The following is a 72089-nucleotide window of genomic DNA, read 5'->3' as shown; positions in this document are numbered from 1 at the left end:
TTTGGATATTTATTCTATATTTGAAAATATATGAAATTTGTAAGGATTTCCAATCTCTCGAGTAATATATATACAAAGAGATGATAACTTTTATAAGATAAAATATATTTGCAATTAGGAATTTCTCCTAATAATATATATCATTCGTACTACCCTCCCATTTATAGATTTATATATACTAAAAATATACAAAATCCTCTACAATCTGAATAAGTTATTCTATGCGGTAATATATGTATGTTATGATCTTTACCAATTGTGATAATACATATAATGCAATCTTAATTATTCTCTACAATAATATAAGACTCTGACTTTATGTATCCTATTTGATCTTAAGTATACACTGCAACTTCGGTATTATATATCCCCTCTATGAGTAATGATGAAACTACGACTTCAGTATTATATGTATCCCTTGCTCATCCACGTGATTCAATTAGTCTTACTTTCCCACACTTTCAAAATGGTGATCCTTTAATTGTATTTTGCATCCTTCTATTGACAGTAACAAGGATTCTAATCTAAAGGTACTTGTCTAAATGTATTATTGCAACTTACACGCTAGTGGTCTTCAATCTTCTGTTGCACATCTATTGTGTTGAAATTTGGTTCTTTGTTGTTCAAAACTCTATCATAATATTATGTTGCCTTTATCACCTTAGTGTGTGTGCATGGTGTAATACGTGCTTCATTATGTTTCGGGAAGACACTTTTGAGATACAATACAGTATCCAAGAATTCCAAGTCAAGATCTCCGTTTTCGGCATATGGAAAAACTAAGTTAGCTACCACTATAATGGGATGTTCCACCCCACTTACACTAATATGAAACTCTGTTATATGTCCTTCGTCCTCAGCAAGTATGCTCCACACTTTTACTGTGAATCAAAATATTTGATATGTGCTCCTTCGTGCTTCGTCCCATGTCCAATGTGATTTAGATTTCATGGAATATTCAAACTTTGTTTGATGTAGTCTTTATGAATGTGTATCCCCCTGCCCTCTTTTCGACCTCGTCCTTACTCTTTAAATACACACTAACCCATCTTGGAGGGGTGTGAGTGAAGTGTTGTGCCTATTGCTACGTATTATGATGGGTCATGTGTAGTTAATTCAATTTATTACAAAAAAGGGGATTGTGAAGTATTAATATAGATACAAGAGAGCATTTTAATAAATGAGCATTTTAATAAATAGTAAATACAATTTATAATAGTTACATTGAAATGTATTGATATACTTTATGAAGTATTTGTTATATAATTATAAAGGAGAAATAAATGATATTAGTTCAAGACCTAAATATGTATATGTATTACATAATTAATATTTATATTTATATTATTATGAATAATATTAATAATTAAATAGAATTATTATGGATAGTTATAAATTATATTATTATAAATAATATGATTAAATAAATCATAAGCATTAGATAATAATCTTTTGTGACCAATAGATAATGATATATGAATTTATATTTTATCTAATTACAGGATTCTTTTTAGGAGGGGTCATGACAGCTCTTGATAAGAAGACAATAAAAAATAGATATCCTATACCAAGAATTGATGAATTAATTGATGAACTTCATGGTGCGCGATACTTCTCAAAAATTGATTTACGCTCTTATTACCATCAAATTCGTATGAAGGAAGAAGATGTGCATAAAACTACTTTCAGATGTCACTATGGGTACTTTGAATTCCTAGTTCTTCCATTTGGCCTTACTAGTGCACCAGCCACCTTCCAATCATGCATGAACCACATTTTTAGGAAGCAATTATGAAAAATTTTACTTGTATCATTTGATGACATTCTCATTAACAGTAAAACATGGGAAGAACACCTTGCACACATTGAGGAAATTCTAAGCATTTTAGAATCAGAGTCATTATTTGCTAAGCCCTTGAAATGTGAATTCAAATTAGAAGAGATTCTTTACCTTGGGCATAAAATCAATGCTGAAGGAGTGAGTGTTGATGATGAAAAAATCCAAGTCATCAAGAATTGGTCAAAACCCAAAACCCTAACACATCTTAGAGGATTTGTGGGACTATGCAGCTATTATAGGTGCTTTGTTAAAAGATTCTCAAAAATAGCCACCCCTTTAACTAACTTAACCAAAAAGGGAGCATTTTCCTAGAATGATATGACACAACAAGAATTCGACAAATCAAAGGAAGCAATGAGTACATGCCTAATCTTGGCTATTCTAGATCTCACACCACCCTTTAAACTTCAATGTGATGCATCAAGAGAAGGAATCGGAGTAGTCCTTATGCAGAACAAACATCCTATAGCATTCGAGAGTCGTAAGCTTACAGAAGTTGAAAGACACTATTCTATATATGAAAAAGAAATGTTGGAAATAATGCATGCACTAGCTAAATTTAGACAATATTTGGATGTTGGTAAATTCAACATCAAAATAGATCATAATAACTTAAGATTCTTTATGAACCAGAAGGATCTCAATGATCATCAATAGAAATGGGTTAGTAAGATTCGGTCTTATGATTTTGACATTGAGTATGTCAAAGGAACCAACAATGTAGTAGCAGATGCATTATCATGACAAAATTTTATAAGTGCAATAACCAGCATCATAGCAAATTGGAAAAATGATATTATCACAGAATATGTTAAGGATCCACAAGTTATAGAAATAATGGAAGGAGCATTACCTAATGATGATTATAAGATAGTGAACGAACTCATCATGCATAAAGGAAGGGTATGGCTATCTTTGAATTCAAAAGTAAAAGAGAAGGTATTAAAAGAGCATCATGATAATCCATTAGCAGGACATCAGGGATATTATAAAACCTATAAACAAATAAGAGAAAGATTCTCATGGAAAAGTCTCAAGAAAGATGTATTGAAATTGCTCCAAGAATGCATGATATGTGAAAGGAATAAAGTAGAACCAAAACATCCAGCAGACCTTCTACAACCTTTACCCATCCCTAATCAAAAATGGGAAAGCATTTCAATGGATTTTATAATCGGCTTACCCAAGGTACAAGGGAAGGATTGTATTTATGTAGTAGTAGGTCAATTGACTAAATATGCACGCTTCCTCACAATAAGCACAGACTACAAGGCTCCACAAATTACAGAAGTATTCTTTAAAGAAATTTTTAGATTGCATGGATTACCACAGAACATAGTTTGTGATAGAGACAATAGATTTCTCAATCAATTTTGGTAGGAACTATTCTGACTAGCAGGAATGGAATTGACTCCTAGTACGAGCTATCATCCACAAACCGATAGGCAAATGGAGATTGTAAATAAATGGATAGAAGGTTATCTATGAAATTATGTCACAGGACAACAAAAGGCCTGGACCAAATACTTACATCTGGGGGAGTATTGTTACAATACTACTCACCATATGTCTATAGGCATGACTCCTTTTAAAGCCCTATATGGATATGAAGCTACATCACTTGGGAATTTGATTCTTATAGATAGAAAAGTACCCAGAGAAAAAGATTTCATTTAATACAATCTAGACCTACTAAAAGCTCTAAAAGAAAATCTTCACCATGCCCAAAATCAGAAAAAATTATATGCAGATAGGAAACATATTAAAAGAACAATTGAAATAGGAGACATGGTTTTCCTATGACTGCAACCTTACAAACAAACAACAATAAAAACAAGTGGAGTAGAGAAGCTTAAACCAAGATTCTATGGGCCATATAGAGTTATAAGAAGAATTGGTGAAGTAGTGTATGAAATTGAATTACCTGAAGATAGCAAGATTTACAATTTTTTTCATGTATCCTGACTAAAGAAAGTTTTGGGAAGACAAATCACCCCATTCATCGAACTACCACCACTAGATGATGAAGGCAAGCTTGTGTTAGTACCAGAGGCTATCATCAATAAGTGAGGAAGAAGATTGAGGAATAGAGCTATCCCAAAATTTTTGGTGAAATGGAAAAGCCTTCCATAGGAAGATGCTACTTGGATGGGCAAAGAAATCTTGAGCCACCCCAAATTGCTCGAGGGCAAGCAAATTTGAGAGGGGCAGTCTGTCATAAGCCATCATTAATGTTGATATCTGAATATAGTGACAAATGACTAAAGTAAATATCTTTAAAATGTATATATTATTCTAAATATAAATATATCTATACAATTTATTTTTTGATATTTTGAATAAATAATAGTAAACAATGTAATCCATTAATCAATTTAAATCAACACAATTTGAGTTATAGACTTAATGAATATGAGGATCAAACATAAACGTCATATTAAAATATTATCTAATGACAATAAGTAATAATAATAATATCAATAATTAATATATATAGTATATACTAATATACTTTAGAAAAGAATTAGCATTAATTCATAAATCACTAACTAATATCTAATATAATACCTAAACCAAGAGGCGCAACCTTAATGATTTAAGAATATTTATAATCCTATGCTATTCAGGGGAGGAGATGGAGAATATGGTCAGCAATTAATCATCCAAGCAATGGTATATATTATACAGTCAGCAATAAATACACATTGAATATTAATAAACCAAAATCTGCTTAAACATACATCATTGAACACCAAAGAGGAGAATAGAAGAAAAGAGAGGAGTGCAGCCACGCTGCAAGAAAGAAGGGAGTTTAGATATACATCCACCCATTCACAGTAGAAGAAAGAGAGTTACACAAGCCATATATATACTCACACACATCAAAGAATATATACACACTCGCGCATAGCAAAGAAGTATACGGAAGGCATATTCACCCATGCACAACGAAGAAATCCATACCAAACATAGTACACACACGCAGGGATCATACAGTCTACTTGCACACAGCGAGAAAGGAGGAAGAATTATATGAAACCCTAAAATTGTAAGTGGGGAAAGAATTTAGTATCATCATAATATTATATCAAAGATTAAGAAATATGTTAAGACATTATAACCATAAAACAAATAATACTCCATCATATTAATTAATGGCAAAACCCTAATGTGAAAGAATACATAAATATTAAATGATCAGATTAATGTCATTAATTATAGATTTTGGATATGGAAAGAACAAACCTAAGTATATCAGATCTTGGTATTAATTAACAATTACACATATCTATATTACACAAATGATTGAAACAAAGGATTCAATTATATTAAAAAAGGAACATGTTATACAAAAAGTGAATAAATGAAATAATTCCCAAGAATTGCATTCAGTAAGTAATAGGTGGGTAAGAGGGTTGAGCTGAGTCCTAAGGCAAGAGGAGGGAAAAAGCCCTCTTTTGGAGTTTAGGTTTATCGAGCTTTGGGACCCCACCACAATGTGTGAGGACTAAAGTATGATATAGAGGTTCAAGTCCAATTTCTAGATGACCTAGCTATACATACAAATGCAATTTGGAACAAGAAAATATATGCAAAGAATTATTTATTAATCTTTTTAATACAATAATAAACCTTGGACTAGTTAATTTTAAACCCATAGGATAATAATTATAAGTCCTTACAAGGAGGAACATTACAATTCCACATCAAGCAGTCAAATTTATGGATTCATAACTTTAGCATCTTTTCTAGGAAAGAATAGGATTGATGTACTAGAGGAACAATTGTATACAACCTATGATAGGTATGTCAATAAAAGGAGACATTATGAAGAGGGGATGAAAAAGACACATGTCTTAGACTAGAGGAATCTCCAATTGGAAAATGAAATAGGAACATTGAAGAACACTGTTAGGCTTGCTACTAAAGTTGAAGATAAAAGTATGCAAACGGAAGATTATGCACCAAATGGAGGGGATGTAATAGGCCAATCTATAGCTACTAATGAGGAAGAATTAGAATCAAGCAAAGAAATAGAAATCAAAATTATAAAAAAATTGTTCATTCATAAGATAAATTATTTAAAATATTCCCACTATTGCTGATGAAAATGGAAATGTAAGAGACTAGCGAGAATGGTCATCTTCCTTTGATGACATTCTAAAACATGCTAGATTTATTGCATATTGTAATGGTGAAGCAGATGTTATGGTAGTATATGATTTGATTGATGTTATGCATAAGTTGGACTCATAGATGGGCAAGGTAATAGCAGAGGTTAAAGCCATCATAGATGCCAAATGGAATAAATGCCCCAAATGGAATAAATGCCTTGAGGAATTAAACATCGTTAGAGATGCCACCTAGTTAGATGTTGAAATAGATATTACAATTTGGGAGGTCATAAATGGCATAAAGGCCATACCATCCGAGAATAGTGATTAAGTAGTTGAAATCATGACTAAAAGGAAGAAGAGACAAACTAGGGAAAAGACAATGACAGTGATAGGTTTTTAAAGTGTACACATGCTCATCTTGGAGACACCTGAAGAAAAGTTGCCACTTCCCCACTTTTGTCCAAGTGCAAAGAATGTTTGTAAAGATAACATATAAAAAATTTCTTTGTATTTTATTTTAAGTCAAATTTTGACAAGTGTCATCCAATATGAATCTTGTTGTAATCCTTAACTATAAAAGGATTCCCAAGATGTGGAGTGAGGATTCGAGTTCTATTTTACTTTAGTGTTTATGTTATTTACAGTCGGTCCAGTTCTTATGTCAATTGTGTGTTGTCTCAATTTTTGTACACTGAGAATATAGTGGATATTTAATGACAAATTTATCAAATTCTGAGTTATTCTAAGTTTTGTAGCAGATGTGTATTATTCTCAAGAAGATGAATACAAGAAGAAGTTCTGAATATCTGGATCTTTGAATTTTGTCTCCATTTTTATATGTTTGTCACATTAAGATTGAGTGAGAAAAGTTCATTTCAATTTAATGTAGTTGGAATAGGTTGTATGTCAATTTATTATGTCTTTTAATTCAAGCAATTAAGTAAATTCTTCTATGAATTGATAGGGTTTCAAAATATATGGGAGGGATATCATAAGAGTGGGATTTAGGGTTAACACTGATAAATATAATTGCAAGTCAATTAAATAGATCAAGATTTACTAGTTTGACTCTATGTAACAATGGATAACGCACTGATCATGAATTGAAATGCAAATTGAAGCAGTCTTTTAGTTGCATAATTCACACTTAAATCAAAATCGATTATCTAAAGTTTGTAATAAAGAACTACATATTGGTCATTCACTTATTGTAATAGATTTATTTGAGTTTAAGGTTGGTTGTTGTAAATCAATAGTTGATTACAATTTCAAGAAGATATTAGACCATTTTTTTCTATAAGGGATAAATACTAGGTAAGAAAGATAAGTGAATAAGTGATAAAATCCCTAGGTGTGGCCTTGGCCCTACAGATTCCAAAGTGCAGAAAGCCCTTATGCTTTGTTTAGTTGGTCCATATTTGAATAGGTTTTTGTTGAATATGGGAAGTAGCTAACCCCTAGGCATCCACTTTTATTTTGCATCCTAGTGTTGTTTTAGACCTGTGATTTTAAAACACCAACACCCTCTTATTAGAAACCCGCATAGATTATTTCCTCTATTCTCTTCTTCACATATCTCATTTTTTGCTCCTCTCTCCTCTCAAATTTCATCTATGTACCTCCTTAGATATGTAATTCTAGTCCTTTTTTGTTTTCATAATCACCATAGATCTTAGGGTTCTTGATTTGATTCATCAAGTTTATTGTATCTATTCATCTTCTTTCTTTTCTAGAAACCTCTCATCGTATTGGTTCATTAGGTGTCTTACCTAATCCTCTCCTTGAATTAAATGATCCAACTCATCAATCTTATCTTCAACACATTTTCCATATCTGAAGTAATCAACTGAGTTTCCTGGAAATCACGATTCCTTATACGCAGTCAAAATATTGTCACTCAACCTTTACCAAGTTCTGACACTCGATCATCACTAAATTTCTCTATCGCTATAGAACTTCTATCTTAGCCTCAACTTATTTTCTCAGTCGATATTGATGCTTGTTCAACTAAATTTTTTCAAACTTACTATGGTTCGGTTGACACTAGCATTGCTCAACATGAACTTCAAAGTTCCTTGATCTTTTACTCTATTGCATGGGCAAGCTTTACATAAGTGATATATCTTGACTTGTACTATAAAGACATGAACATCAACATGATATCAATAATCACTATCTTATCAAAGTCTAACTAATCAAATGTCCATTGTAGCTTCCTATAACTCAACCTTTCCTCTAGGTGCTTTTGTTATGAGAAACTTCTCAAATCCTCTTCATCAATCAAATATATATGACATTTAGATCAGATAGAAACATGTCTCATCAGTAGATTTGACATCAATGACAATACAACAATTGTTCTAATTGTAGTTTCCAATACCATATTAAGAAAGGACCTGGAAAGGAAGCAATTTCATCACTCAAGAATTACAATTACTACCATTAATTTTTTTTTTTTTAAATATGCATGTAGAAATAAAAAATTAAACTACCCCCAAGGCAACAAGACTATTTTCTTCCAACTACGATTCCATAAAAAAGATTGTGAACTCAACATGCTCTTCTCCTTCCTCCAGAAAGAAGATCACCCTACAATATAGCATAGTTGGTCTTCTCCTTCCATGCAATGAAACACGGTTGAGATATGATATCAACTTTAATTTGGGCCATTTTAGGTTAAGTTTTACAATGGGCATGGATTCTTCATTCCATTTCTAGCCTTGTATTTGAGAAAAGGGAATTTCAATTAATGGAGAATTTTAAAATCATAGACATCACCATCTTTCCTCACATTTATACCTTAAGATCATTTATTTTCAATGATGGATAATAATGGCTTTTAACCCATTAAAAATTATGTTTCCAATTTAGTAAGTCTGCTTCATTATGGTTCTCATTTAAGAGTTGTACTTTTCTACAATTTGAAAAGATTACATCTTGAAAAATGCACCACATAGTGTAGTCATAGAGTTCGTAGGTGACAAGAATTAATTATTAAGTCCAATTTGATCACTTTTCTCACTTATCAATCATCCAAAGGAAGGTTGTGTTGTTATCAATTAAAGGTATATTTAGTATACTAAATCATTGTGAAAGGTTAAGCAATTCAAAATCTAGTGTGAGTACTCGATGATAAAGGATTAACATGGAAGTTGAGGTTAGGTAATTTTTGAACTTGGGTGCCAAAGGTTTGAGTGTAGGTTTTAACAAGTCATGTCGGTTGGCTATTTAATGGATGCAATGAGGCCAACAATGTAGATTGGGTCCAAAATAGAAGAATGGCCTTGCCATAAAGGGAGAGACCATTTTTTTTTAAAATTGGGTAACAATAGGCTCTAATTTGTGATGGGGAATGAAAGGATGAAGATAATAAAAAACTATGAGAAAATATTAGTGTCTTCTCTATTGTGCTATAGAGTCGGGGAATAACAAAAATAATGCATCTTTGTGTATATGGGATGGAGGAGAACTAGGATAAGACAAAGGCTTGACAAATTAAAAATTAACTAAACCTCACACTCTAAAATTTATTTACAAACTAGGGTAGAATTTTTTAAATTTTATAAATGCTCTAGGTCATTCATGTGAAACCACTGATAGACCATGAGAAGTATGAGCCTTTTTGAAATAGGGGATCATGGCCATATAGCATAGTTAAAAAGAAACACCAAGCAAAAGAATGATATCAACCAACAACTGAAAGGAAATGAGGAAAGTCCATGGGCACTTGTATGCCAAAACAACCATTTTTAATCATAAACTTTTGGATCATAATGAGTTAACTTACTAGCTTCAAGTGCATCTTTTGTAAGGTTATAAACTTTATCAAGAGGAAAGAAATAAACATTAGGAATTGTGTATGCCTTTTCCATATCACAGGATGAATCAACTTCTCTACACTTGGGTATCGATTGAAGCTGTTGAATGTGGTACTCCAATCATAGGGCCAAACTTTCCTGTCGGAAGCTCTTCTCTCCTATGGTGTATTAAACCATCTAGTGCTTCATCATTATCTCCACAAATTAGATGCCTACTGGTAGGACTCTAAATAAGGGTCTCATGTATCTACATGGGTTCTTTCTCTACAAAAATGTTCTCATAGTTATGAAAGACCATGTATTCTTGTGTTTTCTCCTTATTTATTTTTTCATGAGAACTTAAAGATTAGGATTTAGGTGGCACTATGAAAGAATCTGGTTGATTAGCATCGTTCACAATTCTTACACTTTCAACTTCTTTTTCAAATAGATTGAGTCTAGAATTGATGTATTAAGAAAAAAAAAACTTATTCTTTGGATCTTGATTCTAATTTTCTATTTCAAAAGTGAAAACTTCGAACTCAAAAGAAAACAAGGGCACACATATGATATGATTTGTACCTTTTATATTTTTTGGTAATCTACTTCAATCACTATCTTTGTGATGTGATTTCTTATGTCATTTTCTTCACATCACATTGTCATTTGATTCTTTGAGATGCCAACTTAGGAAAACTTTGTGCTCCTTTGGTAACACTTCCTCTACTAAGAAATAAGTGGTTAATCAACCTATCCTCTTCGCACACATATCTTGAAGGGATTTAGTTATTCATCTTTACTTTAATGCAAAACTTTTAATGTTGATATTTCACATCACAGAATAGAAATTACTACAAAATCTCTTTTTCTTTTTCCAAGAACATAACTTATATGACCCTTCTCTTTCACTCCTTGGTTCTTTCAACAATTTCAATCTGCATTAAAGCTTAAATCTTTTGAATTGTTTGTTCCAAACATTTGAGAAGATGGTACCTGTTATGCATGCCCCTTAACAATAGCATTAATTTAATGTCTTATGAAAAATGTAACATGTTTCTCTCAACTTCAAAAATACTCCTTGAAAGGTTTCAAGAATGAATGGAGAAATTCATCATCTTCAACAAATATTTCTTGGAAATTCAGTATAGGTTATCATTTAGGTTGGGATGGATTTTTTCTTGGCTAGGTATTCAAACAATTTTTGGAATGGGTTTCAATAGATTAGCCAGGATGGTCTTTAAATTGTATACCTATTACTACCACCAAAAACCTATATGTTGCACATTTGTTCTCTAAAAATAACCTCAAATTTGACTCATTTTTTCCCAAAAGGAGGATAAATTAGCAACCAATTGTTGGATAGATCTCCATTAAGTGGCTTCCTCTAAATTTTAGAGTTACATGTCCCTCTTATGATGTAATTGATTTTGGGTTATGTTTTTAACTAGAAATAATAAATGGAAAACTAACATCCACTTATAGCTCTGATACAAACTTTACAATTATAATTTATAGATAAAGCAACATAAAGATAAAATGACATAGTTCATTCTATTACATATCATATGAAAAATAAATAGGATTAGATACTAATGACCCAAATGAGTGAGCACTTTAGAACACAAAGTTTCTAAAGTAAAAACATTTGTAACCAAATCAATTAGAAAAATTTGAATCACAATACACAAAGTTCTGATATATATTTCCTTTCAAAGATGCTCAAAATAGGACAACACAAAGTTCAATTATTTTTTCTACCAAAAATTACTACACCCCAAAATTTATATAATTTTAGGAATGGGGACCTTCCTACTTTACTAAATTCCAAAAGGCTTATATATACAAAACAAAACTATTCATGCAACAAAAATAATGTTCTTTAAAGTGATCAATGTCAATAAAGGATCTTGCAATGGAAACAATTTCATCACTCAAAATTTCCCTTACCACAACTACTTCCAAATTCCATGCAAGCTAAAACAAAAAATTAAATCATCTCGATGGTGGGGGCTTTATCCTCAACTGGCTATGATTCCATAAAAATATTGTGAAGCTCAAATGCTCTTCTTCCTCTAGAACAAAGATTACCATGCAATATTTGATATGAATGGTCTTCTCCTTCCATGAAACTAAAAAGTAGCTAAGAGACTATATCAACATAGCTAAGGTTTTGTCATCCATTGGAGCTTTGTTTTTGGTTGGATCATTATTGTAATCACTCAAAAATGGTCATCTAGACTATGAGCCCCCTTTCTAGCATTTTTCCATAATTTATCTAATGTTTATCCTTGATCAAATCTCCAAATTTCATTTATTTGATTTTATCCTATGGTTTGACCACTTTATCCCAAGTCTCTTATTTAATTAAAAGTATATGTGCTCCATTTTAATTAAATAAAATTCCCCACTCATCTCTTATCCTAAGTTTGCACACATAAAGCATTGTTCTTATTTTAGAAATAAAAGAAAAGGCATTTTCGTCCCACATGGGGGACAAAAGTCAACTCTTCATCATGATTGGTGGAAATGCTTGTGCACATGGATCACTTCCACTTTCAAACTCCACCCTTGATCACATGCATCTTGCTTCATGATCTCTATCATCCATTTCTTTTTAAAAGGGAGGGCTCTCTCCTCATTCAAAGATCTTAGTCTTTCATGCTATTGTTATGTTACAGGTTTTCTTGGTGATTTTGGAGACTTGGAGCATTCTTGCATTTTTGCATTTTAGCTTAGCTCTCATTCTACTTACATTATGGCATACTTTTTAGCTTATTTTCCTTTATGCTTTAGTTTAGTTCTCTTTGTTAGCTTGCATTTCATTTAGAATAGCTTGTATTTGCATTGCATTTTATTTTAGATTCGTGGATATCAACACTCTTGCCTCTACTCTTTGAATCTCTTGTTCTATGGTGCACCTCGCAAGGTTGTATAGTTTGGTTCATTTGAGAGCCACCATCTCATATCATTTTCATGTCATAGATAGAGAGCTATTAACCGCCTCTTAAGACTCTCTCTTCCATGGGTTCTCTCAAGAAAAATGGTTTATAGAAGTGTGACACTTTTTGTACACACAATTACAAGCTCGGCTGGGGTTTTGTCATATGTTGGTGAGGTTTCATCATCCACTAGATATTCGGCTAGTATTTTCCAATCTGCTAGATTTTTGTCATTTGTTGGGGCTTTACTATCTTTGGCTAGGGATTTTCGCCTACAGATGGGGTTTTTCCATCTGTTAGAACTCTGGCTAAGGTTTTCGTTTGCTAGTATAGTTGGTGTGTAGGCAAAGTGACTTGGTTGGGGGCTCTAGTGAAGCTTTGGTTGGGGTTTTGTCATCTATGGAAGTTTCATTAACTATTGTTCAAGCTTTAGCTGGGGCTTTTTTTCCCACTGGTCATCATTTAGAAGGTCCTTGCTATCTACTCGACCATCTCTATCTATTAGGAATTTTTCATCTACTAAAAAAGTATTAATTGGGTCATTAGCCCCTCTTTCTAGTAAGACTATGAATGGTGGTGGCTCAAGTTTGAAAGTGAAGGGGTCTTTCCCTATTTCAAACTCTATATGAGTCACTTTTGAGGAGGATGTGATGAATGACATTGGATTTTCCTCAATTTTTTCTTATCATATTATGATATGTCATTTCAAGGGTTTCTAGTCGATTCTTCTTGAGTGGCACAAGTGGATCTCTGTGTGGGAACCTATTTTATTTGGTATTCTTCATATCTTCCCTATGGCCAGGGAATTTGTTATTGTTAAGTTTGAAAATGATAAGGATAGAAATTTGATCATGTGTCGGCATTCTTTTTCTTTAAAAGATCATTTTTATATAATGGAAAAACCCTGGCACCATGATTTTCCCCCTCTTCTGAATCTTTTTCCAAGTTTTTTATTTGGGTGAGGCTTCCATATCATCCTCTTCATCTTTGGGTTGACTCCATGTTGGAAGTTGTAGGAAATTTCTTGGTGTATTCTTGATGGTGAATGATGAACCATTTGATATTATGCATTCTACTTATGCACAAATCCTGTAGAAATGGACATCTCTAAGGGGTTTCAAAATTGATTAAGTTAGAGTTTATAAAAGATTTTGGATAGAAAGTCTGGACTATGAAGGACTCCCCTTCAGATGTAGGAAGTGCTTTGAAATGGGTATTTGGCAACCCAATGTAGATTAAAGAGGGTTAAGACTAAAAAAGGTCTATTTCTTGGTGGAAGGGTACCTCTATTGAGCATTACATTATTGTTAAGTTTTTTCACATGTGCAAGTCTCCTTCTATTTGTATTATGTGTGTTGGTGTTGTGAATGTCTCTCCTAATGGCTATGTTCATCTTATGTCTACTAGTATTACTTCTAGTAGGTCTAATGCTAGAAAGTTTGCAAGTGTCTCTTCTATTGGTATTGTTCTTGTTGGGTTTACTGGTAAAACTTCTAGTTGTTATGTTGCTTTTACTAGTTAAAGTATTTTCTAATTCTTCTTTGCAAACTAGGACTTATGATGTCATGTTGGTCTATCTATTGTATATGGTAAATCTAGTCCTGGTGTTTCTCCTTTGCCGGAGGATGCAAGAATTGTTTGTACTATTTTTGGTTCTAATATCTTTCCTCTGGTGGGAGATCCCATTGTTGGTTCTATCCATGACTCTCTTTTTCTTTCTATTGCAATTGGTTTTTTTTTTTTTTTCAAATTTGGGGAGGCGGGGTGGGGGGTTGCATCACAATTGCTAGAAAATACCATAAGTGATCCCCTCTTCATTTTAACATGACTTTGCGCTCCCAAAAGAAAAGAGGTAAAGGTTTTCCCTTTTTTAGTGCAAGTTGTGGCTTCCTCGTTTAAATCCCTTTGGGCACAGCGGGTTGTTTGTTTGTTTCTTCTATTCCACCAAATTCTTTTGGTCTTTGTGGTTCACTTGTCACCAATTGATGGGCTTCTATCATCCAATCCTTGGGTGAAATGAAATGAATTGTTCTAATATGTCCATAAGATTGAATCAACCTATGGCACCCACAAATAGGACAACCTAAAATATGGCACCAAAGCTTTAAAGAAAAAATATAAATTCTTTAGGCATGCCCTTCAACAACAAATTTTGATCAATAGATTTAACCAAAATTGAATGTCATTTTGTTGTGGGCACTCTATGACAAACTATTGCTCTATCTTACCACCCCATGTTATAAAAGAAAACATCCTAAATTGATTTATTTGCATTTTTACTATCTATTTACTATTGCTTTGGCTTACCACTCCCATGTTGCAAAATACATACATTCTAAATTGATTTATATGCATTTTTACTCTTAATTTAATAGTTTTGTATTACCACTCCCATATTGCTAAATGAATGTAGTGCCTGCCCTCGTTCACATCTTTTCTAGACATTGTTGTTATCATTATCAGACTATGTTAGACTAGTTTTATGTTGATGGATTAGTGGTATTGTTTTGAGACTATCAGACATTATGTTATGGATTCAGTGGATATATTATGAGATCATTTAGACTTTACATTTCATGTATGCATGATGATCATTATATTGCTTTCAGTTATGATCATGATTAGTTAGATGGTTTATTATCTCATGTGTTTTATTATGGATACTTACCCCATGCTTGCATGTGTATGGTGTGCATGTTTTCTCTTATTGTATGACATTTCTGATATGGTTAAGGAAGGGAGTCATAGTCACTTGCTAGTCGGGATCTACACGATGCACCACTTCCTGCCATTGCCTGTTTAGCTTAGTATCATATATATATATATATATATTGTATGTACATGCATGGTTTTTATGCAGGTTGCAGGTACTGGGTATCGACTTCCCTGAATTGCTAGGATGAGCGTACCCTATTACACTATCTCAATGATAAGAGAAGGGAGATAAATCCTCAAGTCCAAATTCCAAACCCTTAAACCATTTGTCCTAGTGAGGTAGGACAAGTATCTGGATATTTTACCCACCGAATGTGTCGGATGACATATTTCATGATTTTAACCCTTCAGACTGATTTTGTGTGAGTTGTTCTATGATGGGTTTTCATATTTTATCTTGGAGGTCTATGGTGAATTTTCTATTAATTAAATCTTAATAAATAGATTTAATTAATAAATTAATTATTTGGAGAAAATTAAGATATTATCATGATCTTTGATATTTTGATTATAATCAATTAAATGAGAATTAATTGAGGAAAAAGAATTAAATAAAAGAAAATTAGAAATTAAAATTAATATTAATTATAAAATAATAATAAAGTAATAAATAAATAATAATAATAAAAGTTATAAAAATTAAAATGAAAGTTATATAAAAATTAAATAAGAGTTATAAGCTTGCTTAGGAGTTAATGCACCTTTTCATTTCTCATTTGTCAACAACATGGGGGTTGTTGCACCAATTAAGCACATAGTGTCTACAACCTTATGACTCATCTAGAAGGTGGGAAAAGACACATGCTTAGTTGGTGACACCTTCTAGTGATTTCTAGAGACATTCTAAGTGCTTCCTGAGAGCTCTTTATATTCAGGCATTCCTAGAAGTTTAGACATAGCGTTTGGAGAGCGTCTTGGAGCATTGGAGGACTCAAGAACTTTGGAGAAGGGAGGAGCTTACTCTGCAGGTTTTCTAAGGAAGAGTGAATTAGCATTAGAATCCGGGTAGACTCTTGTGATATTACATATGCTATTTTCGCATCTTGCACTTCCTATCTTCCTCATGTCTTCCATATGTTTTCTGAGGATTTCCATATTGTGGTTGGATGCATTTTTCAATATGGGTAGTTAAATTTATTTGAGAAAACTCTATATGCATAGATCTGAAGAGAACACGGGGCTACGGTTTAAATTGTAGCCAAATCCATTAGAAAAATTATTGGGTAAATTTAGAGAGTAAATATTTTATAGGAAACTCATAAAATCGTATATATAATCTTTGTGGAAAGTATATGTATAATTTCATATCTGCATTTTCATACATATTTAAATATATATGTTTACAAAATTCTGCGTGTATTTATACACAGACACACACACACACACATATATACATATATATATGTGTGTGTGTGTGTGTGTGTATATATTTATTTATTTATTTATTTATTTTAATGGAAATACTAAATGAATTGCCACAGTGGAAACTCATTAAATCGCATTGCGATTTTCATTTGTGTTTATGGGAAACATTTTATTAAAAACGTTATATAAAAAAAGAATAAATTGCAAATCACATTGGGGGGACATGTATGGTACCCCATACCCCCGCGAGTCGCAGAGACCTGCCGTCGCAGGATTGTGACGACAGGGGTACATTGTACCCATTGTCGGCGCAGTGCCTGCGGCCACAGGTACTACGTACCGTGACGGGGGGGATTACATTTATATTTGTTTTTGTTTTTTAATATGGTCGTTGGGGGTTATGTGGATGAAAAATTGATTTTGATAATTCGATTTTTATATTTCATTTCTATAAAATGGCATTATTGTATATTATAATATATGTATATTTTGTATATATATATATATATATATATATATATATATATATATATATATGTATATATATATATATATATATATATATATATGTATGTATATATATATGTATGTATATATATATGTATGTATATATATATGTGTATGTATATATATGTGTATGTATATATATATGTATGTATATATATTTATATGTATGTATATATATATATATGTATGTATATATATATATGTATGTATATGTATATATGTATATATATATGTATATAGGTATATGTATATTAGTTATAAATAAATATTTTATTAAAATTATTGTATAGATGGATCATTCTGTAAAAGATAAATGATTTAAAAATGTGAATAATAACTTGAGATATTAATAATTAACTTAATTAAACTTAGTTTAATTAAGGTTAATTATTAGAACGTGTTATAAATCGAAGTTTTGAAATATGCAAATTTTGTTTGATAATACTGGATTCATTGGGAATGTCATTTTTCAAACAATGTTTATATAAATAAAATATTATTAGATCAATTAGAAAATTGAGTCTAATGGTTTTGGGGAAAAACTTTTATCTATCAAACAAATATATGGGTTAGGTAAAACGTGCAATTTTTCCACTTGATATCTAGATTGGAAAACACACTTAATTCAATTACGTAATTATTAGCAGAACCAAAACATGTGTTTGCATTGTGTATTCTTTATGCTATTGGGTTTTGGGTTGACTAGTGTTAACCAGTTATAGGACGTCTACTAGAGGCTTGGGGGTTATGTGACTGTGATGTCATGATGATGTTTTAATTTCGATCTTTATAAACCCAACTATGGTTATGTGATGGAATGCTCTATGTAATGTTTGTAATTACTGATTGTTATAGTTGAGGTTCTTATGTATGAGACACTTGACTTAACCATGTTTGAGTCATCGATCAGTTATCCTTGGTTTATTTTCTAGTCGCCATGATGGGACTAAAGTGTTATTTTATGATGTCAAGTTGCGACATGTTTGACTCAACCATTTTGGAGTTTTCGATCAATATCATATGAGATATATTTTGGTTATTGAGAACCAATGGATACTTTTGATTATCAGTGATGCTTCAATTGCCAATAGAGAGCTGTTGTGGTCATGATTTTCTATGGATGCTTGCTCATGGAGATTTGATGCCTTTATTGTGCATATTTGATGTTCTTATTATGAATTATCTTTTATGGTTTTGAGATTTATGATTCCATGAGCTTAGGGTAGGTTATCTGCTTGTAGTGTCGGGAAGTGGCTTGCAATGGGGGCTGGGGCCCTAAGAGGCTGTCAGGGTAACTCATTGTAAGTTGTTTAAAAAGTGAAAACATTCACACCTAATACTAACTAAATGAACCTAAAAATATAATTGTTTTGTTCTCACACATGCCTCGAGTGTTTTTACAGACTAGGATGGGAGTAGAGAGAAGGCATGGTTGCAACCTTGCATTCCGTAGTATGCCTTGTTAGTATGAGAGAATACTAGTGGCCGCATGAGGATCAGTAGGGACCCGTGGAGTTTAGCTAACTGCCAGGGTAACTTCTACATGATATATACGATGACACTTTCTCGCTTGCATAGTAGGTTCCTACATGTCTTTGTGTACCTCTGGGAATTAGATGTCAGTTTTGTGTTTGGAACCTTGAGTTAGTATACTTCTAAGATTCTGAGACTTATAAAAAGTATTCTTATGCTATGTATTTTTGGATGGCCTGTTTGGGACTTGAGGTTATCTCCTCAGCATGGTGGGAGTGGACCACTTAGGTACCACGCAGTCGGGTGGTAGTGTTTTTCCACTCTTATCATTTGAGATCCATTGAGACATTGTGGCTGATGCGTCCTTCGTGATGGTGGATATGTATCCTTTCATTGATGATTAGCATATGTTAGATGATGTTATCTTATGCTTATATTTGCATGTTAGATTACTTTCTGCATATGATGTAGTATATGTTAGGAGTGACATTCTTACTATGTTAATATCGATGATCTCTTCGATGATTTGGAATGTTACGCATGGAGGGATGGCTAGGGCCCACGATGGTCTAATGATGCTATTAATGGTTGAGAGGAACCGTGCACTTAGTTTATTATGTTTGATCTTTATGATGGATGTATATATCTTCTATGATGATGTATCATGTGTATAATGTGATTATCTTTACTTTGATGTATCATGGATTAGAATAGGATGAAGTACCTTATTTCACATGTGTATATTCTTTTAAGCTTTTCATACCTTGTGACATGTACAGTGGATGATTGAGCAATTAGAAATGTAATGTATAAACATTGGACTTATCATTATTATTTCATGTGGTTGTTGTACTAGATGGATTCAATAATGTTAGTTGATTTAGATGTAATTCAACGTTAAGGGATCCTTAAAGAATGTAATCTGTTGTGTATGTTATGTTTACTTTTAGATGGATATTTCTATTGCTTCCGTTATTGTGTATAAATTATTTGTGGTATTTACTTTTATGTTTTTTTTTAAAAATGCTACCGAACTTAGTGAAATTCTAGGTTAATTCTTTGGATCCCTTGGCGGGGCATTACATTTGGTATTAGAGCCCGAGTTTCTACATTGGGAGCTTTTGGTATTTTTGAACAACTAGAAACTTTGATCTATTAAGTGTATCTTTTCAAACTTGAAACTAGGTGAACTGAAATAGAACCTGAACTATTACTTGTATATTTTTCATACTTCAACACTTAGTTTCAAAACTAAAAATTTTACTTAAACCTAAACATAGACAAAACTGAAATTGAACTTAGACTTTTGCAAACATGTGTCTTCTTATTGTAATAGTACTTTGTACTGTTGTGGGATGGTATCTGGGACTAGGTCTTCTATTAGAGGCCATGGTAGAGGTCGTGGTTGTGGCAGAGCTATCAGTGTCCATGAGTCTGCCCATGAGGGATCTGCTCATGAAGAGAGAAGATGAGAGCACGCTAGTAGGCAGTAGGAAGAGAGCCGTAGAGAGGACCAAGCTGAGTCTGAAGAGGTTGATTTGAGATAGATGATGCAGACTATTCTGGAATGTCTACCTCCTATTCAAGATCGGCCCAAAGCACATCAGACAGAACAAGAGCATAGACCTAGGTCTAGGAGCCCTCAGAAGGATCGTCAGAGGTCCATTGTGTCCACTAAAATGAAGGATCTTTCAAGATCCAAGGTCAAGCCTTTCAATGGGCAAGGTTCTGGTTATGTGGCCGAACAGTGGCTTATTTCTCTCGACAAGATTTTTGCCATGCAGGATTTCGATAGCAATGTTAAGGCAATATTTGCGATCACTAATTTGGAGAATTTTGGGGCCACTTGGTGGACAATTGAGGAGAAGAAGCTAGGAATCGATATGAGCTGTGTCACGTGGGAACTATTCTTAGAAAGTTTTCGCGAACGATTCCTACCAAAGGAATGGAAACAACAAAGGGCAGATGAATTTCATAATCTCAGACAGTATACTATGTCAGTGACCGAGTATGAGCGTAAGTTTTATGAGCTCATGTCTTTTTCAAGATTCAGTGAAAATTTAGCTCAGTTGACATAGCACTCTATTAGGGGTTTGAATAACCGTATAATTGGAGGTGTCAAGGTATTTGAGCCAAAAACCCTCAAGGATGCAGTACATCTAGCTATCCTTGTTGAGCAAAGTGTCAACCTTGGTCAAGGAGGTTTTGTAGGAGTGCTAGCAGCATCAGGATCTAAAGGAAACTACAATTCAGGTGGTAACAGGAAGCCTTCCTTTTCTAAGGGGAAATAGTATCAACAGCAGTCTCAGTAGATGCAGCAGCAAAAGGGATCAAATTCTCAGGCTCAAGGTGGTGGCAAAGGTTCTAACTCCAAGATCAATTGCAATGCTCAGTGCAATAGACAAAATCAGTCCAATCAACCAGCTCAGAGCAGTCAGTCTTTTGTTAGTAGGAATAGCCATCAGCAATCGAATGTACCACCTATGGGTAAAGGATCTGGCAGAAATACAGAATGTTTTTCATGTGGTCATATTGGACATTATGCAGCTCAGTGTCCACAGCGAGCAACTCAATTTTCAAGACCTAGGCCTACAGTTTCAGAGCCTACAGTTGGTGATGCAGGTAGAGCTCATAGAGTATTTGCAGCAGTAGAACACCGTCAGGCAGATCATCAGGGAACAGTGGTTGAGACCACAGGTGCTATTCAAGGTATATCTCTTTCAGTATTGTTTGATTTAGGAGCTACAAATTCATTTATATCACCAGCTATAGTTTCTAAGTGTAAGTTGGATGTAGTGAAGCAAGATCATGGTTGGCAAGTGGAACTAGCCTCAGGCATTAGGGTCTCCACAGATTCTATAGTTCATAAGTGTGGGCTTAGCTTAGGAAGCTTAGATACTGCAATGGATCTTCGAGTCATACCCCTTGGTTCCTACGATGTGGTTTTGGGTATGGACTGGCTTGGCTCTCATAGAGCTAGTATAGATTGCAAGAAGAAGATTATTATGTGTCAAGATGAACAAGGGAATGATGTGAAGATAGTGGGATACCAAGGCCTATATCTCTGCGAATGATTTCTGCTATGCAATTGAAGCGAAGTTTTCGTAAGGGATGTCAGATATTTTTTTTTATGGTAAATGATCTTGATGAGAAAAATCCTATAAGGAAGACTTTAAATCACCCGATTTTACAAGAGTATGCAAATGTCTTTCCAAGTGAGATTCCAGGCATGCCTCCAAAGAGGGACATCAATTTTAGTATTGATCTGATTCCTGGAGTAGAGCCTATCTCTAAAGCTCCTTATCGTATGACTACACAGGAATTGGGTGAGTTATGTCTTCAGCTAGAGGAACTTCTGGCCAAAGGGAGCATTCAACCTAGTGTATCACCATGTGGAGCTCCAGTGCTCTTTGTGAAGAAGAAAGGTGATTCTTTGCGCCTTTGTATTGATTACAGACAGTTGAATAAGGTGACTATTAAGAACAAGTATCCTCTACCTAGGATTGATGACTTATTTGATCAGATCAAGGGAGCTACAGTATTCTCCAAGATTGACCTTAAGTCAGGATACCACCAGCTTCGCATTAAGGAAGCTGATATTCATAAGACTGCCTTTCGAACTCGCTATGGGCATTGTGAGTTCACAGTGGTACCTTTTGGGTTGACTAATGCTCCATCGGTTTTCATGAGTTTGATGAATGGTGTGTTCTGATCTTATCTGGACAGGTTTGTATTGGTGTTTCTTGATGACATATTGATATATTCTAAGTCTCAGAAGGAGCATGAGGAACACTTGCAATTGGTTTTGCAGTGTTTAAGAGACAATTAGCTTTATGCCAATGCAGCTAAGTGCGAATTCTTAAATCAGAGATTCAGTATTTAGGGCATGTCATTTTAGGTGATGGTATTTTAGTGGATCCTGCAAAGATTCAAGCAATAATAGATTGGCCTACACCAACTAATATGTTAGAGATTCGTAGTTTCATGGGTCTAGCTAGTTATTATCACAGATTTGTCCAAAACTTCTCTAGGATAGCACATCCTATCACTTCTCTTCAGAGGAAAGGAAAGAAGTTTATTTGGATGGAGAAATGTGAGGAAGCATTTCAAAAGCTCAAGGAGCTTTTGACTAGTGCACTGATTTTAGCCATACCTGATCCAAAAGGAGATTTCATGGTGTGTACAGATGCTTCTCTAGAAGGGATTGGGGCAGTTTTGATGCAGAATGGATGGGTGATTGCATATGAATCACACAAGCTCAAGGATCATGAGCTAAATTATCCTACGCATGATCTTGAGTTAGCAGCAGTAGTTCATGCTTTGACAAGGTGGAGACATTTCTTTTTGGGGCACAGATTTGAGCTACATAGTGATCATCATAGTCTTCAGAACATTTTCACTTAGCCTAATTTGAATGCTCGCCAGAGGCGATGAATGGAATTTCTATGCGAGTATGATTTTGAGGTTAAGTACATTTAGGGAAAGGAGAATGTGGTGGAAAATGCTTTGAGTCACAGGAGACATGTGATATCATCTATGACTCTTAATGTGGATTTGAGGAGTCGAATTCTTCAGGCACTTCCTACAGACTTTTGGTATCAGGAAGTGTGCAGAGAGATAGATTCAGGAAAACCTCTGGAAGGTAAGTTTGCAGGCTACGTTCAAGAGTCAGATGGTCTTCTGAGACATTTGGGGAGGATTTATGTGCCATTACTGGATGAGCTTCGCACCTTAATTCTAGCAGAGGCCCATCATACACCTTACTCAGCACATCTAGGAGTCAAGAAGATGCACGCTAATTTGAGACGTTTTTTCTTTTGGTCTGGGATGAAGCGAGACATTGCTGATTTTGTGGCTAGGTGTCTTGAGTGTCAGAGAGTTAAGGTAGAACACCAGCACCCAGCAGGACTTTTGCAGCCAAATCTCATTCCTTCTTGGAAGTGGGATATCATCTCCATAGATTTCATAGTAGGATTACCTATGACTGTTCGTCGTCATGATGCTATCATGGTCACCGTTGATCGGTTGACTAAGATGGCGCATTTTTCACCGATCAGATCTTCCTACATAGCAGCTTCTGTAGCTAATGTCTTCATGCGTGACATTGTGAGATTACATAGTATTCCTCGAAAGATCATTTCTGATAGGGATCCTGTATTCACATTCGCATTCTGGACATCGTTGCAACATGAGCTTGGAGCACAATTAAATTTTAGTTTGGCATATCATCCAGAGATAGATGGTCAAACAAAGAGGGTGAATCAAGTTTTGGAAGATATGTTACGGATGTATGTGATGGATAGGCGGACACATTGAGAGGACTATCTCTACCTAGTGAAGTTTGCTTACAACAACGGGTATCATAGTTCTATTGGCATGGCACCATTTCAGACATTATATGGACATCCTTGTTGTACACCATTGAGTTGGCACAGTCTTGAGGATCGCATCCTCTTGGGTCTTGAGATGCTTCGTGATATGGAGCAACAGGTAGTGTTTATCCGTGAGCACTTGACTACGGCACAGGATAGGCAGACGAAGTATGCTGATGCACATAGGAAAGATAAGCAGTTTGCTATAGGTGATAAGGTTTTCTTGAGAGTGCGTCCGCAAAAGAGTCTGATCTGATACGGAAAGGGTTCTAAGCTAGCACCTCACTTTGTGGGACCATTCGAAATTCTAGAAAGGATTGGTCCGATTGCTTACTGCCTTGCTCTACCGCCCAGCCTAGCTCGCATTCATGATGTTTTCCATGTTTTAGTACTTCGGTAGTATATTCCTGATGTTGTACATGCTCTTGATTGGAATGCATTGCAGGTAGAGAATGGGCAGCAGGCTTTGGAGCCGGTTCGTATTCTAGAGCAATGGGAGTTGACCCTCAGGGGTCGAACTATCGAGCAAGTAAGGGTCCAATGGGACCCTATTGATGATTCTTCAGCTACTTGGGAGGATGCAGCTAGATTATAGGAGTTATATCCCTACTTCTTTATAGGCTTCCAGGAGTAAGCCTAATCCAAGGGGGGGTGGATGTAGTGCCTGCCCTCATTCACATCTTTTCTGGACATTGTTGTTATCATTATCAGACTATGTTAGACTAGTTTTATGTTGATGGATTAGTGGTATTGTTTTGAGACTATTAGACATTATGTTATGGATTCAGTGGATATATGATGAGATCATTTAGACTTTACATTTCATGTATGCATAATGATCATTATATTGCTTTCAATTATGATGATGATTAGTTAGATGGTTTATTATCTCATGTGTTTTATTATGGATACTTACCCCATACTTGCATGTGTATGGTGTGCGTGTTTGCTCTTATTGTATGGCGTTTCTGATATGGTTAAGGAAGGGAGTCGTAGTCACCTGCTAGTCAGGATCTACACGATGCACCACTTCCTGCTATTGCATGTTTAGCTTAGTATCATGTGTGTGTGTGTGTGTGTGTGTGTGTGTGTGTGTGTGTGTGTGTGTGTGTGTGTGTGTGTGTGTGTGTACATGCATAGTTTTTATGCAGGTTGCAGGTACCGGGTATCGACTTTTCTGAATTGCCAGGATGAGCATACCCTATTACACTATCTCAATGATAAGAGAAGGGAAATAAATTCTCAAGTCCAAATCTCAAACTCTTAAACCATTTGTCCTAGTGAGGTAGGACAAGTATCTGGATATTTTACCCACCGAATGTGTCGGATGACATATTTTGTGATTTTAACCCTTTAGACTGATTTTGTGTGAATTGTTCTATGATGGGTTTTCATATTTTATCTTGGAGGTCTATGGTGAATTTTCTATTAATTAAGTCTTAATAAATATATTTAATTAATAAATTAATTATTTGGAAAAAATTAATATATTATCATGATCTTTGATATTTTGATTATAATTAATTAAATGAGAATTAATTGAGGAAAAAGAATTAAATAAAAGAAAATTAGAAATTAAAATTAATAATAATTATAAAATAATAATAAAGTAATAAATTAATAATAATAATAAAAGTTATAAAAATTAAAATGAAATTTATATAAAAATTAAATAAGAGTTATAAGCTTGCCTAGGAGTTAACGCACCTTTTCATTTCTCATTTGTCAACAACACGGGGGTTAGTGCACCAATTAAGCACATGGTGTCTACAACCTTATGACTCATCTAGAAGGTGGGAAAAGACACATGCTTAGTTGGTGACACCTTCTAGTGGTTTTTAGAGACATTCTAGGTGCTTCCTGAGAGCTCTTTATATTCAAGCATTCCTAGAAGCTTAGATATAGCATTTGGAGAGCGTCTTGGAGCATTGGAGGACTCGAGAACTTTGGAGAAGGGAGGAGCTTGCTCTGCGGATTTTCTGAGGAAGAGCGAATTAGCATTAAAATCCGGGTAGACTCTTGTGATATTACATATGCTATTTCCGCATCTTGCACTTCCTATCTTCCTCGTGTCTTCCATATGTTTTTTGAAGATTTCCATATTGTGATTGGATGCATTTTTCAATATGGGTAGTTAAATTTATTTGAGAAAACTTTATATGCATAGATCTGAAGAGAACACGGGGCTACGGTTTAAATTGTAGCCAAATCCATTAGAAAAATTATTGGGTAAATTTAGAGAGTAAATATTTTATAGGAAACTCATAAAATCGTATATATAATCTTTGTGGAAAGTATATGTATAATTTTAGATCTGCATTTTCATACATATTTAAATATATATGTTTACAAAATTCTGCGTGTATTTACACACACACACACACACATACATATACATTCATGTGTGTGTGTGTGTGTGTGTGTGTGTGTGTGTGTGTGTGTGTGTGTGTTTATTTATTTTAATGAAAAAATTGAATGAATTGCCACAATGGAAACTCATTAAATCGCATTGCAATTTGCATTTGCGTTTATGGGAAACGTTTTATTAAAAACGTTATATAAAAAAAGAATAAATTACAAATCACATTGGGGGGGCATGTATGGTACCCCATACCCTCGCGAGTCGCAGAGACCTATCGTCGCAGGACTGCGACGATAGGGGTACACTGTACCTACTATCAGTGCAGTGCCTGCGACCGCAGGTACTACGTACCATGGCGGGGGGATTACATTTATATTTGTTTTTGTTTTTTAATATGGTCGTTGGGGGTTATGTGGATGAAAAATCGATTTTGATAATTTGATTTTTATATTTCATTTTTATAAAATGTCATTATTGTATATTATAATATATGTATATTTTGTGTATATGTATATGTGTGAGTGTATATATATATATACATATATATGTATATGTATATGTATATATATATATATATATATATGTATATGTATATGTATATGTATATGTATATGTATATGTATATGTATATGTATATATATATATATGTATGTATATATATGTATATAGGTATATGTATATTAGTTATAAATAAATATTTTATTAAAATGATTGTATAGATGGATCATTTTGTAAAAGATAAATGATTTAAAAATATGAATAATAACTTGAGATATTAATAATTAACTTAATTAAACTTAGTTTAATTAAGGTTAATTATTAGAACGTGTTATAAATCGAAGTTTTGAAATATGCAAATTTTGTTTGATAATATTGGATTCATTGGGAATGTCATTTTTCAAACAATGTTTATATAAACAAAATATTATTAGATCAACTAGAAAATTGAGTCTAATGGTTTTGGGGAGAAAATTTTATCTATCAAACAAATATATGGGTTAGGTAAAACGTGCAATTTCTCCACTTGATATCTAGATTGGAAAACACACTTAATTCAATTATGTAATTATTAGTAGAACCAAAACATGTGTTTGCATTGTGTATTCTTTATGCTATTGGGTTTTGGGTTGACTAGTGTTGACCAGTTATAGGACGTCTACTAGAGGCTTGGGGGTTATGTGACGGTGATGTCATGATAATGTTTTAATCTCGATCTTTATAAACTCAACCATGGTTATGTGATGGAATGCTCTATATAATGTTTGTAATTACTTATTGTTATAGTTGAGGTTCTTATGTATGAGACACTTGACTTAACCATTTTTGAGTCATCGATCAGTTATCCTTGGTTTATTTTCTAGTCGCCATGATGGGACTGAAGTGTTATTTTATGATGTCAAGTTGTGACATGTTTGACTCAACCATTTTGGAGTTTTCGATCAATATCATATGAGATATATTTTGGTTATTGAGAACCAATGGATACTTTTGATTATCAGTGATGCTTCAGTTGCCAATAGAGAGCTGTTGTGGTCATGATTTTCTATGGATGCTTGCTCATGGAGATTTGATGCCTCTATTATGCATATTTGATGTTCTTATTATGAATTATCTTTTATGATTTCGAGATTTATGATTCCATGAGCTTAGGGTAGGTTATATGCTTGTAGTGTCGGGAAGTGGCTTGGAATGGGGGTCGGGGCCCTAAGAGGCTGCCAGGGTAACTCATTGTAAGTTGTTTAAAAAGTGAAAACATTCACACCTAATACTAACTAAATGAACCTAAAAAGATAATTGTTTTGTTCTCGCCCATGCCTCGAGTGCTTGTACAGACTAGGATGGGAGTAGAGAGAACGCATGGTTGCGACCTTGCATTCCGTAGTATGCCTTGTCAGTATGAGAGGATACTAGTGGCCACATGATCAGTAGGGACCCGTGGAGTTTAGCTAACTGCCAAGGTAGCTTCTACATGATATATGCGATGACACTTTCCTGCTTGCATAGTAGGTTCCTACATGTCTTTGTGTGCCTCTGGGAATTAGATGTCAGTTTTGTGTTTGGAGCCTTGAGTTAGTATACTTCTAGGATTTCGAGACTTATAGAAAGTATTCTTATGCTATGTGTTTTTGGATAGCCTGTTTGGGACTTGAGGTTATCTCCTCAGCACGGTGGGAGTGGAACACTTAGGTACCACGCGGTCGGGTGGTAGTGTTTTTCCACTCTTATCATCTGAGATCCATTGAGACATTGTGGCTGATGCGTCTTTCATGATGGTGGATAGGTATCCTTTCATTGATGATTAGCATATGTTAGATGATGTTATCTTATGCTTATATTTGCATGTTAGATTACTTTCTGCATATGATGTAGTATATGTTAGCAGTGACATTCTTACTATGTTAATACCGATGATCTCTTCGGTGATTTGGAATGTTACGCACGGAAGGATGGCTAGGGCCCACGATGGTCTAATGATGCTATTAACGATTGGGAGGAACCATGCACTTAGTTTATTATGTTTGATCTTTATGATGGATGTATATATCTTCTATGATGATGTATCATGTGTATCATGTGATTATCTTTACTTTGATGTATCAAGGATTAGAATAGGATGAAGTACCTTATTTCACATGTGTATATTCTTTTAAGCTTTTCATACCCTTTGACATGTACAGTGGATGATTGAGCAATTAGAAATGTAATGTATAAACATTGAACTTATCATTATTATTTCATATGGTTGTTGTACTAGATGGATTCAATAATGTTAGTTGATTTAGATGTAATTCAACGTTAAGGGATCCTTAAAGAATGTAATCTGTTATGTATGTTATGTTTACTTTTAGATGGATATTGCTATTGCTTCCGTTATTGTGTATAAATTATCTGTGGTATTTACTTTTATGTTTTTTTTAAAAAAATGCTACCAAACTTAGTGAAATTCTAGTTTAATTCTTTGGATCCCTTGGCGGGGCATTACAATGAATACATTCTAAACTTATTTATTTACATTTTACTCTCCATTTTGTAAGTGCTAAAGTATAAAAAGATTGATATCATTTATTCTAATTTTTCATTGGGTACATTTGTATACAAAATGAAAAGATTCACATTGATATCTAAACACCTTTATGTAGCCTTATTTTCCCTTAAGAAAACTACTTACATGAACAACTTTCCATCAACTAAATATTTAATCAATTTATTTATTAAATTTTAACTTAGAAACTAACCTAATTCATGTAATAAATCCAACATTCCTCCCTTAATACATTAATCCAACAAGAGTGGAAGTTGAAAGGGTTTTAACCCAACCCTCTAGAAGCTATGATGAAGCTCCTTCAACAATCTTCTTCCTTGGAGACTTTGATGAAATGTTTTCACCAATCTTCTTCACTTATTCTAGTAGATTTCCTATCCATAATTTTAGACTACAAATCTTGAAGTTGTCCTCATAATATGAGTGTTCCCAACTCCCCTACACAATGAGACACGGTTCCTCCAAAATTCCACACATCCTTGGAGTGTGTCTAATGTCTCCTCCATTGTTGTAGGAACAATCATCACTAATATGATTGCACATGAGATGTCTTTCCTCTATCCTTTAAAGGACAAACACGTTGTCAATCCCTCTATTCTCTTCAGGGATACAAATAGATATTTCTCATGCAATAACATCTCTAAGCGATAAGCTAGCTTGAAATGATAAATGCCCCCGGCCTCCATTGCCTCCAACCTCCTATAATTTATTTACTATTCTGTAAAGCACAAATCTTGTATCAATTTTAGGTGGACTATCACCATCAACACTATTTGTATGTATTGCAAAATCACAAAGATGTGACTCTCCTTCAATTGCAATAGAAGTTGTATAAACCAGTGATGGGATCTTTGGCCTGCTGAATACAATTCATCTGTACATGTCAATTTTGCTGACAATAAAAGCATTTAAATTCTCTTATGGAAAAAACATTAGATTTCTTCCTAGCAAATAAAGCGCATTCCTCTGCAATATGATGACTCTTATGAACTCTACTTCCTTTATCAAGTAAAGAAGATATTATTGTTTATAAGTTATGATTAATTTTCTTCAAAGTGAAAACAATATAATCATATATTGATGGCATACTATTAAAAATGATTGCTTTGGTGCCATCATCAACTTTAGAGTTCAAACCTACAAGTTGATCAAACTATGAATGAAAAGTACTTACATGTTGAACAAGATTATCACCTTCATTCATCTTCAATTTGAACAACTTTTGTTTTATGGACATTTTTGCACTAAACACATGCGAACAAAACAAGATGTTAAAGCCCATCACATATTTCTTTTAAAATCTTTGATAGATCAATATGATACAAATATGCGTCTAATAGACCAAGTCCAATGAATGCATAGGCCCTATGATCTTTAGCCATCCACTTTGTAATTTCATTTGCATCTTGGAATTTCTTAAGAGTTCCATTAACAATGTCTCATAGATCTTTTCCAATCAAAACCAATAGTATCTTGATTTGCCATGTGTGAATCTTTGACCCTTCAAATTTGGAAATTGTAGTTAATTTATCCATTGAGTAATGCATGTAATCTGCAACTGATTTCTATTATATTCCCTAGGAAAATTGTGACAAACTACGTTCATTTCATCGATTAACCTACCAAATGAAAGTGCTTTAAGTATATTAAAATTGATATTATTTATTCCGATACATTAGATGAATAGCTTCTCAATAACTAAATTTTTTACTATTTTATTTATTTAATTTATAAGTGAATGAATTATTGGAAAGTGAACAAAAGCAAATGTGATAAGTACCTATGTGATAAGTAACTATATGTTGCACTCAAATCATTCATTGTCACTGGCCACTAATTGTGTTTCCAGGATTCCTTTCTACAGGTATCAAAAAGCCTTTTAACAAGTCAAATCTTCACATTTAATAATTACATTAAATTCCAGATTCCGATAATACTATACTTCTTATATTATTAAACATAAAAAAAGGTCGGGTCACTGAGCCTTTCGATGTCCGTATAGGCATCTCCTAAAATATATGCACAAATTACTTGTCGAACCCACCAGGAAAAAAATCATATAAAATAGTGCTTCAGGACATTCTTTTGTGCGAACTAGTTGCTTCTGAAAAACAATTCTATTTCTAGCATTCAATAAATTATTTGGATACTGTGTTTGAATATCCAATTTATAAGAAGTATTAACTGTCTTAATATTTACTGCGCTCTTTCAAGTTCAATATAAAGATTGTATTACGTATCAGATGATTGATTATCGTTGAAATGGTCAACTATATTAAGGCCATAAATGCTTTATTTTATTCTGACCAGAGCTTACCCGCTTCGGACAATCAAACAATTCTTTTGAACGCATTAAAAAAGATCGACTAGACCACATTCGAAGGTGGGCTCTAAAATTGAACCACTGGGAGTTTTCTATTGCCGGAGTTTTTGCTAAAGATAGTTATACTATTTGACATGAGTACCGAACTTCACGATGAGATGAATACGCTTATAATTTGAATTCGAATATCTAATCCTTCTCCAAACCATGGAAATGCCACAATGAATCTAAGTTGCTGCCTGATTTGCATCACATGTGTATAAATATGAGCTTTAACCAAGGGCTCTACGAAGAGATTATATGTAAGGGTGGAAACACGTTGGAACTAGAAATTAAGCGAAAATGGCGATGGGAACCACAAAAAAGGCATGGGACAAAATTGAAAAAGTTGAAGATGGCATTTGCAAACGCACGCAATACGCCATCCCAGTTTAAAAATCATTGCTTCACTTGAGACAGAGCATTAGATAAATTCATACTGGCAACCTGCACATAATTTTGTACTAGATAATTCTGAGTTGAATTCTTTCAAAAGGTTGGCATTGGCATTTGCCAACACAATGAATACACATCACAAATTAAAATTCACAGGCTCATTAGACACCACATTAACTATAATCATACTTGCAGATCGCACATAATTTTGGACCAGGTAATAGAGAGTTGACTTCTTTTGAAAAGATGATAATCACATTAGGGGGGGAACCAGAGACCACAGGAAACTTCAGTTGTGAAAAGAACTCAATTGAGCAATTAGACTTGCACATTTTCCCTTAGTATTAGATTGTAAGAACAAGAAACCCCATTCGTCAAGTGGCTATTTGAAACCTGATACAAATTCAACATGAAAGGGCAATCACACAGTCTGTACTCAGTTGGCAGCAAAGTAAAGTAACCATAATAATCACCACAACATAAAACATAACAGTTGTAATATTTATTTCTGGATCCGATTGTGTGCGAGTTTTTCGCCGAAGTTTTGGATCACACTCTAGATAGCAGGAAATGTAGAGAAGAATAATGATCCATGTTTATCTTTCTCTACATCTACTATCTCATCCTGATGATGGATCACACAATGTGATCTGGAACATTGATAAAAAAACTCACACACAATCAAATCCAGAAATAAATATTGAATTATAAATGGATTGTGGAAATCTGATATTGTTAACATTACAGTTGCAAGATGGTCAACAAGTAAAGCAAGCAATCTGATATTGTTAACATTACAGTTGCAAGATGGTCAACAAGTAAAGCAAGCAAGATTCATTAAGATAGATAATCAAATGATGTTTTATTACCCAAAGCAGTGATAACATCGTGGAACAAAGGAAATGAGGATGGGAAAAACAAGATAAAACACTACATCAAGTGATTACTGGTCAGGGAAGAACAACTCCCAAAAGGGAGGATTTTCCCCGTCACCCTGCCCCAAAAAACGATGTTAGCTTGTCTGCAATAAAAAATATCATGCTAGGAGGGCAGTCCCAATGGGGTTAGCTTGTCTGCAATAAAAAATATCATGCTAGGAGGGCAGTCCCAATGGGGGTACACCCACCACTTCCCTCTATTGTGCCCCCTTCAACTTAGTATGAATAAGCTTTCCTCATCCTTTCATCCTTGTTTGAATATTCTAATAAAGATTTGAGGTGTAACAAAGCAAGCCTACTGCTACACCAGAGTTTGATATTTCACCACTGAACAATTTCGCAACTACTAATGGTGGATTTCTTGTCACTGAGAACAACACTAACCCTATAGGAAAGGGGAGTAGAAGGATAGAGAAAAGTTTAGCCCCAAGCCTACCACTGCGAAGGCCCTCTTCTACAGAACATTCTTATCTGCAGCAGTAATGCAATAAAAATCCCAAGCCTCTTATACCCCTGACCCCTGTGCCTATCCTGAGCGCAAGGGTAAATTCGTCAACAAGAAGCAAAAAGAAAAGAGTACCTTCACCGTTGAAAAGCCTAAAACTCAGAAACCTACAAGAAAGTTGGTGAGAGCTTTCTTGCTGTCCTCCCACATTGTTGCCTACGTACCTTTGCTACCACCCCTACCGAAGAAGCTAATATTGTTGTCCCAAGTAAAAGCAAAGAGGAGCTATATATGCCTTTCGTAACTGCCAAGTCCATTTTGGAAGATGAGGTTATTTTGTGTAGTAGCAAGCCTTCCCTAGATCCCTGTAGGAAAGTGAAGAACATCATGGTCTCTATTGCTGAAACAGAAAAATAAAAAGGACCATTCTTATAAGAGAAAAAATAAGACTGAGAGCCCCTCAGAAACACCACAAAGAGGATAGAAAGGAATACGAATTAAGGAAGGATCGAAAGGAAAAAGGTAAGCAATACAGTTCATGATTCCACTTGTGAGATTGATTCTCCCAGGAACACTTTCTGTCAATTGTGTTTGTAATGATCATTTTAGTCACTTAGTGGTCTCCATCTTGAAGACCTAATCTGATGTTTGCCATTAGGCTTTTGTAAAGGACAGGAACCCCTACTTTTCCTTTTTATCTAATAACAAACAATGTCGCCAAAGTGTTCGATTCAGTAAAATGGTGTTCATAAAACATACAAGGACCTCTAACGAAAAAATGAGAGAAAACTAACTTAATTTTAACAAAATAAACGTAACAGAAAACTTCCAAGCCTACCTGAAATGGTAAGACATATAAAGAAGGACAATTTCCATGAAAAAGTAGATAGAATAAGAAATTGTCAATATTTAAACTCTCAAAATCTCAAAGTTGAGAAAAATGTAGTGGACTTGCAATTGTATCATTAAGAAATTTAATGTGCTCAAAGCTAATTATCCTACATATGTATACTATATTTATTTAACAGTAACTCATCAGCATTATTTTTATAATTTCCCAGAACTAGTAATGATATATCCAGATCAAACACTAATCTTTGCAAATTAAGTTTCACATATCAGCTCACCTATTTTTCATACACTACTAACACAACACATGAACATATTTCACATGTAACCAGTTCTGCTTTTGCATACATTACATAAAAATATTAACTGGTAACAAGACTAACAAGCGCTCAATCAAGAGATTCAGAACACTAATGCACTCAATCCAAATCAGGAGGTTAAGGATTTAGGTAACAGTTAAACAAAAGATCAGCTTCTACTGAAAAAATAAAAGAGTGGTGTACACTAACCACCACTAGTTCACATATCTATAACAATGACAACAATTATATTAAAAACCAAGTAAATACAAGGCATCGTAGCAAATACTGATGATTCTTTTCATTATATGCAATAAGTGGAGAAACTATCCTTTGTAGCTCATGCAAAGACACATCCTTTTGGTTGAATCACCATATCATAAATTCAAACATACTTCAAATTGCGCAAACCATGAATTATGTACATTCCCATGTATATAGAAATGGAAAAGCTCACAAACCCGTTCAAGATAAAATAATTACCAATGAAACCACATTTGAAACTTTTCAGTCATTGCAGAACGCTAAATCCTGTACATCTAATCACACTTGATGTTAGGCATGTCATATATGAGGTGCACTTGGCATCTTGAGAACATCATATGTAATTTCGTCATTGTGAGTCATATTGTCACCAAATGTGTTTTCCCCACTGTAGGTCATATAGAGAAAGCCATCATCATCCTTGTGCTCGTCATAGATAGCAGACATCATAGCAGCTGAGAAGACCAAGTCAAAGGCATTGATCAGTAAAATGAAAATATTGTGGGTGTCTACGGGTTGTGATTTAAATTTTACTTGTCAGCTTGATGCCCTTTCTAAATCAATATTAAATTTGATATTCCATGAATTGTTCTGAATAGTCAAAATGATAGGTGTTGATCCTTAAAATGAAAACTCCAGTTGGAAAGATCTTCCATGGATTGTACTTAACCCAAAAGCTTACTACCTTCTAAATTAACACTGTATTGTATTGAACCCATAGTTAGTATTTCACCCAAATGCCATAATGCCTACTTACCAGTTGGAGGCAGTATATTCTTCACAAAAATAAAGATTGCCTTCTCAGCACTTAGTTTTATCCTCTTTCGAACAACATAAACAAATTGACCTACAGTCAAGTCTGCCGGAACCAAATATCTGGATAAATAAGTATTAAATCAGTTAAGATATTCTCATAAAAGCGTGAAACCAAATATCTGTTCAAACAAGTAGTATACCATTTATGTCAATATATTCTCGCAAAAGCTTACATTAATACCAAAATCTGCAACAATCATAAATGACAGAAAAGAAAATTGATAATGCTCAAACTTGCAGACACAGTATTGCAGCTTGCTGGAGACAAGTAACAAATTTTAGATGCAGTACAGAAAGTTACATTGGAATTTAGAAATTCTGAACAGATTATCGAAAGGCTATAAGCTCATTATTCTGATAATAGTTTGCCTTCACAATTAAGGAAATGATCTAATCTACATTTTCCAAATGCTCAAATTCTCCTTATTCTGAATAAATGGACACTCATGGCATACAGAACGCTTTACATAAATCAAAACAACAAGACTTTCTTACCAACAAAAAATTTAAACAAATCACTTTGATAACACTAAATAGGACTTATGTCCGGACGGGATCCTATTTTTTTCCAAATGGCCTTTCCCACCCAAACCTCTCAAAACCTTAAATGTGTAATGCCTGCAGAGGCAATGTAGATTGATTTGGGTGCAGTGTGCAAGGAGGATTTAGAAAATAATGATGCGAATAGGGGTACTGCCAACAGTTTCTGGAGCTTGAGAAGAACTAGCAGGGTTCTGGTACAAAAGCTCCAGTGACCCCAGTTACACCTGATAAGCAGGACCCTGCAGGTATTCCTGGTACTGCTAAGAATACTGTGTGAATGTGTTTTGAAATCCTAAACAGAGATGTGAATGGACAAAAGGGGCATAAAAGCTCTGTAGCAGTTTGCTCATTGGAGAAAACAAAGCATAAATTGAGTATTGTTCCATGTTTTGGGGAGCATTCCATACTTCATCTGGGGTAAGAGGTTCCTTTTAAAGAAAATAAACATACAGATCTCATGTTTTTCAGCCTCAATTAGCAGATTCACATGAGTGGATAATAAAGTGCAGGGCAGAAAAACGTGAGGAAATATGGAATCATCCTAATGCTCAAGGATTCCTTGTTTTACTGTCTGAACAAACAGAGGATCAGAAAAGTATTTTGGAGCAAGCTCCATGGTTATGGGCAAAAGATTTTAGTCTAATGAAAGACCATTTGCATAGTATTGTTCTGGATTCCTGTCAAAATATTTGGCTCTTCATCCAAACATAGATAATTTGGTATACTCTACCTCAGCAAAGATACTAACAAAACTGGACATTTCAAAAGGGCTTCCAAAGGAGATTTGGTTAAAATGAAAGACTAAATCTGGAAACAAGTCGTCAACTATGAAAATTCAAAATACCCCTCATTGCAGGTAAAGTTGATCATATTGCTTCCCAGTGCGTGTGAGAAACCCAAAAAAGGTCAATCAAGCTACAGAGTAGCAAGAAGTTGCATACAATGATTTATCAGTTTACAAGTCTGTATAGAGCTCTTCAGAGAAAAACAGGGCAACAAATTAGGCTAAAGAAGAGCAGAAATTGATTTCAGATAATGGACAAGGCACACCTAAATCTATACCAGCCATCTTCCCCTTCGTAGCCCAAGTCCTCAGAGGTAGCTCATTTTCCGAAGTCTCTACAACATTCATCTTGAGAGTTTTAAGTATGAAGAAGGATAAGCATAAAGAATTACTGAATTTAACATTATCCAAGGATTAAACGATGTTTTGATATGCAACAGCTTTTGAGACCAAAGCAACCTGAGCTTCAGGATGTAAGAAAATGGAAAGAAGCGATGAATTAAAAAACCTGCAAAAAGGATGCAAATATGTAATATGAGTTACAGATCATAGAGTAGAAAAGGAAGATTGTAATTGTGGTCCTGTTTAGGCATGAATCTTATTTTAAAGTTCACTAGCAGTTCAAGTGAAAATTAACTGCTGCAAGCACTACCCAAACATATTGCTGTTATTGGAATCAGTATCGAACACAATATTCTCCTTTGTACAATAATGAGAGTGAAATCAATTGCCAGACACATATATATACAGTTCATGCTACAACATCATCAATTTATGCATGCATGCATGTATGTATGTATGCATGGATGTATGTATGTATGCATGCATCATGCATGTATGTATGTATGTATGCATGCATGTATGTATGTATGTACATCATACAGGTAACATCTAGAATTGAATTCATTAAAAACTGCTATCTCGTGTCAAAGGTAAGTAGGTAGGTAGGTATGTATGTATGTCTGACAGAAAACATCAAGATAGAAATTGATATTTCAGATACTAAATTTCAATCATACAGGTAACATCTAGAATTGAATTTATTAAAAACTGCTATCTCGTGTCAAAGGTAGGTAGGTAGGTAGGTAGGTATGTAGCTGTATGTATGTATGTATGTATGGCAGAAAACGTCAAGATAGAAATTGATATTTCAGATACTGAATTTCAATCATACAGATAACACCTAGAATTGAATTCATTAAAAACTGCTATCTCGTGTCCGAAGGATATCAAGAACTTGACTGAGCAAAGAGACTATTATTGTAATATCCCAAGTTTTACCAATATTGTTTTGTGCGCTTCTGGCCAGTTTCTCAGTTTTCCTCTAAGCTTCTATGTGCGCTAAGGAGAACTCCAAACTTCTCAGGATGCAGGTTAAGTATTCAAGGTTTTTGTTGATGGAATGGAGCTCAGTAAGCATAATGGATTACAATGACTGCTTTCAAAAGCATTTTTGGACTTCTTAGGGTGGTTGCTTTTTGGTGGCTACAGGAATCATCAAAGTTTTCAAGAGTTTTCAAATTTGGGGTTTCAAAATGAAGATTTTTGAAGTATTTTGATGCTGCTAGTTCTGAAGTGGAGTTCATTGTTTCAATAGTTATTGTCAGGTTGTTTGAGTTTCTTGTTTGCGCAACTAGAAAAGACTTTTGGCTGAATGTTCCCTCTCTCCAGTGCTAGCCATACACTTGAGAGGTATAAGGGTTGGACAAAATTGTGATTATTGATTGTTTTCAGCAACTCGTTTGTGTTTGCAGCCGTGCAAGTAAATAAGGCAGAGTTTTGGCCAGTGGAGGCCATACCAGTGGTTTGTGCTAGTTGTACATGGTATTCTGATGATACACATGAGACTTCAAGGCTCAAAATGCTTTGGGTTTGGGAAACTTTCGTTTACCTTTCTCATGCATTAATACATTGGACAAATGAAGTTTAATGGAAATCTAAGGTTTTCAAGCATATCACCCCTATTTTTCAGCACTATTTTCCAGTATTGACATGTCTAAAAAATATGACAGACACTTAGGTCTTATTCCCAGCGAGTTAATGCAAGATAAATAGAATTCAGAAATGTAAGATACATGCAAAGGTAGTTAACAAGATTGTAAATATAATGGCCAAAATGTCCAATAACAGTTGTATCATAACACATCGCTGGTTTGATTTGGTTAAGTAACCTGCCTCAGTCTTTACTTGTCATTCTGATGTAGAATCTGTACAACAGCATCCTGGTAAGGGTACCTTTTGAGGTTTCAATGAATATGCCGGATTATATGAGCATTTATTGTATAGGCAAACTGAATATACTTAAATTGAGTTGAAACAAATGTTTTGTAAAGACAACATTCCAGTAGTTTAAGGTATTGCCTTGTACATAAACTAAATATACTTCTGCTACAAACTTTAGTTTCCCTATTTCAATTTGGCTTTTTAAGGTTATCTTCTTGGTATGTGGGTTGACAAACTAAGATAACTGAATATGCTGGATTATCTGGGCAATTATTATGGGCAAACTGAGGATACTTTTAAGTTAAATTGAAACAAGTGGTTTGTAAAAATAACATTCCAGAGGTTGTAAGGAAGGTATAACCTTCTGACGTCATCCTAATTATAAACATTTGCAAATCTACAGAATATAATTTTCAACAGGGCAAAGCAACTCACTTCTTTTTATCAATATCTGGGATGTCACTTCTCTCAGCCTTTTCCACAATAACCTGATGAGTTACAATGGAACAGAAAGAAGTCAAATCATTACTGATTACCACTAAAAAATGTGTACATGGAAAGGTCTACAACTACATAAAATATCTCTAAGATTCCATAACAGACTTACTGGAATCCTATCTGGGTACTTCTCTCGAATTCGGGCAGATTCAGCTTGTCTTCTCTCTGAACATATAATAGCATCCGAAATTATTACTAGCATCCACATGATCTCCAACTATAAACATAAACATAGGTTGCCATGGCAAGAAACGCTGCAAACTTAACCATGGAGCTGCATTATAAAATGACTTTTTAAAGCTATATAAGAATATTCAAGATATCCCAAAAAATTATCAAACCAATTTTGCAATTTATGTCCAGGAAAGAAAAAATTGCAAACTGTTTATTTAGTAAATACTGAATATTAATTCACTTTATGTTACATCTACACAAGGGCTTGATCTCCAGTCTCTGTTCAATTGTCTAACCCTCCCAAAATTCATGTGCCTAGTTTCTGTCATAAGTATATTTACAGCATATGTCATCACATAATACATACAAGAAAAAAAATAGATAAATAGTAATACAGTATTCCCGATAAATGTAGGAACCTCTGGTTAGTAATCACAAAAATACAGGGAAGTGCTGTGCTGCTGGCAAATGTTCTCCCTCAGAAAGTGTAGACCTACAGAACAAATTTCTTACAGCCAATGGATAATTAGTTCCCAGGCGCATCAAAAGAAATATAAGAGGCAGAGGCAGTAACTATAAATCCCTGAAGGAAAGATTCACTAGAAGCACTATTTATTATGAAATGTTAAATTATACAACCTGAAGTTACAAATAGTGAACAGAGAGAAATCCTACTACACTAAAATTTTAACTACAGTGTATAAAATTTCACATCCACAAATAAGAACAGATTACCTTCTCTCCTAGATTTTAAGTTAGAGCGAAAATCAACAAACGTAAATAGCTTATTTAGTGGAATACAGCAGTCAACAAAACGGAAAAAATCACACCAGCCACAATGATTCCAAGAATGAGGATGGCAAACATCAACCAATACAAGCACAACTAGAAACATTACATTCAATTTGTTGACAATAGAGATTTTGGAGCACTTACAAGTTAATCAATAGGAGTCTAACTCGATTCGAAAATCCTCAATTCTAAGAAAATCAAAACACTGTTCTAAACTTATACGTTATATATATATATATATATATATCAGTCTTGCAATCAGCAGTAACAATGCCTAGGATTACATAATAGCTTAAACAATATACCTCTGTAAACAAATTCAACTTTTGTTATCTTAATTTAAGATTAATAGTTTTAAACATACAAGGGAACAGGAACGTGGTCTCCATAGGAGAAATCCAAATTCAGAGCACAGGACAAATTTAAAAACGTAAATAAAACTTAGAATAATAATGTTGTTAAAAGAAAACTTGAATGAACCCTAAAAAGAGATTTGGAGCACCCATACATTTTTTTCAATTCTTTTTGCTCTAGCGAGGAGTGTCTTTTTTCCACGTGGCATGGCATACGCATCCGTACTTCTGATTCTCTGAAGATTATTGTGACTTCAAAGTTGAAATGCAAAATCCTATAAACTGGAGGTAAATATTTCAAGTTTTGCAGAACTTAAACTACTGCATGTGGTTACAAAGATTTCTCAGAAAGACCCATAATAAGAGTCATGGTAGCACGCCCTCCCTAGAACCAAAGGTCAAGGATAGCAGTACAATTGTTATGGTCAGATTCTGGCTATTTAATCCTACAAATTCAAAAATGTTTACAGGTCAACGTTTATTGATCTTTCCATGGGAAAAACATGGGGTTAGTCCATTGAGATTGGCTACGAAATAGTACGCTCCCAGCAGTTCCAAAATAAATACACTGATTCGTTGTTTATAATATTATTGTCAATAAAATTTTGCGGTGTCAGAGACCTACTTTTAGCCTTCCAACACATCGCATACCAATGAATTCTTTACTTTTTCCAAACAGCAAGCTTTGAAGGGCATACTCGAACCCTGCTTTTGCAACAGTGAGGGAAAATTTACGTTCAAGAATAGCAAAGACTTAACATCATATTGAGGTCAATTGAAACTATTCATCTTGTGACTTTGCTAAAGAGGTGTCTGGAAGGAGACTAAAATTTTGAAAAAATAAAAGCACTGCACAGAGGTATCCCTATACACGATATCCTGTACCCCTGTGAAAAATCAAAAATATTTTGACCGTATCAGTTGGCAAGAGAAATTGTTTCTCTGGATCCATGCAATCGAAATGGAGGAGGATGGAAAAGTATCCGGAGCCCCTACAAGTTGTCTAGAAAACTATCAGATAAATCAGAACAGAGTGCCGTTTGAAATCGGGGGTTTCCTCCGTAAAGAAGATCGAAATTGAAAAGCCCAGGTCATGCAAGAACTAATATGCCCTCATCTTATTGAAGCCAAAATTTACCATAGACAGAAAAGGGGGAAAAGGTACAAAACGCACCTGGAGGATGCTCCTGCTTGAACGAGCTCTTCGCCATGATCAATTGTATCTCTCCTTCCTCCAAAAATCAGAGGCAATATGACTCGCGGGGATTGTGTCAAAGGCCGTCACGCATTCGATGGAATGGAGAAAAGCAAAAGGGCGCAGGGTCAATTTGAAACGGAACACAGATTGGATTACAAAAAATCCATGGAAAATCGAAAATGGAAAAGTTAAAGGGAAGAACAATCCCCGAGACAAGGCAGATCCAATCCCGCACGGAAAGCTTTTCCACCACCTTTCTTTCCCCTTGGGCACTCAACTACATGAGAGACAGCAACAGCCCTTCCACTTATATATACGAAGGATTTTCTGCTTGCTCACAAGTCCGGTTTTCTAAACTCCAACTATGGAAGTGAAATAAAACTACCACATTAAGGTAAAAAACCGCATCGGTTAAAAGTTCATCCTTATGCTTTCTTATATAATATTGTGTTTAATTTGGGGTTTACCGTAATGGATTTATTTAATGACAAATGATGCTTTTTTGTTATGAATAGTCGGATTTGTGCTTATCACTTATACAATTGTCTTATATAATTGCATAAGTAGATTCTTTTTTAGAATTTTTTTAATTAAATATTTTAAATGTGTTTTGATGTGAAGATGATGACTATAGTATGAAAAAGGTTAGAGAAGACATTTGCTCCATTATACCTAGAAGACTCCTAGAGGAAGACTCCCTACCTCTTGAAGCTCCAATTAGCTTGGGAAAGATTAAGAGGGTTACACCATGGCTAATGACAAGGCCCTGGACCCTATGACAAGGCCCTAGACCCTGATGGCCATTTAGCAGAATTCTTCAAAATTAATATTGATTGCATTAGTCAGGAGGTCAAGCACCTATATGATTATACCCTAGACAAGGGATCTCTAGGAGCAGAGATCAATGTCGATCTTATTAAGATTATTCCAAAGAAATGGAGACAAGACTCTAACTAAAAATTGGAGGACAATTATATTACTCAATGTAACCGACAAAATCTTAGCTAAAATTCTATCAACAAGAGTGGAGGATATCCTCCCTAAGGTCGTTAACCTTACACAAACTAGTTTTGTCAAAGGAAGATATATACTAAAAAATTTAATTATACGTTGGGAAACAATGGATTGGGCCAAATTCTCTACGTAGAATATTATATGCTCCTTATTGACTATGAAAAAGCCTATGATATATAATGAAATGTAAGTTCATTCTAATGATGCTAGAAGCCCTTGGTTTCCCTCACACATTATGACATATGGTAGCAACACTAATGAAAGATGCATCAGTTGCAGTTGAAGTTAATGGAGTGAGATCAAGGTCTTTTGAATTATCTACATCAATCAAACAAGGGTGTCCACTACACCTTCTCTCCTTGTTATTGTTGTTGACTCACTTCGCTATTAAGAGACAACACTCTTTCCCCTATGATCCATGGCCCTATTCTGGCTAACAAAGAGGAAATCTCCAATATTCAATTTGTTGACAACGTTATTATTTTATTAATGTTAGAAGAAGAAAACAAGGAGCACTTTATGACAAAACTGGACATCTTTTGTAATGCATCATGCAGTAAGATTTCCATGAACAAATCTATCCTATTAGGATGGGAGGAACACCCCCCAACTTAGTGCAACAAGTTTAGTGTAACACCTCGCCATGTGACCCAAAAGAAGTTAACCTAAAGTTTTACTAAGTTTGTCAAACATTTTTTTTTAAAGATAAAGATACAACAATAGTAATAGAAGAGCAGAAGCAGTTAACATTCACATAAACAGATACCATAAAACATATTACAATTCTTAAGGGTCCCATGACATTGAATCACATTTAAGTTTAATTAATAATAAATATAATATATAATAAATCCACATCAAATAAGAATATACCAGTATGAATCCATTTAAATGATATACAGTTATATATGATGCCACTTGGCAATAAATAGAATGCACAATCATCCACTGTACAGATCATAATGTATGAAAGGCTTAAATAATATACATCATGAAATAAATTACATCACCTCTTAAGATCTTATGAAATCAAATACAATACAATAGTACAACTGTCCATTTTAGAAATACAAGAATAGATAGAAAGGAACATCTGCACAAACACATCTAGCAACGGCATCTGACAATCAGATCTCAATGGTATAAGAAAAAGCACTACCACCCGACCTCATGGAACCCAAGAAGGTCCACTCCCACCGCGCTAAAGAGATAAATTCAAGTCCCAAATAAGATAAAAAAACTCAACAATCAAAAAACAACATCTAGGTTGAAGGAATCACCTAAAAGTAAACTATCTCAAAGGGTACCAAGACACAAGTATTAGCTAACCTCAGATGCAACAGAGACACGTAGGAAATCTACTATGCAAGTGGGCAAGTGTCATCGCACGAACCAACTCTAGGGTTACCCAGCTAGTCTTTTAATCCTCTGGCCCCCTAATGACTCTATGCGACACTAGTATCCTTTCGTACTAACAAGGCATACTAATGAGTCAACTCTAAGGTTACCCAGCTAGTCTTTTAATCCTCCAATCCCTTACTGACTTTTTGTAGTACCAATATCTTGTTAATTCATTTTAAACCCATTTAATGAAATGTTATCACTTTTAAATAACCTACAATGGGTTACCTTGGCAGGCACTTTGGGCCCTGGCCTCCATTGCAAGTCACTTCCCAACATGGCATATAGATAACCTACCCTAAGCTCACTAAAATCAAAAGATCACAAAAGATCACTTACCATACATTAGTTCTCAAACAAGCAATTGACAAGTATTGAAAAATATTGATCATAATCATGGATTCCACCAATACAATCATCCTAATAGGACTGATCCCAAAATCAAAGATACATAAACTAATCCATGTCATAACATGACATCATCAAGAACAAATCATACAAACACCTCAGTCCTATAAAAGTGACTGGAAAGCAATCCAAATACAACTGATCAAAGACTCAAAGGTAATATCAGATAGGTCATACCATTCACCTCAGTTTCACAAAAGAACACTGAAAAGCAATAACAATCAATAGATTAAAACATCTCATAGAGCATACAAGACACATTACCATGGTTGAGTATAAAAGATTGTATACAAACATCATTATGACATCACAAAACAAACCCCCAAGCCTCTAGTAAACATCTTGACTGGCCAAAGCTAAGACAAACCAAAAAACCCCAACACTAGTAATTCATGTATTACATATAGTGCATACAAAAGTGAATTTCATAATTCATTAGGTTTTGAAAACCCTAAAGTTCAATATTTATTAAAAGTTTTCAGATTAAATCACAGACAATTCTATAATGGAAATAAATTTTCTTAAACAAGAGTTTCAACCCAAAGAACTTCTGAAAATAGAAACACAACAGACATGAAGAAGACAAGAATTTGAAGAACGAGCAACTGCTGCACAAACCCACAAGATCCTACCTGGATCTGATGTTAAAACAATGAACGCACAAACACGTAAGAATCTTCCTTTTCCTTCGAAAACCCTCTTTTCAAAAATTGGCTCCTCTAAACCTGTGTATCTAGAAATGAACTCTAATTTCCTTAATAAAGAGTTTTTCCCCCAAATCAAGGCTTTGATCATGCAATCATTCGAAAAACCTTTGTCTTTAATTACTATATAATATTTTTTATGCGCACACTTTATGCGATTTAATTAAAATAAACTTTATTAAATTAAAAATTTCTCTCTCTTATTAAATCATGCAACTTTTTTAATATAATATTTATTAATTTAACTAATAATATTATTTAGAGTTTATTAAAAATAAAACTCTTAAATAACTTATTATTAAATTAAATAAATATAAATACGCCTGAATTAAAACTTTAATCAAATCTTTTAAATTGAATTCTTTCATGCACATTTTTAAAAAAAATTAATTAAAATATTATTTTATATTTTCCTTTCCTCCACTTATTAATTAGTGTAAGCACTATTTAAAGCATAGTTTATTATTTAAATTAACAAAAACAATTAAAACTCATTATTTAAATGCAACTCTAATTTAATAATTATTAATTAAACAATCATAATAAAACAATATTAAATCTTTAATTTTTTAATATTTTAATTATATTTTTATCCAACTTCTTAAATTAGACTTTTAAAATAAATATTTTAAATTGAAGTACATATTTAAATAATGTCTAATTAATTAAATAACATCATATTCTAATCTTTCTTTAACCAATTTTCTAAATTTAGACCTCTAAATTTTAGACTTCTAACTTTAGACTTCTATTTAAAGCATAAATTTAATTAGTTTATAATTAATCAAATATTCATATATTTTAATATTCTTTTTTAAATCAAATAATATTTATTACTCAACTAATAATATTATTTAGAGTTTAGGCAAGATCCTACAACACAACAGTAAATTGTGAGCCTCTTATTTGGGAGGTCTTGGGTTCAAGTCTATTTGAGCTTCATAAATAATAATAAATCACAACACAAAATTAATAACAATAATTAATCTTGGCTTCAACTTGATCCAAAAAAAATAAAATTATTTAGAATTTATTATTAAAATAAAACTCTTAAATAATAATTATTAAATTAAATAAATATAAATATGCTAAAATTAGAACTTTAATTTAATTTTTTAAATTTAATTCTTTTATTTAATTATTTTTTCAATTAATTAAATATTGAATTTTCTATGTACAATTTTCATGCAACAACTTTAAGCAATTCAAATTAAAATATCTTTATTGAATTAATTTTCTTCCTCACTTTAATTAATCATGAGATGTTTTTAATATCATATTTATTAATTTAACTAATAATATTATTTAGAGTTTATTAATTAAAATAAAACTCCTAAATAAATTATTATTAAATTAAATAATTATAAATATGTCAAACTTAGAACTATAACTCTATCTTTAAATTTTATTCTTTTATTTAATTAATTTCTCAATTAATTAAATATCAAATTTCTTTATAAAATTTCCATTAAATTATCTTTTAATTTGATTTAATTATAATAGAAAATCACCACATACCCACAAAACCAAAAATGACAACTCAAGTGAAGGCAAAGAACATAATCAAACTCTAGGGTCAAAATCATGAATTCACATCACTTGACGAATTCAAATGGGTAAACTAACTCAGATACTTGTCCTATTTTCTAGGACAATTGGCTTAGGGTTTAGAATTTGGACTCAAGAGTTATCTCCCCACTTATACCATTGAAATACTATGATAGAATATGCTCATCCTGGTAATTCAAGGAAGTCGATACCTGGTACCTACAATCTACATAAAATCCACATATGTACAAACACAATATTCTAAACTAAACAGGCAATGACAAAAAGTGATTCATTGTGTAGATCCCAACTAGCAGGTGACTACGACTCTCTTCCTCAACCACATCAAAAATGTCAAACATAAAGAAAACATACATGCACACCATACACATGCAAGTATGGGGTAAGTATCCCTAGAAACTGCATAAAAATCATTTGTCTAACTAACATCATGCAATAACTAAAATAATTGGCACTAAGTACCTCAACATATATATATATATATATATATATATATATATATATATATATATATATATATATATATATATCAACTGAATGTGAAATACAACTAATCAATTCTCGTAATCTAGAACTGCTAATTATAAAATATAATAATAGAATAGGCCTAAAATAATCCAGTCAAAACAAATCAAAAAAAGTCAAGTAGGGGTAGGTGTTACATTTAGCATAGGGTGGGGAGGCCCAAATCATATTGTTAGATACTTAGGTATTCCTTTTGCAGTCAATCCCAACATTAACAATATGTGGACTTGGATCAAAGAGAAGGTTACTACAAAAATCAATAAATGGAATTCCTAGTATCTCTCTCTAGTTGGAAGAATCCAAGTGTGTCAGAAGATCCTCTCATCATATACAATGTATTTTTCATCATCATGGTTGTTCAATATTGGTCCGTTTGGATTCTTGCAAAAACTCATCTAAGATTTCTTGTGGTTAGATGGGAGAGGGGATAAAATTGGTCATGTTGTTAGATGGGACTAGTGCATCAAAAGCAAAGAGAATGGGGGCTTGTGGCTAAAGGACCTTAGAATTCAAGGTGTTGCCTTAGCGGTAAAATGGATTGCTAAAGCCATCAAAGGAAATGAATCATGGAAGGTCCTCATCAAGAACAATATCAACAGAGGATGTCCTAGTCAAGCTTAGTTCTAGAATGGCTTCGATATGTTGGATATTCTATCCCTCAATATCAATTTTTTGGAATCAGGTAATGTGTGGTGGAGGAAGGGATCCATATGGTGGAATTCAAAGAAAAATGACAAACATCTTGATCTTGTTCAAGGTTGCTCAACAAAGAAATGGGCTCAAGATGGAATTTGTGTTTTTAAAGACATATTCAGAGATGGTAAACTTATTCAATGGGATAGTTTGGAAACCATGTTTAATCTACTTGACTCCCATTGGAGTACCTATTGCATTGTAAATCTAATTTTTAAGAGGCAACAATGTCATATAATTGTTGCTCTTTAGACTCATGTCCTTTCCAGCTGCGTAGGGTTAATTCTTCTCCCCTCCAGCTTGTCAAGTCCAAGTCTATTTATTATGCCCTTATAGCTCGTTCTGCCATCATTGAGCACTTTAACTCATGTTGGAACTTTTCTCTTGACTCAAAGACATGAAAGAAATATATCCTACACCTATGGTCCATCCCAGTAGAACCTAAAGTTTCTTGCTTTCTTGGAGAATGTGGATTCATAAACTTCCTTTTAGAAACCAAGGGGAATCAACAATATATGTTCAGTATGTCACCAAGATGAATATGTCTCTCATGGGTTTTTTTTCCACTGCCCATTGCTAGGGAGATATGGGAGTTATTTGGGTTTTTATTTGATGGAAACTTTAATTTTCACAACATCATCTGGCATGATCTTATGCAAGAATAAGTTGTTCAATTGATTTTGGTTTATTTTATCTTCTTACATACTTTGGCTACTTTGGAAATTTAGGAACAATGATGTTTTTCAAGGCAAAGCTAGGCTTCTTACTGAGTCTCAAAAGAGACTAATAGTTCTTAGTGTTGCTATGTAGGCCACAATGGTCTTCAACTAAAAGAAAGGGACTTCCCTAAGATCCTTCAAGAAAGGAAAGGGACATTTGATATATAAAAGATTTGGCTCATGGGTACACCTCATTGAAGAAGGTTGAACAATTCAACATCCCACTAACTTAGCTAGTGTAGAAACTGGGAGATGAAGGGAGCTAGTGTTAGGATTACAAATGGAGTAACTGGGGGGAGGGGGGGGTGTGAATCAATTACAACAAAAACTAATCCACATATCCTTTAGATGTCTTAAATAACTAGTTACTACTAATGCTCGGTAAAAAAAAAGAAATGTTGTAACTCGGTGAATTAACTTGTTACTGATCTTCAAGCATTCATGCATGCAATTGTAAATAAAATGAACATGAGAGACACCAGATTTAATGTGGAAACCCGATATGGGAAAACCCACCAAGTAACTAGTTACCAATTTTCACTCTTCTAAAGTGAGCCCTGTTAGAAGCCAACCCTATTAAAGGTTACAATACACACTGTTAGGTGTGACCCTGTTAGAGGATTTTATCACCCTGTTAGAAGTGGCCTTGTTAGAGGTCTTTAGAACAATTCAACTAAACTATCACCTTGTTAGAGGATTTACAAAATGTTTGTTAAACCAACTCTGTTAAGAGATTTGAAATCACTACTATAATGATTAGAAAGTAACAATGAATTTACCTGAATAGGATACAATTGAATTTGCTAATTACAGATCTCTATTCTACACTTATTAGATCCTTTTGATCAAATATATATTTGCTACTCCTTAATGATCTCTGATCATCCTTCAAAATTTGCTTTCACAAAAATCAATCTTCCTTCTCATTCATATTACATCAAATCCATCCCTTGCACTTAGAATTCACAACTTGATTTCTCATATATACCATTTAGATTATCAAGTCAGCTCATTCATAAGTTACATTTATCAATAAACCATACATTAGTCGGCTACAAATATTACTTTAAACAAATAAATGTTATTTTATAAGTCAATGAAATCCTTCATTGGCCAACCCTACTCGATAAATACTTCTTCCAAAAATAATTTCTTGAGTTAATCGTCTTGACTCGGTTAACATTGCAACATCTACAAAATCCTTTGGCTGCCGAGTTAACTTGGTAGAAACTAAATTCCTTCGCTGTCCGTGAGAGCTTGGTAAGAACTATTTCTGCCATATTTCCCTTTGATGATTGAGTGAGCTTGGTAACAACTAAATTTCTTTGTTTAACCTTGAAAGCTCGGTAATAATTAAATTTCTTATTTAACCTTGAAATCTTGGTAGGCTCTATCTTTTGCCTTGCTAACCATCTGAGCTCGGTAGACTCTGTCTTTTGCCTTGCTGACCAACTGAGCTCGGTAGACTCTGTCTGATGACTAATATGACATTTTTGTAACATCAAAGACAACACACAATTGAACAATTATATCCAAAAATCTCCCTCTTTGGCATTGATGGCAACACAACATGTCATAGCAGAATGAAATTTGAAAATAGGTCTTTACTAACAGAATACTTCACCCTCTTCTTCAAATATAGTAATCTCCCTCATCTCTCCCTCTTGCACAAACTCTTATTATTTTTGCAAATTTTAGAAAGATATGACATTATACTCTCCCTCTTTGACAACACATGCCAAAGACAACACAAACTTTGACATTATACTCCATACCAAACTTTGACATGCCTAGTTTCCAGTCTTCCATACCAAACTTTTTTAGTATCTCCTTGATGTATTTAGATTGAGTGATGTAGATACCATTCTTACTCTGATGAATTTGAAGACCAACAAAGAATTTTATTTCTCTAAACATTGACATTTTAAATTCTTTATCCATTTGTTCTAAAAATTCTTTGCAAAGATCATCATTTCCTATGAACAAAGTATCATCTACAAATATTTCTGCCAAAACAAGCTTATTATTTGGTCCTTCCTTTATGTACAAACTACTATTGTCATTAGTTCTTTGAAAACCAATTTGAATAAGATAGTTATGTAGTCTTTCATACCATGCTCTAGGTGCTTGTTTCAGACTATATAATGCTTTATGCAATTTGCAGACCATGTCCTTTTTGTCTAGATCAACAAAACCTTTAGGTTGTTCAATGTAAACCTCTTCATCCAATATGCCATTGAGAAATGTTGACTTGTCATCCATCTGATAAACTTTAAATCCTTTGTATGCAGCATATGCTAGTAAGGTTCTGACTGTCATGCCCAAACTTACAAGGAAAAACCACAACAACTTACAAGGCAAAAACACAACACATTTAAAAAAAAAAATCTAACTCATTATGTATTGAAGACATATATCCCATGATCATACCCTTAACCTAGTACATACATTTTACTTGATCGACAACCCAACCAACAAGTATGACAAATTATTGATGCAAAAAGATTCACATAACATAAGATATTCAATACATCATCTCACTAATCCTTTAACCCTATCTACCCTAAAGTTGTGTAATAAAACAATTTACCTTACCCTGTTATATATATGTAACACTATGTATGTTTTTTTTTGTTCAACATGCCCTTCAAGATTTCGACTTCTAGATGAAAGTTTCCAAGATACCTGATTAACAGTGAATCTTCATCATGTTTTCACATACTTCGCATGAATGAAAAAGTGTGCCCATGATATAATGTGATACTTAAATCCTTACACCTAAACATTTGTGACAATTATAAGTATAACACTTAATTTGTTATTCAATGATTCTACTATACTAACACATAATTTTCTAATTTATCTCAATGCTAATTACACCAACTACTAATTTAAGTTATCTAACCATATCATTCCATGACTTGTATTATTTATCATGCTTGCTTACTTTAACACTATTACTAAATATTAAAACTAACATATTTATTTTAACACTATTACTAAATATCAAAACTAACTACATTAATTTTACATAATATGTAGTCCTAACCCCTAAGTTACTTCCTCTAACCCATCACTAATACCAACTAATATTATTATTATTAAATTTCAAAACCTTCAAACTATCTACTATATTTTCTACTTACGTCCTATCCATTTATCCATCCATACTTTACTTACTTTTGATGTCACACTATTAAACTATCACATATTCAAATTTACATTATACTATTAAACTTCTACATTCTAAATTTAAATTTTTACTATTACTCTAACACTTATTAAATTAAAATTCTACTACCCACATGAATTCCTAGAAATCAGATCTACCCTACACTACCTCCCCCCATCCCATCGTACTTCTCTCTCTCAACCCAAGGCGCTCACATTGTCAAGGCATTTATTTTGTTTTTATTTAGCAAGTATGATGCAAATTTCAAAACTCCATAGCCCTCCATACTTTGCACTGACTCCTCCTACCAATGATGTGATGTTGCTTTAATAGCAAGGGGTCTATGTTTTAGTTTACTATGCTTTTTACCCAAAAGTGGGTAAGAACAATGTTAAATCTGTTGCCATCAGCAAGAGTGGTTATTGAATTCCAAGCACACTTCCTATAAAATGCATGGGAGATTGACGCCAAGTTTGGTGTGAATGGGGGCCACTAATCATGTGGCAGCATTACCTTTTCAAATCCCCTAAAAGCTAGTCGCCTAGAGAGGTGGGTTTGTCAAAAGGCAAGCATTATAGCCCCGCACACTTGCTCCCATGACATTAAGGAGGGTAGGCGAAATGTAGGGACCACTATTTTTTTTGTTTCAAAAATTATTACACTAAATTGTCCTCTTTTTTGATGAGGATGATGCCTAGAGCTATTTGGTATATTATTTTATTTAACTTATTATTATTAATACTTAAGTACTTGAAGTGAACTTAGATTTATGTCTTGTCATATTAATCTACTAAACCTATTAATGCCTTGCAAGGGATTCTAAGAATATCTCTTGAATATTTAATTGGTCTGTAATAGACCCAAGACTATTTTTTTTGCATTCCCATACAAAATCCAGAGAGGTGAATGGGAACCTACAACAAGTTATACCTTATGCCTTCATACATTCTATATCATCCATTTTGATTATTATTATTATTATTATTATTATTATTATTCTCTTCTATAGTTTTATGGTACTTGTAATAGGCTATTACAATGATACATTAAGATTATTAAATATGTTAAGAAAGTCTAAATTAATGAATTTGTTGATTCATTTGCACAAATAAATCAATACAAAGGCACATACAAAAAGCATGACAAAAGTCTTAGGTGAACAAACTGATTTAATCTAATTTGTGAGTAATGAAATGTGGTAAACCATCTGCTCAAGATCTAACATTGCATTCGCATGCAAGGATCCAATGCAATGATGCAAACACACTTATTATTCAAGAGAGTCGTAATGATAATATCATTCCCTGGAACTACTTCTTCTAATATAGCTATTCTTCCCGATACTTAAATTCAATCTTGCATTTTTCATAGAAGTAAAAGAGCTCAATAACTTTAAGATCCAAGAAACTTATCTTCCTTCACACAATACATGCTTACTCCAATAATTCTTACAATGCACAAAAGGTGGTGAAATCTTTATAATATGACAACATAATGAAAATGCTATTCACTAAGCACAGATGTTTCAACAATAACACTACTTGTGGAATACATTTAAATGCCACAACAAGATGGAGTTTTCTCCCAGCCTCAACTCTAAACAACAAAGAATGTCTTCATCTCCTATGCACATGGAAAGGACAATAAAAGCTCCAATTTTTTTTCCAAGCCCTTCCAATAAAGACTTGCAAACAAGAAATAGAGTTTTTGAACCATGGAGGCTCACCTCCCAACCAAGGCCTCGAGGAGACCACCCTCGTGCTAGGGGAAACAAGGATCAACGGAGATTCATTCAAACAATAACTCCATAACAAGACCCAACCTGAATATCATAGTTTAACAACACATTCACAATCCCCAACCAAGGCTTGCACAATGATTCACAGTTGGAATCATAAAAATTGGGTGAACGTGGGTTTTCAATTAGGAGACTTGCCATAACATACCAAATCTGTAACAAAAAATTTCATGCCCTTTTGGGGCTTCCACAAATCCACAAATTCCATGCCCTTTTGGGGCTTTAACAAAACAACAAATTTCATGCCCTTTCGGGGCTTTCATAAACATCCTCCAATCATACTACCATCAACTAAAGCATCCTTGGAATCCCATACTTCATAAGCCTTCTTGCCACACCATCATTCTCCTTATTACCCAAAGCAAGTTATGAATGAATAAGGCATACAATGGAGCCCATACTCCAAGGTTCTCAACTATATTTCAAGCCCAACTAACCCCTTCACCCAAGGCTTTCTCTTCCCTCCCAAGGGTGAGTGAAGCCTTCACACCCATGAACAAATTTCAACATTCAATCCAAACAAGGAAATCTAAAGAAACCCCAAGAAAAATCATGAAATAATATACACAATCACAACACAAGGATTTCAAGACAATACATGATACCATATCACTCACATAAACCTACAACAAGCACTCTTACAATTTCCAATTTCAGCTACATGAAACAAAGAAAGCATGGCATGAAGCACTCACCTCCTTACAAGCTATGACTATGGAATGGTGATGAAGATCTCTTCCCTTCCTTGACTTCTAAGCTTCCCTACCAGAAACCTATCTATCTCTCCCATTAGAGAGTGGGTGAACTCCCCCACTAAGTTTGGCACCAACTCCCTAAAAAGACCCCCACTTCCCTCCTCACCTACCCCTCTTACACCCTTGTACCTTTCTACCAATGGAAACTTGACCAAGTGGTGGGATGAGGAAAGAAGTCATGTGCCTCTTGATTTTCGAATTGGCTTGAAGATGACAATTTTAGAGGGTCTCCTAAGTCCCCTAGGCCAACTTATGGTTACATTTAGACTCCCAACCTATACTACTACCATATGGGTAACTTCTTTTCACCAAAATGACACCAAGGAACCACGTTTAGGCCCTCTAAAGTTTCTATCAGATTTAATTTGAATTCCATCATGAAGGTGACTCATCCTAACAATCTCCAAGGTGGGCTAACTTAATTTCATAATGGGATTAAGTTTAGGTTAAGTGACTTCATGCCCAAAATCCTAGATGACATGTCATTTACACATAAACAACACAAGTGTCAATTGACACACACACATTAAATACTTACACATCATGTCACTACTAAACCATAATCTTTAAACTTATAACACCCATGCACAATCACCTCACAAAATAAACACATTACAATGAGGTTTTGAATCTTCCAAAGATTCACCTTGGCTTTACCGTGTTCACATTGGTTGACCCTTGTTTCCCCCAATAATCTCCATGGTTCAACTTTCCTGCACACTCAACTTAATGTCAGTAGTCCAATGAAATATTATAAAAATGCATACAAATAAGTGCATAATGATCACATAATTCACATTAACATATGCAATTAGCTTCCATCCAATTATTTCCATAAAATATTCAAAACATTGTAATATCAACATATGGGTACTAACATTTATCTTTCTTATCATAACGAAATTACCATTCTAAACACTAGCACCATTCTTATAATCATGTAACATTGAAGTTGTAGCTACTAAATCATTAAAACATATAAAATTTATCTCAATATATATGTCTCACATTGGAATTACTAATATGTAGACTTGTTAACTGACATCCTTTCAATTAAGTTAATCATAGCGACATTCTTAGTAATATCCCTTTATCACATGATGAGGGGTTTGTGTGTGAGTTTCTAGGGTTAATTCCTCAGACTGTGAGAATGTTCCCATAATTATGTCTTCATACTTTTAAACCAATTTCTAAATGTAACCATCTATTACCATATGTCTTGTTGTCATTATAACCTACATTCATTGTTGTTCTCACTAGAGTGAAGTTAATTTATGTAGTGCCTACCCCTAGGACGCATTTTTGTCAAACTCTTTTAAGGCTAGTTTTATGTTGATGGTTAGTAGCATTGTTTGAGACTTTCAGATATTATGTTATGGATTCAGTTAATATGTGATGAGATTTCTTAGACTCTACATTGCAGGTATATATGATGATTATTTAAGTGATTTTAGTTATTGAAGATGATTAGTTAGATGGTTTATTATTATGTGTTTTCTTATGGATACTTACCTCATACTTGCATGTGTATGGTGTGCGTGTTTGCTCTTATGTATGGCGTGTCTGATGTGGTTAAGGAAGGGAGTCGTAGTCACCTGCTAGTCGGGATCTACATGATGTACCACTTCCTACCATTGCCTGTTTAGTTAGTATATATTGTGCTTGTACATGCATGGTTTTTATGTAGGTTGCAGGTATGGGGTATCGACTTCCCTGAATTGCCAGGATGAGCACACCCTATCACATTATCTCAATGATAAGAGAGGGGAGATAATTCTCAAGTCCGAATCCCAACCCTTTAAGCCATTTGTTCTAATTAGAAATTAGGAAAAGTATCTAAGTTGAGTACCCTTCGAATACGTCGAACGACGTAATTCATGATATTAACCCTTGGTTTGATTTTGTATGTATTTTGGCTATGATGAGTTTTCATATTTTTACCTTGTGAGTCTTTGGAGTATTTTCTATTAATTAAGCCTAATTAAAAGATTTAATTAATGTTTAATTTAATGGAAAATTAATATGATATTTTAGAATTTATTTTATTTAATTAATTGGAAAATTAATTAAATAAAATAATTAAATTTTAAGATAAAAGTTATAAGTTTAAATTTGGAATGTGACAATATTTATTTTAATAATAATATATTTGGAGTTCATTTTTAAATAAATGACTAAATAATATTATTATTAAGCTAATAAATATTTTAGCAATTAAGTTTTGAAAATGAAATTTAAAAGTGAAAATATATTTAAAATTATTAAAAGATTCTAGATTTCATGTGATTAAAATATAAATATATTAAGGTTAAATAAGTGGAGTTATTAAATTTAGTGCATGAGATTTAATAAATAAATAAATCAAATTGAAAAGAGTAAAGTAAATATTATATTAATGATTGTGTATTATTTTAATGTTTTCTCACATAGAAGTTTGCAAATTCTCGAGAGTTGTCATGTAGACAACACAGGAGTTTGCACTCTAAGTATGCACTAGTTGTCTACACTTAGGAGTTAGCATTTTATTTGAGCACATGGTGTGTACAACCTTATGACTCATCTAGAAGGTTGGAGAAGACTCATGCTTGGTTGTCATGCTTATCTTCTAGTTGTTTCTAGACACATTCTAGATGCATCTTAGAGGCCTTTAAATAGAGGCTCTCCTAGTGTGTTTGGACAAGCTTCAAAGCTTACATGCATTTGAGAAACTCATATGCTTCTACATGCTCATATGTTTCTACATGCTTCTATGCTTCTTCAAGCACTTCTAGTCATGTGAAAATTTTGGTTGGCTTGGATCTTGGAGGAAATGCATATGAGAAGAAGGAAGGGATTTTCTATGGACTTCTGAAGCATGAAAAATTAGCATCAATGTCCAGGTGCACTCGTGATAATCACATATTCTATTTGCACTCTTTCTCTTCTTGTCTTCATTGTGTCTGTTATATGTGTCTGAAACTTCTCTATGATTGAATCTGTAATTTGAAATTGGAATCTAGATATGTATTTATTTGGTTGCAAAAGAAATCAATAGAGAACTCATTAGAAAACCCTAGCTTCAATTTAAGAAAGAAATTAAATCTGAATCGGATTTGGGTTTGAATTTATATTGTGAAATTAGATAGACAAGATTTGAAATTAAAATAGAAATTCTAAGATGAAAATTTGAATGGTTAGATGTAATCTTTCTATCAAATTATATTTTCAGATGCGTACAGACAAACCTATTAGATGGATGAATGGGTAAATTTAGAGAACAATTACCTTTTAGGAGAAATTCTTAATTCATCACAAACTCTCCTGTCGCTGCCCCTTGGATAGACCCGAACTCAGTCATTCATAACTTTTTATCGTGATCGAATTTATTCGATCGCTCAAGTAAAAATTGGTGCAACTTGGCCCTCTCCAACATATTTCAATTTCAGCCCGATCCAATAGTTCATTAGGGAGATATGGCCCTCGTACTGGGACTATTTTATTCAAGGACAGATATCTCTCCATTTCCCATAACCAAGAGTTCTTTATGCTTAAACTTCACAAAAATAATATATCAAAGCATGGAATGAATTAAAGATATTATTGCCATCTTCCCTTAGTATAATATTATTTTTATGAATTAGTTTTATATGATTTATTAACTAATCTAATTTAATTAAGATTAGTTAATAGTAGAAGAAGTATAATTAATCTATTTATCAACCAACATAAGAGGTATTTAGTTGAAATATTAATATTGGAAATTTATTATAATTTTTTTATTAGTAAAGTAGTAATTTGAGCATTGATGGAATGATACATAGTTGACTCTTAATGAATGAAACTATTATTAGCTGATAATCATGTAGTTATTGACATAGCTACTAGTTAATTTAATTGTAGAATTAATTATATTTAATTGATAATAGAGTTTTAATTATTTTATCAAGAGAATATTAGTATTCATTGACAGAATGATGAACGTGGTCATTATAGATTTATTAATAAGATTCTCAATATAGCTTGTTATTAAATATTAACAAGTTATTATTATTGAACTATGAATATGAATATTTGTGTACTAGATTATAGTTGACTTTTAACTTACAAAATTATAGTTAGTTATTAGTCAACTGATATTAATTGGAACGTTGCCATGGATATGTAATTATTAATTAAATTAATTAGAGTTAATTAGATTTAATTAATAATTAAGTTATGTAATAAAGTTTTAATTGATATGCTAATATCGATTCTTTTAGTGAAGTTGTTAAGTAATTACATCAAAGTTGACAAGTCGTACTCTCATGACTTGAATAATGACCTTAGATATTTTAATAGTGAGACTTAGTAATATTTAATTGAGAACTATTAGAATGTTAATAGGTCATGGATGGTGTACCTATGTTAATTGATTGATTAAATTAATCATTTTAATAAAGTTATAATCTTCTTATTCGAAGACTAGTAATTGGCTCTCTTATAATTTAGATGAATAATGATCCTTGATTTATGTTAAAAGTTGAAGTATCATTAAGAAGAGTCATTCAATTTGTAACATTGATCTTAGCAAAATAAAGTGAATGATTTTATTAAGTGTCAAATGATTTAATATTTATCCTTCAGCTATTCTTAGAATATTATTTTAATGATGGAAATAATAATGCTATCGGGGAACAAATGGGTTGACTTGTAGGTCAAATGATTAAACTTAGACACTTGAAGTATACTTGAAACGAAAACTAAAACTTTTACACTTTGTTCAACTATGTGATTTTAGTAAACCAGAATATGTGTTTGCATTGTGTTTTCTATATGCTATTTGTTTTGAGTTTTGGGTTGACTAGTGTTGACCAATTATAGGATGTCTACCAGAGGCTCGAGGGTTATGATTGTGATGTCATGATGATGTCTTAATTCTGATCTTTATAAACCCAACCATGGTTATGTGATGGTATGCTCTATGAGATGTTGTATTTACTGATTTGTTAATGCTTTTCAGTCTTCATGAGAGAAGCTGAGATTCTTATGTATTTGAGACACTTGACTTAACCATTTTTGAGTCATTGATTAGTTATCCTTGGATTACTTTCCAGTTGCCATGATGGGACTGAAATGTTGATTTATGATATCATGTTGTAATATATTTTGACTCAACCATTTTGGAGTCTTTGATTAGTATTGCTTTGAGATATTTTTTGGTTGCTTGTTGAGAACCAATGGATATTGTGATTCATATTGGAGATTATATTTATGAAGTTTATTTTGTATGGGAGAACCATCTTATTATCAAGTTGCTTGTTAAGGAACCAAGTTTGATCTTTATGAGTGTTGTGGTATGGGACACAACTATGAATTTATGTGCTTAGGAGAGGTTGTCTAGGTACATGACTATGGGAGTGGCTTGCATAGGGGTCTGGGGCCCAAAGTGGCCAGTACCAGGGTAACTTAATGCAAGTTATGTAATAAGTGATAATCTAGTAATTAAAATTTATGGGGAGAAACACACTAAAAAGATAAGTTAGAGATATTTGATCCACCCATGCCTTGAGTGCTTGTATAAACTAAGGATGGGATGAGTGCCTCATCTTCTTGAGAGGGCTTCTTGGTTTTCACATGTGCCATGTTGAGGGTCCAGGGTTCAGAGTAACCAATTTAGGGTAACTCAACGCTTGAGGGTCCAAGGTCTAATGAGAGACCAGTTCAGGGTAACTCAAGTAGCCATGTGATGACACTCCCTAGTATGTAGCCTGAGTCTCCTCTATAGATTTTGTGTACCTCTAATGGTGTACTTATTGTTGTGCCTCTGGGATTAGATTTCGATTTTGTGATTGAAACTTTTGAGTTAGTATACTTTTAGGATTCCTAGACATATAAAGATTTATGCTATGTGATTTGGATAACCTGTTTGGGACTTGAGATTATCTCCTCAGCATGGTGGGAGTGGACCACTTAGGTTCCATGAGATTGGGTGGTAGTGTTCTTTTCACTCTTATCATTTGAGATCCATCCGAGACACCATGGCTAGAGTATTCTTGGTTGGTATTTATCTTCATTCTATTCTTGGATCATTATGATAGGTAATATACCTTATGATTGATGTATTTATTGGAATGTTTTTATATTGATGATTTGCATATGTTAGATGATGTTATCTTATGCTTATATTTGCATGTTAGATTACTTTCTACATATGATGTAGTATGATTTAGGTGTGATATTCCTACTATGTTAATACCGATGATCTCTTCAATAATTTGGAATGTTACGCACAGAGGGATGGCTAGGGCCCACGATGGTCTAATGATTCTATTAATGGTTGGGAGGAACCGTGCACTTAGTTAGTTATGTTTTGTGATATATGGTTATCTTTTATGATGGATGTTTATTATTTTAAGCCTCTCATACCTTGTGACATGTACAATGGATAATTGAGTTAAACTAAAATGTAAATTTCAAAAAAGACACTTGTATATTGTTTAAGAACTTTGGATGTATCATTGCTAAGGATGTAATGATAGATGAATAGTTTGTTTAGATGTAATTCAATGTTAAGGGATCTTACAAGAATGTAATCTGTTATGCATGTTATGTTTACTGGAATTGTTACTATTGCTTCCACGAATGTTATGAATGGTTTTACTTTCATGTTTAAAAAAAAAATTTGTTTGACAAACTTAGTAAGAATTTAGGTTAATTCTTTTGGGTCCCTTGGTGGGGCATTACAATTTAGCTTTCCTAATTTCCTTGTAGAACATACCTTGAATCACATGACTAGGTTCTCAGCTTAAACATATTGAGTCTCGTCTCCATGTGTACTAATCTTATCTACCTAATGTTATTGGATATGGTATCAACTTTATAATAATCAAAATCTACATTAGTCTCTAATAGGATCTCATAAATCATTGTTAATAACGAAATGTCGATCATGACCTGATTAACTCCTAAACATATTCATTCCTTACAGTTTATAAAAGGGAACAAGTGTGGGCCTTACATTGACACCTTCCAATCTTGCAACAAGAGCAAAATTTTCTCCATAGTCTACACCTTCTTCTTGAGAGTATCCTTTGCATACCAGTCTAGCTTTGTTCCTTGACACCTTACCATCTTAATTTAACTTGTTTCTAAATACTCACTTAGTTCCAATCACATTCTTGTCTTTGGGTCTAGGTACAAGAGTCCATGTTTTTTTTTTCTCTATTTTTTCTATCTCTTCATTCATAGCTTCAATCTAACTTTCATTGTCTAGTGCATCTTTGACATTTCTAGGTTCAAAATTAGCAAGTAAACAAGTGCTTTTCAGCTTACTTCTTGTCATTGTTCCTTCTAATTTATCTCCAATGATCTGATCTGTTGCATGATGCTTCTTGACATACTTGGCTAACACAAGCTCCTTGCCTTTTAAGTGACTTGCATTGTTATCCTTCTGTGCTTCAACTTTTGGTTCTGATTCTGGTTGCTCGGGCTTGGTAGATGTTGATTCGGTAGCTTCTGTTTGCAACTCAGGTTCTTGCAACTCGGTTGTATTAGCTCGGTTTGAACTTTATGTGACTTGGTTACTGAAGACTCGGGAGTTGAAGATTCCTGATTGACAGGTGTATTTGGCATTGTATCAGGTTCAATATAAACAAATCTCCTGTAATCTTCAGGTTCCCTTTTGCTTTCTTCTTCAGTTCTTTCTGCAAACTCATCAACTTTCACATGTGCACTTTCTATGACTTTGTGAGTAGATAAATTCAAACATCTATATGCTTTACTTTTGCAAGAGTATCCCAAAAATATTTCTTCATCACCTTTTACATCAAATTTACCTTTTCTAGATTCTTTCAAAATGTAACATTTACTTCCAAATACTTTTAGGTAACTTGCATTGGGTTTGTAGCCATACCATAACTCATAGGGGGTTTTGAATGAGTCCTTTTTCAGCTATACTCAGTTCAAGGTATGAATTGTAGTGCTAATAGCTTCCTTCTAGTATTTGATAGCAATATTTTTCTCAATCATTAAGGTTCTCGCATAGTCCATGATAGATATGTTCCTTCTTTTTGCTATTCCATTTTGATAGATCTAAGCTCGATAGACTCTGTCTTTTGCCTTGCTGACCAACTAAGCTCGATAGACTCTATCTGATGACTAATATGACATTTGTGTAACATCAAAGACAAAACACAATTGAACAATTGTATCCAACAACTAGAAACCCAAGGAATAGAGTATAGACACCACTGGGTCTCCTATCATACCATCTCTAGTCCAATATGCCACCACTAATTTTAGTAGTGAGGAAGAAGATAGATAATTAAACATTGGTCTTAAAAATATTCTAAAATTTTGTAACAAGATACTCCTTGTTATCACTTATGTGGTTGTATTTTTTGATATTGGGTGGGTTGTACTGTTCTGCTGACTCCTCCAAGTAGATGATAGCATAGTTTATACTCTTATACTCTCCTTAATTTTTTTGTTGTACTAATTGTTACTTTCTATTTTGGGTATCTAATATGAAATAGTAAATATTTTTAATGTGATAGATGGAGGGGTTATATCTTACGGATTCAAATTATATTGGGCAATAAAGAGTGATAAGTTAAGTATCATAATGAAAAAAAAAAAATGGATGTCATAATTTTTTTAATTTTAATTTTAATTTTTTTTCAAGTTTTATCTATATATTTTTTATTCATTGTATTCATATAATTTACTTTTATTAAAAAATTATTTAAAATAATCATGGGGTCACTAGCTTCATAAATGATTTCTTAAAATATTAAGTGAGTGATATTAGACAAAACAATTTAGTAGTTGCATTAGATTGTGACATTTTTCTTATGCTCACATGTCTAGTCTAGTCTAGTCTAGTCTAGTTGGCTTATATGTTATCATAATTTAATCATTATGTAATAACTCCCATAATTATACCGTCAAAGACTTTGGTTAAAGTTTATAGAATGCCTCACCATTATAGGTATAATGTGATGTATAAGTTATGGTGTTGTCATTCTTGTCATGAAGATTAAGATCCCACGAGGATGTTATTAAATGCAAAAGTATTTACCTCTTTTTAAACATATACAATGACCTAAAAATCAAATCCACCTCTATTGAACTTTAGAAATGATTATGCATTCATGACCTCATATTTTTTCATGTTTATATCGTTAGTTATGACATTATATCCAATGTTTAAAGTGTATTTCCAATATGATTACAAACATTCCCTTGATTTTATGAAGTGTTAACTATGATCAATGGTTATTGATTAGCATTTGTATGTCTAGCTAATTAATGCTAAATTATGATAAATGATTGTTATTAAATGAAAGATATTTTGAAATAATTAATATGTTATTTGTGAGAAATTCGACTTGATCATGTGATTGGAAAGAAGAGGAAACAAGTTGACACTGATCAACATTTAGTTTTTGTTAAAGTGTTGAAAATATTTAAGACTCGGTTTTGATAAAACATGCATATCTCTTTCATTTCTTAATAGATTTAGATTTTCAAATGATTTTAAAATATGAAAAAGAGGAGCAAACTACTTAGAAATTGTCTTCTCTGTATACAACATTGTGTTTTGGTATTGATACATCATGTTTTATGCCATACTCCATGCAATGAAATAGTATTGTTAGGAACACAAAGCTAACTAAGCATTCAACAAAATAACCATTAACTATGTATAATGTTAAGACACTACAAATGAAAGGAAATTAATAAATAAGAGCACAAAGATCACTCTCCAATAGTTCCAAGAGTAGCTTGGATTTGTCCAATGGAGAATATGTGTGCTCAAGGATACTTCAAGCTTTAATGGAGTGGGGTTTGATCAATAATAGATATGGATGAGGGTGTTGACTATGAAAATGTGGAGGGGTTCTGAGATAATAATGGTAGTTTGATAGATTTTGGGATCTTAAACTAGCACTATGAATTTTCATATAAAGGTGAATAATTTGTGAATGAAAGAGAGTTTAGTTTCTAGGCAAGGAGAGGTCAAATGGATGAGTAGGATACAAAGATGGGTAGTGACTTAGATACATTTGAAGGTGAGCACATGGCTTGTGATTTATCAAATCCATAGCCTTGTGAAAAGTGTCATAAGGAGAGAGTTTGAGAAGAGATTAGGGTTTTGGAAAGATATTCCATATAGGCATATCTTATCTCAAATCTAAAAAGTAAAATCCTTGAGGAATGTGACCATTTTTGGAAGTGAGATGGATTTTGGAGAATCAAAGAAGAAATAAAATATTTCTTAGAGGATACAAATGTGTAAGAGGGTGTAAGGGATGTGTAATGGAATTTAAGTCAATCTTAAATGCTTATAGTTGGGAGTGTAAGACATGTGACATGAGTGTTGACTTGGGGTTGGCTTAGGATTCTTTAATCCTCATGATTAAGGTTGTGCAAATATTTTAGGGGTGATTAGACTTAGATTAGGATTAATTAGTGGGCAACTGGGATTTTATGGAGGATACAAGTGAGTGGAGAAATAATGAGTGGAGGGCTAATTAGTTAATGATTAATGATTAATTACTTAAGAGAGGTTAGTATGTGTGAATGCATTGGAATGAATTAGACCAATAGTCAAGGATTTGATAAGGCCAGTGGTCAGGGGTTCAACCTCCCATGACCTTCATTCATTCTATTTGGTAGTCTGTTATGATTTAAAACCAACTCCCTAGGGAGCTTTCTCAGATCCAAGCTACATTCGCTGATACTGTTTTAAACAAAGACCTGGATAAGTATACAGGCAATTTTGAATGCAATGGGCAAGAAATACTTCCTAAAAGAAAAGCCAGTTATCCAATGCTATCCAGAGCTGAACAAGCTACTTGTGAAAAAGAAATTTCTGAGCTTCTTGCTAAAAAGCTAATCAAGCCAAGTTCAAGCCCTTTTCCTTGCCATGTGATGTATGTGCCTAAAAAGGATGAAAATGGTAATGAACTCCCAGAAAAAAGACTTATGGTCAATTACAAGCCTTTGAATGCATGCCTAGAGAGAAATCAACATCCATTACCAAATAAAGATTATATTTGGAAGAGAATTCAAGGTTTTAATGTATTTAGCAAATTTGATCTAACTAAAGGATTTAGGAAAATCTAAATTCAAGAAAAAGATCAATATAAATTAGCCTTCTTAGTACCACAAGGTTTGTTTGAATGAACGGTGTTGCCTTTTGCAATTAAGACCACACTATTAGTATTCCAGAGCATTATGGATATAATATTTGCTCCTTATGCTAAATTTGTCTAACCTTAGATTGATGATATTCTAATCTTTAGTCAAGACCATAAATCTCATCTTGAACATCTCAAGAAATTTTTTCCCTTATGTCAAACACATGGTCTTTGCCTTAATCCTACTAAGCTCAGTTGGTGCATGGAAAGTCTTGTGTTTATTAGCACCAGAATCAAACCCAATGGTAAACTATATCTACAAACTCACTTGCTTCAAGAAATTCAAAAGGTCAAAGTGAAAGATAAAAAGATTTTGCAACAGTTTCTTGGATTGGTTAACTATATTGATGGATATTTTAAGAACATAGCAGAAGCAAGGAAAGAATTGAACAAATTATGTAGAAAAAATGCTCCACCTTGGACAGTACAACATGACCAAGCCATTGAAAGTATCAAACAAAAATGCCAACATTTGCCTCATCTTTGTATCCCAGGAAAGGGTAAGAAAATTGTACAAATTGATGCAAGTCAAGATGCTTGGGGTGTAGTTCTTCTTGAACAAGTCAAAATCAATGGCTAGACTAAAGAAGAAATTGCTAGATTTGAATTTGGTGCATTCAAAGGTTCTGAGGTAAATTACCACTCAACTCATAAAGAGCTATTAGTAGTAGTAAATGCATTTTAGAAGTTTCAATTATTTATTGGTGATCAAAAATTCATTCTCCGAAGTGATTTGCAAAATCTCCTTAGTTTCTTCAAAAAAGAATCAACAAATAGAGTTGTGCGAGCACATCTTCTCAGGTGGGCACAATTTCTTGATACTTTTGAATTTGAAACAGAACACATTGAAGGAACTAAAAATGTTGTTACAAATTTTCTTAGTCATGAAGGATGTCAAGAACTCTCCCACAATGTAAATAATTTAAGTAACATGGTGCATACAAGCTCTGGCCTCAAACTTCTATAGCCTCATCTTCAAAGCAATGTGGATTATAGTCAACTCAATATTCTCTAGAACATCCACCTTGTCTACTATAATCTGCCTACTTCTATGCAAGAATATATCTACCAATGACAAGTCATTCTTCTGGAAGAAGTTCGTGGAAATCTTGCAGAACGACATCAACAACAAACATTGCAGCATGTTGAAGGACTCAATGAAATTGTACCTAGAGAAAATGATAGGCAAGTAGTCTTGCAACCTAATCTTCATTCTGAGTAGGAGCAATCTCAAGAAGATATCATTCATAATCTCAATTGGGTTTTAATGACCTTACTGGAGACACATGAGATGAAGAAGATCTTTATGATCAAAGAAGATGTATTCTTGTCGAAGAATTCAATAACATACAACCTCCACTAAATAATGTCAGAATGATATGGGAAAGAAAGGAGTATATTTTGGCCAGTAACATTCAATGGATTGACAATCTATTTGAACTCATTCAAAGAGTCTATCAGGAACAAAGGGGTAGGTATTTTGCTACCTCAAGGAAATTACTCGTAGATGTTATCATTCAAATGGAGCCTTGCCAACCTATTGATGAAGAAATAAAATAATACCTTCATCATACAACCACCAGTGCAACCTCATTTGAATGACCAATATGTATTCTTGGTAGCAAACATATCCCTAGACAAAACCATTGGTTGATTCATGTTAATCCTATTGAAGATTACTTCAAAGGAGTGTATCCACATTCACATGCACTCATGCTTACTACCTATAAGTATGGTTATTTGCATAAGGTCACTTTTCATTCCTTTCTTTCAAATCCTATTAACCAGTTCTTTTTTGATAATTATGGACCAACGTAGGAATAGGAAAACACCATGGAATTATGCAATCTACATCAATTTTCTCATCCTCACACACAGAAGCCTATCTAGATTTTTACCCGTTATCAAACCCATTCTTCACCCTTTGATCCTCATATTGGTACTCGACATGCCTTCATACATCTCGATCAAAGTATCCTATGGAAAGAAGAATCTATGGAAGAAAATTTGCAAAGGACTTTACACTTCATATCTACCTCATCTTCTTCCACTAATGAAGGATTTGATTGGGAAGCTCATTCTCCAAGAAGTAGAATATATTAACTTAATAAGTGGGGTTGTCAGTTATCTAGGTTACCCAACACTTATCAAAATTGGGTATGGACCACACCATAGTTTAGAGGAGGTTTGGTTACTCCTTAAAAAGTAACTGTGACTTACCTTTTCTTGTCAAAAAGATGCTTTTTTAATAATGTCTATATCACACTCGCATTACTATTCACACCACTTTTAGTTATGTGGTTACTATGCGAGATGCTTTTCTGGTAAGGTTTCTAGAAGCTAAACAGGCATCCATTTTCTATGGACAAATTCCAAATGTGAATTAACTAGTTTGAGTTGCCTAGAGCAGCAGTTTGCCTATAAAAGAGAACCAATTGCTCATGCTCAAACCAAGTCATCAAGAGAAGAATTCAGTTTCTAGCTTGTGTCAAGGAGTCTTGTGTCAAGAATTCTTTGTAAATCTTTTGTAAGTTTGTATTAAAAATAAGGTAGAGAGTATGCTCTCCTCATTTATGAGGATCAGAAATCAGACCCTTATAACTAATATATAAGTCTGGAATAGCGTGTGATTTAAGTAATGAATGATGTCCTCCATTCATTCTCACAACTTGCATAAAATTTGGTATTAGAACCATCAATAAAAGCTTTTATTAATTATCCATTATGTCTCTTGTCTGAGATTTATTTTATTTTTTTGTTATTCCAATGTGGTATTGTGTGAAGTAAGTCCTCATTGTAGCAGTCCTGTGAAATGCATTTTAGAGGCAAGGAAGGTAGCACTATGACCAACCTTTATGGAGTGAAAAAAGATGGCAGATTCTCAATCCATTGTAGACATTAGTAATAGAAATGATGAGCACCTTGTAAGTCTTGGTTCTATCTTTCATACTCTTAATGATGTAAATATAGATGAAGATGTGTTTCAAGATCATCATAATTAGTTTGGTTTACCATCTAAAAGATTTAAGTTACCAGAAAAGAAATGGAATGAAATTTATGGAGATTTGGGATTCTTGTCTTATATATCCAAGTCAATTTGTAAATTGATTTAGATGTAAGTGGTAGTAAAAAATGATCAGCCTCATAGTTTTATAAATCTCTTGTCTAATCAGGAAATCCAAAATCTTGTAAGGCAAGCCAAACACAAAAATGGTTATAAGTATCTACATATTGGAAGTATAGTTGTTGGTTGTGAACCATTGTATCAAAAAGGTATTCTTGCTAATGTTTTCATGACTCTGTTGGATGCTCAACATAATCGATATGCCGATATGCTTATGGGACATATCTCAGCTCCGATAGCATCAGGAGCAAAAACCTTTGATATCATCCCTAACTTTCCTATTAGCCTTTTAGATGATCATCTTGATAAGGTGCTTATGCTTCAGTTTGGAACCCAGTATCTAGATATGAAACCCGGTTCAAGAACACATGCTCTATTCTTTGCTTTATATGGTCATCTTTTTAATACTACTATACCCATTCTAAAGAACCCAAGGTTAGATAAGTCTAAAGCCTGATACTCTCTTCTTTCACAAATTAAGACTAAGGGTGCTCAACTAATAGTACCAAAGATGATCAACCTAACTAATATCAAAGTTCCAAAGGAATGGATAATTGATGTGCGAGTACTAAAACAAATTGATAGACCTAGAAACCTAACCACTATAGCCATCATGAAAGAAAATGAGAGTCAAGCCTGTATATCCTGTGATGATAACAGATCTTCCAACTATTCTAGTTTATTAAACCCTTGTTCCAGTACACAATCATCCTTTAACAATTAGATGCTTCAAAGATCTATTTCCACTTTAATCTGAAAACCTTCAATTGGCCCTATATATAATCATGGGAACACAATTCCAAATCCTAATGATCCCCTTTATTGTGTAGTTTGTCAACAGTCTTTTGAAGAACCAACCTCTGTGTCCATTTCTAATCCATTAACACAATCTATCAACATGTGTGAACATCCCCAGTTTATCAAGCTAGATGATGGCAGACTCTAATGCAATAATTGTCCATACATAAAAAATGTCTTTCATTGTCAAATGTTACTCTCCGGTCAAAAAACTTCCTTTATAGAAGATAGGTTTGCTGAACCCTAGATACCACCCTTTTATGAATTTATCTTGCAAAATTCAAATGACAAATTTAGCATTCCCTTTTGGCCTTAGCAAGTTATTGGCCCCAATCAACTTGATGTGACAACCCAAACTAAGATGCTTAACTATGCCAATCTTTGCCTTCACAAAGCTCTTCTATTCCAACAGGATATGCATCAACATTTTGTTCAGGCTAAAATTTAGCACCAAAAAACCAAAGCTAGCCATAATGCCAATTTTCATATCATCATCACTACCCTATAGTCTCTTAAGACTCACCTTGCTAATCACCTAAGCTCTACTCTTTCTTCTAATATTGTCACTTTGTGTGCCAATTATGATACATTCTGCACTTCGGCTAAAGCATGGTGGACTGATCAAACCCATTTGTCTCAACATTTGCAAACCATTTCTAAAACCACTAGTCAAATTGAGAAAACTACTACACAAATTTATTCTCAACAATTAGCAGATAGCCAACATTTGTCATAGACCCTGTCAAATGTGACCACAAAACTTGAGGAAGTCATTTCAACCCATACATTGGATATCCAAGCAAGCCTCAAATCTACCAAGATTCAAAAATAGTCTTTTCTAGACTCCACTCAAGACCTTGCCAGAATACAAAGTCAATTCAAAGGAAAAGCCCTCACATTGGACGCATCAAAGCCAAAACCTCAAGAATTTGATGCTACCATAGGAAAATGCATAATGTAAACATGGTTAAGTAGGACCCTGGAGGTCCTTATGACCAAATTCATAATTTCTCTAAAAAATCTCCACAACTTGTCAATTTTGATGAGTATGATCCAATTAAGAACAAAGAAACCCTAGATGCTATGTGAACATGGATTGATAATGCCACATACATAGTCACTAGCATTTATTAGGAACAAGCCATTAGAAAAGCCTTGAATGCCTTAACTGAAATCACCAGATCTGCATGGGATTATTTAGCTATAAAGTATCAAGAAGATCTTATCAATAATGGAGTAAATGTTGTATGTGAAGCCTTATTCAAAATGTTTGTTGGTCAACATGATAATGAGAGATGAGTCGCTTATAAACGATTCAAGGAAATCATATTTGTGATATGAAACACTTTGATGCATATTGTAGTGAACAATATACAAATTTCTATCTCTTAGGACAAACCAACAACAATATATAGATGTATAATACTTTTCTAGAAGGCTTCCCCATTCGATTGCAATCATATTACAGAGAGAAGATTTTGAACAATATTCTTAATACTCTAGATATGACAATCAATGATGTCACTTTTCCTCAGCTAGTACAATTCATTAGAGAAATCAATAGTGACCTTTGTAGTGAAAGAAAAAATAAAAGGCAAAAAAAGGAAGTCCTTCCATATCTCAAATTTGGAATTTTTCATTGTACCAAAAATAATTATGGCTATTACTATAAGAAAAACAAGGTCAAGACCTATAAGAGGCATCAATCTAAAAAACCTTATGAGGAGAAGAATCCTCAACACTTCAAGAAAAAGAATAGGAAAATTTTCTTGAGAAACAAAA

At 33.5% G+C, this 72089-nt stretch overlaps 1 protein-coding gene and 1 long non-coding RNA gene across 3 annotated transcripts; both read right to left on the bottom strand.

Annotated features, from left to right (window-relative positions):
• Nucleotides 1–33128: 33128 nt before the first annotated feature.
• LOC149552472 (uncharacterized) lies at nucleotides 33129–34370 on the bottom strand. Its single transcript, XR_016352938.1, has 3 exons — nucleotides 34206–34370; nucleotides 33897–34037; nucleotides 33129–33758 (listed from the first exon to the last, which is right to left on the bottom strand). It is a non-coding gene; the product is annotated as an uncharacterized LOC149552472 (long non-coding RNA).
• A 729-nt stretch (nucleotides 34371–35099) lies between these two features.
• LOC149552471 (autophagy-related protein 8C-like) lies at nucleotides 35100–42748 on the bottom strand. Of its 2 annotated transcripts, none has more exons than XM_089788042.1 (5): nucleotides 42442–42748; nucleotides 40058–40202; nucleotides 39886–39938; nucleotides 35842–35960; nucleotides 35100–35539 (listed from the first exon to the last, which is right to left on the bottom strand). In XM_089788042.1, the coding sequence occupies exons 2-5, from the start codon at nucleotides 40154–40156 to the stop codon at nucleotides 35385–35387; spliced, it is 426 nt and encodes a 141-aa protein (XP_089644168.1). In that variant the 5' UTR covers nucleotides 40157–40202; nucleotides 42442–42748; the 3' UTR covers nucleotides 35100–35384. The 2 variants fall into 2 exon arrangements, with proteins under 2 accessions (XP_089644168.1, XP_089644169.1); XM_089788043.1 differs by having other exon boundaries at nucleotides 40058–40113.
• Nucleotides 42749–72089: the final 29341 nt, after the last annotated feature.

Source organism: Cupressus sempervirens, chromosome 6 (genome assembly GCF_028749045.1).
Source record: "Cupressus sempervirens isolate cs-2001-9-10 chromosome 6, ASM2874904v1, whole genome shotgun sequence".
In the NCBI taxonomy this organism is placed as follows: Eukaryota; Viridiplantae; Streptophyta; class Pinopsida; order Cupressales; family Cupressaceae; genus Cupressus; species Cupressus sempervirens.
This window is presented reverse-complemented; position numbering and strand designations above follow the sequence as displayed.

Excerpts from the sequence above, each read along its gene's own strand:
- LOC149552471 (XM_089788042.1), bottom strand. The coding sequence starts at position 40,156 with ATGTGGATGCTAGTAATAATTTCGGATGCTATTATATGTTCAGAGAGA. Across the intron at positions 35,961-39,885 it reads CCAGATATTGATAAAAAGAA|ATATTTGGTTCCGGCAGACT; the intron begins GTGAGTTGCTTT and ends TTATTTATCCAG. Across the intron at positions 35,540-35,841 it reads GAATATACTGCCTCCAACTG|CTGCTATGATGTCTGCTATC; the intron begins GTAAGTAGGCAT and ends TGGTCTTCTCAG.